Here is a 56,159-nt window from a genome sequence, read left to right as displayed (position 1 = left end):
CAAACTTTGTTTTTATCCACCATTTTAGGCTACCTCCTGTCTTCTGTGTCCCTCCACGAGAACGTATGCAGCAATGCGCAAACCTGGCCTTTATTCGCCAGGAGCAGTTTCAGCCCTAGCACTAAATACCTGGGCAAAGTGGAAGTTCTCAGTAAACACTTTTTAAAATGAATGTATTCTAGGCTAATACTATGAGTAACTATGCAGCAGTTAAAGAATAAGACATATTTATATACACTGTCATGGAAAACTCTAAGACTAATTGTTGAGTTTTAAAAAAAGCAAACTGCATTACCATATAAGTTTTATTTAAAATATTTCATATTACAAAAATAAAACCTATCCTTGAGTATATTTTATGGCAAATCTGTAAGTTCCCTGAAGAAGTAGCTTAAAGCTTTAATCAATGGAGAATAATTCGCTTTGGGAAACAACATAAACCATCATGTGTGTGAGTGAAGAGACATCTGAAAGAACAGACGTTATGCTGACAACACTGCTTACCCCTAAGAAGTGACAGTGATGAAGGAGAAAGGTCAGGAGAGACCGACTTCATCTGTGGTGTCTGGATTCTTACAACACAAATGAATTCATGCAATACATATGTAATGAAAAATATTTACAGATTAACACATTTTAAAGGAAAAAAACATTTATGAGTTTTATAAATACAGATTTTTAAAAGTATAGATTAAAATTACTTCAAGTATTTCTCCCACAACAGAACAATGATAAGCCCTTTCTGGTCTAGAAGATATGAATCCATATGAATTATTTGTCAAAGAACATTATGAAGTATTATTATGACTACATAAATTATAGAATGGATTTAAACTGTTAGGAAGAAGACACATTTACCTAGCCTCTGCTGTGTTTCAGGAGCTGAGCTAGGGGCATTATAAACCTATTTAATCCTCACAAGAACCTTAAGTGATTGGTATTATCACTGTCCCCTTTATAAACAAGGAAACTAATCTCAGAGAAAAATACTTTGTTCAAGATTACACAGCCAAGAAGTAGCTGAGCTGGAATTAAAGCCCAGGTCTGACTCAATATAGAAATCTCATCAAGTAACTTTCTATTGCACAATATGCTGCCACAAAATATGGGTATTTTTTCTACCACTCATTAAATAATGGATTTAGGAGACGAATGCATATAGAGAAGTTATATATAATAGATACAGAATGCAGGGGAAGGGGCATAGATAATTTAATCAGTCAACATGCCTCCAAACACAATGGAGCCATTTGAGATACATAAATGTAATTCTTTATTTAAAATTCTAAAAAAAAATCGAAATGCCATTTTGATAGTTTTCTCTATTTAACAACTATTAGTTTGGGAAAGGTCTTCTCTAAATTCCATCTAATGCTATTATCCTACAATCTGAGTATTGTTAATGCTGACCTGCTCTTAGAGGAATAGGCGAAAAGTAAAGATTGTTAAATTATCAAATTATCTGAAGTCATATCTGAAGGTTTGTACCTCATCACTTTTTAGTGTATGCTAAAAATTTGAAAAGTTAAAAAAAAAACAAAATGAATTTAATACCAGTAGTAAAATCTACTTAAAATTAAATGTTCTACAATTAGAATCTTCTAAATAAATTTCAAAGTGAATGGCTGAAGTTTCATTGACTGTCAGTAAAGCTTAGAATTGACTAAAAATAAAAAATAGTTCCAATTAGTTTATTTGATTCAGATTTCTTCCACCTATGAGTGTCTAGCCAGAACAAACCTTTTATTTCATTTAATAAAAATGGTGATATTATTTGCTTTCAAAATGTTTTTGTTAATAAAATTATATCTATGCAAGAAGCTGAAGTTCTAAAGGAAAATGACAATGCTGAATAAGTTTTACCATCATTATTTTAAAAATAGTAACTTCCATGGATGAGAAGCTCAGCATATGTAAACTTGAAAGACAAATCTGAAAGACATTTTTGTGAAATGTCTATTAAAAACAGGATATTATATTTTATTATATAAATAGCAAATATTTTACAGTACTGATTTACTATATCTTATATATTATATAAAATATAATTTTAACATACATTGGAATTCACAGCAGAATTAATGTAAAGAACAGATGCTTGAAATACACCCAGGAGGAAACGTAGTTCTAATATCATCATCTGATCCTTTTGACAAGAAATGCTTCCAATATTATGGACAAACTTGATCTTCTTTAAAGTATGTTGTTCTCTGCTTTTCTGTCTCTGTCACAGTAGCTATAAATAGTTGCTTAAGGATATCCTTATCCAAATTTCTGCCTGCAGAGAACAAAACATGGTGTGACTGTACCACATTTATTAAAATGACACAGTTAACCTATCAAATCCAGATCATTAAATTCTTGATGATCTTTAGAAGTGAAAAACAATAGTAATTGAGTGATTCCTTCCTTAGCTTTCTAGTTAAATCCCTCAGAAGCCAACTGACATTTGGACTAATCACTATGATAAAGTTGTTGGAAGATTAAAAGGCCTAGCTAGTTCTTATGAATATTATCATGTGATTAAGACAAATACATTAACCACATGTTTATTTACTTGTAGGTGTACAAAAAGGCTTCTGATTGGTTGATACTACTTAAGCAGCACATTATATTCCTTTCAAATATACAGAATCCAACAGAAGTAAGGCCTGCTTGAGTGTGGTTGGTAGGGTAATAACATGGATGTAATAATTTATAGTTTTAATTTGAACACTTCACCTAAAATGTCACATGGTGTGCTTGAGTGTAATATTATGTTACAGAATTACATGTTTATGATTCTATAATAAAAGATTTTGTAATTAAAAACAGGCATTATTTGTGCCAGACCCTGTGTTTTCCTGTTTTGCTTTAGAAATTCAACAGTTTGTAACTTACCGATAAGAACCAATCGATTTGTTCTCTCAGCGTCATCTTTCCAGCTCACTGGGGTCTCCTCCACATCGTACAGCTCATAGACGCCTTGGACAATCATCTGCTGTGGTTTGTCTTTGATCGACACCAGCCCCTGCTCAGAGGACAAGGATCAGTCAGCCTTAATTTGAATTGGAAAGCAGAAAGCAATCATTTAATATTAATGGATTAATTTTTCCTATTCCTTTTCAAAATACAAACTCATGAAAAGATACTGTTAAAATTACTTATTTCCTGCCCTGGCTGGTGTAGCTCATTTAGTAGAGGAGCCTCTTCCCGTAACTGAAAGGTCGTCAGCTCACTTTCCACACACATAGGTTTCAAGTTGGATCCCTGGTCTGGGCACATACAGTCCCTGGTCCAGGCATACATGGGAGGCAACCAATCAATGCTTATCTCTTGCACCAATGTTTCCTTCTCCCCCTTCCTCTCTCTTTAAGAGCAATGAAAAAAAAATTCCTTCAGTGAGGATTTAAACAATTTTTCTTAAGTTACTTATTTTTAGTTACTCGTGCATTAAGTTTCTTAAAGCCTCCAATTATTAAAGTTTCTGTACATATTAATTTTTAATGTATTTTATTGACTATGCTACTACGGTTGTCCCAATTTTTCCCTTGCCCCTCTCTGCCCAGTACCACCAATCCCTCCAGCAATGCCCCCTCAGTTCATGTCCAGAAGTCATGCATAAGTTCTTTGGCTTCTCCATTCCCTATACTGTTCTTAACATTCCAGTCTATTTTGTACCTAACAATTTGTACTTCTTAATCTCGGCACCTTTTCCTCCGTTATCCCCAAACCCCTTCCCAACTGATAGCCCTCCAAATGATCTTCATGTCTATGATTCTGTTCCTGTTCTGCCTGTTTGCTTAGTTTGTGTTTTAGATTCAGTTGTTGACAGTTGTGCATTTGTTGCCATTTTAATGTTCAGTTTTGGTCTTTTTCTTATATAGTTCCTTTAACGATTCATATAATAATGGCTTAGTGATGATGAACTCCTTTAGTTTTATGTTGTCTGGGAAGCACTTTATCTGCCCTTCAATTCTAAATGCTAACTTTGCTGGATAGAGTAATCTAGGTTATAGGTCCTTGCTTTTCATCACTTTGAATACTTCTTGCCAGTCCCTTCTAGCCTGAGAAGTATCTTTTGAGAAATCAACTTTTTTAAAAAAAGATTTTATTTATTGTCAGAGAGAGAAGGGAGAAAGGAAGGGAAAGAAACATCAATGTGTGAGAGAAACATCAACTGCGTTGCCTCTTGTTTCCCCCCAAATGGAGACCCAGGCTACAACCCAGGCATGTTCCTGGAGACCCAGGCTACAACCCAGGCATGACAGGGAATCAAATCTGCGAGCTTTTGGTTCACAAGCCAGTGTTCAATCCAGAGCCACATCTGCCAAGGCAGCTGACAGTCTTATGGAAACTCCTGTGTAGATTAACGCTGCTTCTCTCTTGCTTTTAAGATTCTCTCTTTATCTTTAACCTTTGGCATTTTAATTATGATGTGTCTTGATGTGGTCCTCTTTGGGTCCAATTTGTTTGGGACTCTCTGTGCTTCCTGGACTTGTATGTCTATTTCCTTCACCAAATTAGGGAACTTTTCTTTCATTATTTTTACAAATGAGTATTCAATTTCTTGTTCTTCCTTGTCTCCTTTGGGTACCCCTATGATTTGGATGTTGGTATGTTTAGAGATGTCCCAGAGGCTCCTTATTCTATCCTCATTTTCTTTAATTCTCTTTTCTTCTCGCTGTTCTGACTGAATGCTCTTTTCTTCCTTATGTTCCAAATTGTTGATTTGATTCTCAGCTTCATCCCCTCCTCTCTTGGTTCCCTTTAGATTTTTATTTCTTTATTTAGTAATGCAACCTTAGTTTCTGCCTGAGTCTTTTTTATGTTGTTGCAGTACCCAATGATTTCTTTGAGCATCCTGATAACCAATGTTTTGAACCCTGCATCTGATAGGTTGCTTATCTCCATTTCATTTAGTTCTTTTTCTGAAGTTTTGTGCTGTTTTTTCATATGGGCCATATTTCCTTGCCTCCTCAATTTAGTGGCATCCCTGTGTTTGTTCCTGTGTATTAGGTAGAGGTGGTTTGACTCCCTGTCTTAGCAGTGTGGCCTATTGTAAAAAAAGTCACCTGTAAATTGTGTGAGCCTTAGGTAATTGCCAGGGTGGGGCAACCTATTTCACTGCTTTGTGGCTCTGGGCGCAGAAGGGCTCAGAGAAGGAACAATGCCGCTGCCTGGCCTCTGGATATTGCCTGGGAGGAATCTGTCTCCTGGCACTTGCCCTGTTGCCAGTCACTTCACTTTCTCCCCTTCTCCCCGTATACCACTTGTGCCCTTCCAGCTGTTGCCCTGGTGCTGAATCCAAGAGCAGGGTGGGTCTGTGTGAATCCTAAGTCCACCTGGGCCCTTTATGAGGTGTCTCTTGAGAATCCTGCAAGGGTTTCTTCTGCCAACCCAACCCTCACTGGTTTTTGCAGCCAGAAATTATGGAGACTTATCTTCCTAGTTCTGGAAGCCTGGGCTGGGTAGTCTGGTCCGGGGCTGGGATTGCTCACTCCCAAGGTATCCCTTCCGATTTTTATCCACCACATGTGAATGTGGGACTGTTCATTCCACTGCCTCTGTGCCCCTCCTACCCATCTGGATGAATGTGGGTTCTTTAAATCCTTGGCTGTTGGGCTTCCACAGGGCTCGATTTTCTGATGAATCTGGGTGATAGCTGTTTTGTAGTCTAGTTGTAATTTTTGCTACAGTTATGTGCAGAGGTGAAGTATGTTTACCTACATCTTCTTAACTGGAAATCCCATTGATATTTTTCTAACAACAAAATTCATGTATGTACTAGGATGTTCTTTCAGTGTTAGCACAACAAAAAATCAAATAGCAAAATGATAAAATATATCAGATTCTACTGATTATTCTACTTTTAAAATTTTTATACTTGTTTCAGTTTTTGTGGGAAAATCTGAGAAATTAAAAGATTCTGTTGACAAATAATTTGTTTTTGTATGGGTTGCAACAAATGGAGTAGATAACTATTACATTTATCTAAATAAAGTTCATTTTATATTTATCTGCAGAAAGGAAGAACAAATTATTTAACAAACTGGCTCCTATGGATATAAAATCATTTCTCTGAAATATTTGTTGTGCATATTTGTATAAAATCAACATATATTGACAGAAAAAGACAAATCACTGATAGTCATTCCCACCACACAATTTTTGTGTATTTTTGGTATATTTATGCATTTTGTGTTTTATGTTCTTCCAGTTTTTCTTTGCCTGTGCCCAGCTGCTTTCTGGTTCTTTCCCCTGTTTTTACCCATTTTTATTGAGATATAATTGACATATGACATTGTGTTAATTTAAGGTGTATAACATATGATTTCATTGTCTTTTGCTTTTTGAATTTGAATATGTAATAATAAACACCTCAGAATTACCTAAGCATCAATTTTGTATCAAGGGTTTGCAACCTTAGCTGTTACTAGAGTTAACATGTTCAACATGCTGATTACATTGGACCACTACTTGTAACAGGAGTGAGAAGGAAGTCTATGAAGATAAAGATTGTGTTGGTGCAGGTCTCCCAGTGTTGTGTTGAGAGGAAGGCCAAAGGAGGAACCAAAGAGGACAACTGCATAAAAATAGGCATATGTGTAAGGACAAACTCCAAACTGGGATAGTGCAGAATGAGCCACCAAACTCTTTATAGAGGTCTTGGTGGCAGCATTAGCATATTGCCACAATGGCTGCTTTTCTAGGTACCACCCCAATGCAGTAGTAGAAGACAAAAGCAGTTACAGAATGAAATATTATCTTCCAGCTAGGATCATGGAAGGTAGATGGTGCTACAATCATAAAGCAGCAGCAGAGTTGGGTGGGAAGGATATGGGATTCTCCTGTCTTGCTCTACAGCAGCAAACTCAGGTAGGGCTGGCACAAGGAGTAAAGAAATCTCAACCTAAAAAGTTTCTCCACAGTCTAACCTTTGTTGTTCAGGTGATCTCAGCAAGTCATTCCCTAACCAGAGAATCTAGTTGCTAACAGTAATAATAATAAACAATAATTAAAAGTTTACACACTTCTGGAAACACAAGAAAAGACACTCAAGTAACAGCTGATGGATTACGTACACAACCTAGAACCATTGCCCTATGTAAAAAACACCTTTCGTGCCCTGCCCAGGTGGCTCAGTTGGTTAGAGCATCATCCCACACATGGGAAGGTGGCAGATTTGATTCCCAGTCAGGGCACATACCTAGGCTGTAGGTTCAATCCCTGGTCAGGGAGCATACGAAAGGCAACCAGTCAATGCTTCCCTCTCACATCAGTGTTCCTCTTTCTCTCCCTTCCTCTCTAAAATCATAACTCAGATGAGGGTTTTAAAAAAACAAACAAACCACCTTTTGTGGCAATAAACACCCTAATGTCAAGTGTTCTTCTAGTCTTTTATAGTACAGCTTATAGTATGACAAATGTTTAGTGTCTACTAGAAGCATCAAACAGAAGTTCAGCTGCAGCAAGATTTCTATTATTATTTTTCTGTTAATAAAGCTTTATTGGAAAAAATAAACACAGGAAAGTGTTCAGTTTTCTCTAACTGACTAAGCTGAGTGCCAAAGTGAGGAGAGTTTCAACAGGTCAAGCTCATGAGCCAGATAACTCTCAGAATTCCTGAGAGTAGAGAGCACAGGCTAACATTTCAAAATGCATGAGCTGTTTTAGCTGCAACACTAAATGAAGCTGTGCAAATAAATCATGCTTTAAGCAGTGATTTCCAAGACTTCTTTTCAGCAGTGGAAATAAAGAAAAGTGAAAATAGATAAACATTATTTGTACTAAAATCAGTGCTTCTGTATGATTTTTTAAAATCCAATATGATTTTATATAATAGCCAAGAAAGGGACTCTGTCCAAAAATATAAGCCTGTAAACTGTATACTGCACCTTTAGTCGTATGACCTCCATGCAGTCACCATCCTTGTTCCTCACATCCTTTTCCCACAGAAGATTCTGTATCAAGTGACATAGGTGAGTAAGACCAACCACTGCTAATAGCAACAACTACATAACAACACAGTTGATAAATCATTAATCAGCTAACAACTGCATTCACCTGAATAAATACATTTAGATTTTCTTCCTTTGCATTTCCTGGTACTTCAAATGTGACTGTAATAATACTCTGTAAATCAAGACAGAATCAACAATGAGTTTTTATAGTAAAAAATGAATTTTTTTAAAAAATGACAAGTTTTAAGGTAAAATGTAAGGAATGCATTCATAGAAATGTATGTGGCCTAACAATACCTATTATGTATAACTTTTTGACTATTACTTGCTGATTTTCAGTATTGGCAACTCCATTTCCTATGCTGTGAAGTTGATCAGTGGTTTAACATTTACACAGAGAAATGTCACAAAGGGAACTCATTATTTAATTCATTTTCTCCAGGATTCTCAGTGCTAAGAGAGAAGGTAATATTAATACACACATAGAGTTTATCAACTATAAGTACTGAGACAGGTACCCTTGCCTGGGTCACTTCATTTATCTTTCATTCATTTGTGACAACTATCCTCTGAAATTAAGAGAATTATTTCCATTTTATAAATTGGGGGAAATGAGGCCCAAACGAAAAACAAATAAACTACCCAGAGCCAGGAATAGACCTCAAAAGCAAAAAAATTAATTCTTTTCCTTGGGAAAATAAATATAAAGGAAAGGTCTGGGTTATCTCTAGCCAAACATGTGCCAAGGGGAGAAGAACACCTAGAGATGAGAATATTATGTCACCTTTGGTTTTAGAAGATGACATCATCATTTATAGCATGTTAACTTTCAGATTTACTTTTCCTCTTGACCTTGATAAATCTCTGTCTACTTAAGGAACCAGAAGCTTATGATTTCCTATAGCTAGTCACATAATTAAAATCAAAATGTCCAATTTCTACCATAACCCAAAATTTCAAACTTTATGATGAAAATCCAAGGCTAAAAACATAACCTGATAAAAGCACAAACCTCATCATAGATAATGAGAATAAAATGTTCAAGCCAACCTTTAAAACAGGCAGAAAAAAAAATTCTAAGGCACGGCTTTCCATCATTTCCTAGAACTGCATATCTACTCACCAGCAGAACATCATACAGGCTTATGCTATAAAATATGAAAAGATTAGAATTGCTTTCTATGCAAACATACTGAGTTGGCCAAAAAGTTCATTTGTTTTTTTTTCAGATGATGGTTCTAGTAGTGCTTAGTTGTCTTTAACTTCATTTGAAACAATTTTGTTAGATTGTATTGTGACAGCTGTCATACCAGTGTGCTTTTTTAAAAAGCCAATCAAAATTGGTAAATTTTTGTGCAGCCATTTTATTATTGAAGATGGAAGAAGATACACAACATTTTTGGAGTATTATGCTTTATTATTTGAAGAAAGGTAAAAACACAACTGAAGCCCAAAAAAAGATTTGTGCAGTGTATAGAGAAGGTGCTGTGACTGACTGAACATGTCAAAAGTGGTTTGTGAAGTTTCTTGGTACTGTTGACATTTTGACCAAATAATTCTTCACTGTGGGGCTGTCTTATGCATTGGAAGATATTTAGCAGCACCCCTAGCTTCTACCCGCTAGAAGCCAATAGTGGGAGAGCGCCAAAATATTCAAAATATCCAAATCAATAAAGTTATTGGTGAAAATGAAAAATGTGTCTTTTATTTTATGGAAAAAACTAAACGTGCGTTTGGCCAACCCAACAGTTAGAAAATAGCTAAAAGTAAATAAATATTATAGACCAACATAAACAGAAAATACATTGGCATTTAGTCTACACTGTTGCTACTAATAGGAAAAGCAGAAGGCACTTTGTTGTTCAGATATGGGAACTGAAAGCCAACTAAAATTGGACTTTAAAATATCATATTTCTAAAAGTATTTATTTTGTTGCAATAGCTAAGGGGTAGAAACAATGTAAAATTAATGGATAAATGAAAATACACAATAATGCAGTATAAAATGTGGAATAACAGAATTTTATAACAGAGTAATAGAATTACTCATCCTTTAAAAGAAAAGAAATTCTGACACATGCTACAATGTGGGTGAATCTTAAAGACATTATGCTAAGTGAAATAAGCCAGTCACAGAAGGACAAATACCACATGATTCCACTTATATAAGGTATCTACATAGTCAAACTTATAGCAGCAGGAAGTAGACTGGTGGTTGCCAGGGGCTGGGGTACGGGAAATGGAGAGTTGCTATTCAGTGAGTTCAGAGTTTCAGTTATGCAAGATGAAAACATTCCAGAGCTCTGCCGTACAACAACATGCATGTAGTTAACCATACTGCACTATACACTTTGGATACTTATACCAAACCTTTCCTTCATCAGTTTAATATTGTTAAAAATAGACTATATATAGAACCCCACTCTGCTTTTAAGCAGGGATTCCCTTCAGAAGAACTGATCAAATATGTTGAGTGACCTGGAGAACGGAGAAGTTAGAAAGCATAATTTTCTAAACTAATAGGGTCTGGCACAAATAACGCTCGTCTTCCCCCTTTTATTACATAACATCTTTGCCCTTGCTGGTGTGGCTCAGTGCATTGAGTGCCAGCCTGCTAACCAAAGGGTTACTGGTTTAATTCCCCAGTCAGGGCAAGTGCCTGGGTTGTGGGCCAGTTCCCCATTAGGGGGCGTGTGAGAAGCAACCACACATTGAATTTTCTCTCCCTTTCTTTCTTCCTCCCTTACCCTTTCTCTAAAAATAAATAAATAAAATCTTTTTAAAAAGCTTGTATTACAAAATCATAAGCATATAATTTTCTAACACAACGATATCACATGCAAGCACCATATGACATTTTAGGTGAAATGTTCAAATTGTTGTCCATCTCCTGCAAGACATTCACGTACTCTACCAACCACACTCAATGGTGTTACTTCTTCCGGACCCTGTATTCTAAGCAATTTCAGTTTAATTAAGTTCCTGTAATGCTTTAAGATGTGAGATTAGATGACCTCAAAAACATTTAAGTCTGAAAATTATCAACACAGTTCAAAAAATACATTTTTAGGAAGAGTTCTAATATAATAGTCATAAACAGAACCAATTTAGTTAGAAATATTTAAAAATATTTTTAAGATTTTTTTTACCTGATCAAGATGAGGGTGTATTGTTGGCAAATGTTGAAGTTTTTCCTGCAAACTAAAACAACTCATTATAAATTCAGAGATCAATACATTTTTTATTTAATCTTATACATTTCTTAGAGATACAAAGCTACACAAGGAAGAGAAAATCCAGCGTTGAATCTATTACATGTTGCTCACATATTCTAATAGAGAAAATCTGGCAGACTGTTTTAAAACTTAAAAATGTACACACGTCCCCATACATAAATACAATGTAAAGAAAAACTAATCTTTAGCAACACTATTTTGTGTGGGTAAATATGTCAGTAGATTTCTTTTTAATTCCAACTGATCTAATACAGGCCCAGAAAAGTGCAAATAAGCATTTTTACTATTGCTCAAAATTTCACCAACTCTCCCCATGCTTTCTAATATGAAAATGCTGGTACCTAAAGAAAGTTAGAAGAATACAATTTCCTTTATAAACGTTTTCCCTTGAACATGACTACTTAGTAAAAAAATAAACAGTATCCATAAATGTAAGTCTTCTATATACTCAGTTACTGGTAAAAACAAAAAGTCAGAATCTTAAAAACGCATTGTTCTGAGAGAAAAAGAGGGAGAAGATCAATATGGCATAACAGATTATAACCATAACAAATGTAGCAAACATTTAGACACTGATGGGGATAGGACTGGGAAGAGGGAAGGACTTAAAGCCTTGCAGATGTGTTGCCCTGAAGAACAGTGAGGGGTAAATTAGTAACAGCAAGTTTAGGAAAAAGAAAAGGCTTATAGGGACTATTGGAGTAAGTCCCTAGGAGGGGAGGGGCTCTTAGTAGGGAAAGTGTCAGATTAGATATCCCCAGCTGGTTGCTCAGGAATGGAGTCTCCGTGTAATAACTGAACACAATGAAAAGTTATGCAAAAGCTCACAGCAGGGGCATCCCATTAAACAGCTACTTCTTTAAGTGTCACTAATGCATTATAACTGTTCTTAAGCAAGTCACATGCTCTTTCCCTACATTCAATATTTAATGTTGTTGGACAATGACTGCCTGACACTTCCACAGGGCAGGAGGAAAACGTTTTCTTCTGCCCCCTTCAGGTCCCTGGCTGGGTCTGAAAATTAGACTGATAAAGACAGAGCAATAGGAGGAAAGCATACAATTGCTGAAGTTTTCCAGGACACAGCAGTCTTCATAAGGAAATGAAGACCCAAATAAATGCTTAAGGCATAGTGGTCTCGTGTTGGGCCTGGCGAAGAGTGCAAAGCCATGGAAAGACATGACAGGACAGAGTGTGAGCCAAGTGCAGTGAACTGGGAAAACTCGGTGGGTCTGCTCCTTTAGATTCCTCTGCGTGTCCGTTTGTCTTCAGACATAAGGATGCTCCTTTCCTCCGGGTGTAAGAAGGAGACTCTCACATGAGGGTTTTATTGACCCATCTACTTCAGAGGAAATGGAAGAAAACATTCATAAATCATATGTCTGATAAGGGGTTAATACCTGGAATATACAAAAATCTCCTATAACTCAGCCACAAAATCAAAATCAAATAACCTGATTTAAAAATGAGCAAAGTACTTAAATGGACATTTCTCCAAAGATGATATACAAATGGCCAATAAGCATATGAAAAGATTTCAACATCTCTAATCATTAGAGAAATGCAAATCAAAATCACAATGTGCAACCACCTCATACCCATGAGGACAGCTACTACCAAAAACAACAAAAAGTATTGGCCAAGATGTAGAAAAACTGAAACCCTTGTGAACTGCTGGTGGGAACGTAAAATGGTGCAGGTACTATGGAAAACAGCATGACGGTTCCTAAAAAACTTAAAAATAGAAATACCACAGGCTACAGCAATCTCACTTCTGGGTATATATCCAAAAGAATTGAAAGCAGAATCTTGAAGAGATATTAGCACACCTATGTTCATAACAACATTATACACCATAGGGGAATATTACTTAGCCTTTTAAAAGGAAGGAAAGAAATCCTGTCATATGCTAAAACATGGATGAACCTTGAGGACTTGGTGAAATAAGCCAGTCATGATAAGACAAATACTGTTTGATTCTACTGAGGAGTATCAAAGTAGACAGATTCACAGAAAAGAGCAAGAGAGTGATGGTTGCCAGGGGCAGGAGGGAGGGGAACATGGAGAGCTGTCATTTAATAGGTGCAGAGTTTTAGTTTTGCAAGGTAAAAAAGTTCTTTAGAAGATATGAATATACTTTACTGAACTGTACACTTAAAAATGGTTAAGATGACTTAAAAAAAGATACTGATATCCAAAAAAGAAATTTACATTCTTCTCTACCTTATCAAAAAGATTCTTTTTAGGAAAAGAGGCAGGAACTGATCCATTACTGAGGGTAAAGGAGGTACCTGTGGTAACACCCCAAGCTAAAACTTTCTATGTATTTCATGTATTTTGTCATAGAAAGTATTACATATATTTGGTGTAGAAATATTAACAATTACTCTCTAACGTTAACTGCCATTTACACTATGATTTCTATAGGAAAATGTACTGTGATCTCCAAACATCCAATTAACAAAACTGTCAAGAACATAATCATTAGGAACGGTCTTTTATGTCAAAGGAATTATGGGAAGCTTAAACCAGGCGTGCAACTCTGTAAATCACTCCTCTACCTCTTACAGCTTTGTAATAATAGGTACATTACAACAAAAATGACCAAAATACAGGAAACATACCTTATTCCAGAGAGACTGTCAAAGGCATGAAGATCTAACACGTTAGAGAGATCAACTCTAAAAAAAAAAAAAAAGCAAAGTAACAGTGTGAAATTCTATGAAATATAATCAAGAAAAAAAATCTCAAAGATTCTTTTGCCAAAAGTGTAGACATAAAGGTTTATCAGTGTATCACAGTATTTTTAGAAACATAAAAACAACAGGCAAGGAACAAAAAGTTTGTAAAAAATTATTTTGTGGATTTTATACACAAATTTCAAAATCTGGGTAAATGGTGTAAGATCAAGACTACTTGACTGTTGCTTCAATAAGGTATAATTTTTTAGTTTGTTGGGTGTTTTTACTTTTAATTGTCTTTTCAATTCTGAAAATTTATGAGCTTTGTTTTCTTTATTTATTGATTTTTTTAGAGAGAGAGGAAGGGGAAAAGAGAGAGAGAAGAGACATTAATTCGTTGCTCCACTTATCGATGCAGTCATTGGTTGATTCCTGTATGTGCCCTGACTGGGGATCAAACCCTCTCAACCTTAGTGTACTTGGACAACACTCTCACCAACTGAGCTACCCAGCTTGGGACTTTTGAGTTTTTCACATATATTTTTTATTACAAAAAGAAAAAAAAATCAGTTAACTGAAACTTTACAACGCAACGGTTTATTATTCAAAATATGAAATGAGAGTAGTGGAACAAATGGAAATAACATTATAACATAGGTGCACTACTTTTGGAATTTTCATATTTCTTTTACTCCACCTCCCTCCGTCCATGATATAACAGGTAACATTATAAGACTGTGAGGAGTCAAACAACCACTGTGTGTATTAGAAATATTCACTCTAGGACCCCATCTAGATACAAAGAATGTGATTTTATTTCATTTTCTTCAGAATGGTGTTGCATATAGACTAAAACTTTCTGGTTAGTGATCTATCTGAATAAACATTATTTCTGTTAGAATAATTTAGTAGTAAATAATTAAACTGTATTAGGAAAGCAAGAATTCAAATAAAAAATATTATATCAAAATTAGCATGAGATCTGATTTAAATACATATATTTATAAAAACTAGTGATTGAGTTCTAATTTTTACAAGCCTATAAAACAGTAAAGGACAGTGATTTTTCTACAATCAAAGCTACAATCAAAGAATGTTTAAAGACAACAACAGTATAATTCAATTTCAAAATTAGATTCCAGGAACTTCCCAAACATTTATTAAATTTTTCCACGAGGAAAACAAAACTTTGTCACATTCAAGATTTTTTAAAATGCATAAACATGTAAGCTAAATCAACTCCCTTAACTTAGGACTGACTGACCAGCTGTGTCTGCTTTGTTCATTCTCAACAGCCTGCCACAAATTCACACTTGGGCCCACACTCCACTCTTAGACTATGAATGCTTATCCTGGCACAAGGCAGACAGATTCCCAGCTTTTTAAAAGAAGAACACTTCAAAGTTCTATGTTAATAGACTGTAACAATATTTCAAATTCTGGACACTGTAGATGAGCAGAATTAGGAAAATGATCAAGAAGTAAATGCTCCATGAAGAAATCTTTGAATATCAATTTAAATGAGACCAAAGCCTTAACATTAAACATATCCCCCTTTTCACTATCACAACTGAGCAAATATTTATATTGATAGGTGATGAATGAAATTTTCCCCCAAGTTTGTTATCTTTATCTCAGGAAATAGCTTAAGGTTTAAGAAAGTTTACAGATGCCAACTGTGCCAATATCAAAATTCAGGCCAACTGTTTGAAAAACAAAAGTCAGTTTTGAAACACGAGCTTCTAAATAAACTAGTTTCGCTGTGACAGTGTCCTTGAAAATACATAGATTTAGAGATAATTCTGCTTTATCCCAGATTCCTTTGACATTTCCAGAACAGAGAGGACCAACAACAGATCTGTGCAAGTAGAGTTCTACAGAGAATAAAATATCAAAGCCTCTTACTGTATTCTCACCAGATTCTCAATGGAGAATAAAAGGAAAAATCCTAAGCTTCCAGATGAAAGTTACCATGGACTTTCTTCAAATCTGTTATCACCATGAAAAGGGAAAAAGGGCTGTGGACATGGACAACAGTGTGTTGGCTGCAGGGAGAAGTGGGGATAAGAGGGATAAATGGTAATGGAAAAAATACAATAAAAAAGTTTTAAAAACAGAACATGAATGAGCTATAAATACAAGGGTTTATTTTGGTACTCTCAATGCTGTTCCATAAATAGAAATTAAATAAATATGTATTTATGTTTTTGTCAATAAGCAAAATAAAAAACATCAGGCATTTTTCAAAACATTAATATAAAAAATAAGGAAAAACGAGGACTACGACCATTATGTAAAAACTAAATGAGAGAATAAGGCAAACGTAAAGAGGGAGATAAACACTTTCAAAGAACATCTATTCTTCTAACTTCTGGAACTGCCTATGCCAGGAGTGCCTAACCAATGAAGAGTTTTCAGTGTTCCCCATGTCTGAAGAGCACTTTAAGTAGACAGGAGAATGGCAAGGAAGAGGGCTCTGGCTGTCCAAGGTGGAGAGGGGAGTTCAGGGGCGACTCCAGGGATATTGCCTACAGTCACCTTTTCAAGTTCCAGGAGTCTCACGAACAGGGGCCACCAGCCAATTCCAGATCTATGAATTATCAATACTGTCCAACAGAGAAGTCCTAACACTAGACTTTAATTTTCAAATGTTCTCCCCAGTGGCACCTCAAATGACTACAAAACTGAACTAATCACCTTCACTAAACTCACTAACATCACCTTACCCCCAAAATTGCCCCCCCTTCTCTTATTTACTAACCTGGAAAAACTGCACCATATTTAATCCATTTCCCAAGAGTCATACTGCTTTTAAAATCCTCCCTTAATTCCCTGCTGCCTACAGGAGAAAATACAAACTATGTATCATGGCATTCAAGACCTTTTATGGTTATCACTTTGGTTATATCTTTTTCTCTCTGCAACATAATACCATAGGTTTTAGTCATTCTAATATATTCACAGGCCCCTGAAGTACAAAATATTCCTTTGGTCTAGAAAGCTATTACTATTCTTGTCCACCTGGAAAACTCCTGTTCATTCAACTCAGATCAGTGATCAAGACTCAGGTCAATGATTACCTTCTCAGTCAAAATTTTCTCATGCTTCATCAAGAATTGAGTAATTGTTCCCCTATCTTCTTTATCTTACAGGACCCTGTGCATTTAATACTTCTGCTATATAATAATACTTGATATATTGGTGTTTGCTTCTATCTCCTTCAAATGACTCCTCTCTTCCAAGGCAAAGTTTTTGCCTTATCCATTGCCTAAATCTTTAACATGCCATAAACTGTCTAGCAACTAATAGAATGCTCAATAAATAGTCTGTTGAACAGATTAAGTTATTATCAACAAAGTGGATTTTGGTTTTTCTCTGTTTAGTTCACTTACATCTCCAAGGCTTTTTAAAAGTGAAAAAAAAAAAAAGATAAGAATGATATTCCTAATCTCCCCCTTCTGCTTCTGCAGTCTATATGGTCCATTAGAACTTCCATTTTCCACAAAATCAACTTAAGTCTTACCAATAAAACAATGCTATACATCATTCTCATTCCTTAAATACTGTCAAGGTAAGCCTTTCTTATGTATGCTTGTAGCAGCTTTACTATTGTCAGTTCTCTTCATTGTCATCATTTGTCAATCACAAGATGCTTATGGGATGTTAAAAAAATACACACAGTAAAACTAAACTTCCATCACAGTGATTTCAACTAGTTTGTTAAAAACCAAATCCCTAGCTTCTAAACTGGGAAGCTGAAGTTGCTATACCTCAAGGAGTTTGGGAAAATATTTAATATAAGATTCATGACCTAATAGTAAGAATTCTACCATGGAGTTCTGATCTACACTGAAAAGGATCCTAATCCAACATCAATCCTCAACATAAGAAGTACTACTTCAAAGTCCCTAGATTCTCAGATGCACTGGCTAACACCAGGCATTGAAAAAAACAAGAAAAAAGGAGATTTTATTCACTTGTTCATTCATCCATTTGCAGTAATAAAATTTAATCATTGCATGTTTGCTGTTCTAGAATATAACAGAACAAATGTTAGAAATGTCATGTAAGGCCCTGGCTGGCGTAGCTCAGTGGACTGAGTGTGGGCTGTGAACCAAAGGGTCATTGGTTCAATTCCCAGTCAGGGTTGCAGGCCAGGGTTGCATCCGCAACATGCCTGGGTTGTGGGCCAGGTCCCCAGTGGGGGCCATGTGAGAGGCAACTGCATATTGATGTTTCTCTCCCTTTCTCCCTCCCTTCCCCTCTCTAAAAAAACAAATAAATAAAATCTTTCTTTAAAAAAGAAAGTAGTGTCATATAAGTATCAAAATCGTTACATAAGCTATTCAAGGTGAAACCTTTATGCTGGACATAGAGGTCCTAAATAAAAACCAACAAAAAGAAAAATTAAGATAAATTCATGGACCTTTAAAAACTGATTTGATATATTTGTAACTATGAAACAAAGAAATGCTATTATGACAGAATCACAGCTATTTATGGATATGATTTTTAAAACCTCATTTAAGCATTAAAGGGTTGTCTGTCATTTCATAAAAAAGAGAAAAATTAAGGAGAAAGGAAACAGTAAAATGCAATAGGAAGACAGATACTGAAGAATGGCTCACAGTATAAGGCAGGTTATCGGAGGTTTTCCACAGTGGAATTTGAAACGCAGGGAGCACATATGGTGTGTGCTTGTACAGAACTTACACTCAGGGCATTGTTCTGCTACCTCTGCCAGCTGATGAGTGGCTCCTGAGAATGCATACCAAATTAATTCCCCCGCTGCTGACATGCATATAAGCAGCTGCTGCTGTTACTGCCTAATGCTTATGACAGTCTTTCAGCAACTCTAATCTCTGCCATAGCAGATGAGCCACTCATCGAAGGCCTCTCCTGCACTTTCAAGGAAAGAATCTCTGAATTAAAAACTGGGCGGCAGCAGGCTGTAAGCTGTGAGTCTCAGAGCTGCTGGCTGCATAATGCTGGGTCTCTCAGCTGCTGAGCCATTCTTGCTAAAAACAAATGAGCTTAATGAAATACCCCTGTACAGAAATTTCCTGAAATCTGTTTCAGTGAAAAAATCAGAGTTCAACCCACAGAAATCAATTTCACAGATGTTTTAAAAACATAATTTTATAAAGTAGCACATCTGTATAAACACAATGAAAAGAGAGAAAAATCTACAGGAAATGGAAATCAAAATTTTTAAAAAAGAATGTGACAAAACTTAAAGGTTCCATGTATTTTTTACATGACAGCTTATTTTTACAACCATTAAACACTAAGAGGATTTTTAAAATATTAAAAAGCTACTTAGATAGCTCAAATTAAAATATAATTCCTAGTAATATACTTTTTTCAGATTTCTATACTAGTTAGAGGAAAGTCCTATGTTCTCCTCTTCATTAGGCAAAAGCAGCTACAAAGTGCCATTATGGCTCTACGGTCTCAGTTATAAGAAGAAGAAGCAAATATGTTAAATAAATATATCAAACTAATTTAAAAAGAACATTTAAACAACATTTTTGGGTCCTATTTTTTAAAAATATGCATGTATCTTATATTAGAATCAACAATATTTATTAATTATTTAATATTTACTAAAATTATTTATTGTTAATATCAGTAATAGTTTTTTAAAAGTACCTTGATCTTTGTGTTTCTAAAATTTTTCCCAGTCCATTTACTGATCTGAAATAAATTTCAAAGTGAGGAAGAAAAGGCAAAGCAGTGTTAAGTTTTTTTAAGAAGTACACAAGGCACATTATTTCTAAAATATGAAGTAATAAGCATATACAAATATACCTCTAACTAGAAAAAACAAAACTTATATACTGTGTTTTTTAAAGAACACACAGTGTACATTATGTCTGAAATATGAAATAAGCATATACAAATATATCTAGAACTAAAAAAACAAAAAAAATAGAAAACAAAACTTACATAATTTAATTATCCTTTTTCTTTTAATCATAAGTCAGGCATATTTCACTGAGGCATTAAAACAGGATGTGCAAAAATCTACGGCACAACTCAGAGACTACGGGCTGCTTTGTGATTTACGAACAGACCCTTCACTTTAGAAAATGTGATTCATAAATAGCCAGTAACTCCAATGCTCTTAAAATGAGTAGTCAAGTAAAACATTTTATTGATACCCAATATTCCTGAAGCACACTTTGTAGAAATGACTATATACGTTAGAAATAAAAACCTAGCTGGGAGTGACTTTGACCCCAGCCTGTCATCAATACTCACAGTAACACTTAAGTCACACTTTTCAAGTTCTTCTATAGACTAAGCTTTTCAAATGTAAGCAGAATCTCTACCCACTCCACCAGCTCTTCCCTTTCTAATACTAAGATAATAAAATATGGCCCCTGTTATATGGCGTTAGAAATACTTGTTAAATCTTTTTCAACATACTATACACCTGATCTAGCTACCTTTATATCATTAATTCCATTGCCCTTAGGGTTACTTGCCGACGATATTTGCTGTTTGTTCAAGTGTGTTCTCATGGGTAAGGCTTCCTGCATACGATAATTCTAAGGCAAGTCTTTCCACTATTTCACAAAATTCTTAATCTTTTTTTTTGAGTATACTCTATAACATGGTGGCTATTTCCTCTCAAACATGTTTACTTTCTTCCAACTCACCAAATCGAATTCTGAGTCAGTTGTAAGCCTGATGTACAATGGAGTGTGAAAAGCCAAAAGGGTCTGTAATTTATCAACGTGCTTTGCCCAAATTCCTTTCTGGTATAGCTGTGTAGTACAGACTGGCAACAAGCTGGCTGTCAGTCTTGCTGGTACTGGAGATGCAACTTAGTGAGTATAGAAGTGAGTATAGAGAATGTTTGCTACATAGATTGTGTTCTTTTTCTAGCAAACACAAGGATGCACAGGATTTTGAAAAGAGAAACAAAATTTAGGGAACCAATGACAAAAGGGGTAAAAGAAGTAATTTTCATTCACTGGCTCAACTTTTTAGACTTTTCAAAATTGTCAACTACCTTTTTATTTCTTTTTTTATTCACTGTAACTTGAAATTACTTTATAAACTAAGAAAAAAATTACAATCTAATAATGATAGGAGCTAATAGCTCACTTACTATGCACTGGGCACTGCACAAAGTTTACCAACATTATATTCAGGAAGCAGGTATTACTCCTCTATTTTACAGATGAGACTTAAAAAAGTCTCATCGTAAGTCTCATCAATAAAAAGTTTCTTATCGTAAGAAACAGACTGAGAATTAGAACCCAAGCAGATTCTGAAGTCCATGACCTTAAATACTATGCAATACTATCTGCCCTGCACATGGAGACGTTATTACAGCTTTTTAATTAAAGGCTGAGAGAACATTACTATTAAAATAAAACCAACTATGGAGAAAAAATGGATTTTTTTCTTCTGTAATCATTATGATTGCAGCCAATCTCCTAATGAAACTGAGCTTCGTTGATTCAATTTATAACAGATACTATATGAATTAGCACTGACAGATTCAAAATCTGATGTCAGCTGATCATGTCCACTAAAGATGACTAATAATAAAAGCTATTCAATGTCTCTTTAGAGGTGACATTTATTAGTTTAGTTCTTATAAAATAATTCAAAGTCCCTGAACTCTAACCTCATTTGAAAAGTCCAACTACTATTACATCATTTAACACGTATTTGAGTATAATTCATATTATCCTGTATTGATTAGCCTTGGCCATGGACACTGTAGACATTAAAACAAGCTGAAAAACATGTATAGTTAGTAGACAGTTAAGGAAGACAAAGTCAATGAGAGTTCAGGTAAAAGTGAAACCACAAGAGTTTGGGAAGGCTTCACAGAGAAGAGAGGAAGAAAAGGGTGGGGAGGGGAAGGGCTCTAAAGAATGGATAAAATTACTGGAAAAAAGAAGAAAAACAGAGAATAAAAAGAAATTCGAGGACTGGCAGAGGGAGAGAGAACACAATATGAGTAATAAAAGAATTTCACAAGACCCATCTATGAGAAAGGAAGTAAATGATCACCTTGGTTACACTTACAGAACTTTGTGTAAGAAAAAAATCAAAGAGAAGACAGAAAAAGGAGGATGAAGTCAGAAGACCTTGCATATCAGTCTATGAACTTTGAACTATGTTCTGTAAGCAATAGGGAGTAACTTCATATATTATAATTTATATAACAGTTACTTAGGCAACAATGATATATGTGATTCTCTAACGGTACATGGTAAAAATATTTTGTATAGTACACTTTGAATTTGTAGGTACTTAAGACATAATTTTGTACCTAATTGTTGTTCTTAATTTGTTTAAATCCTCTTCTGAAACCAAGTCTGTTTTATTGATGATGATGATATCTGCCAAAGCAACTTGCCTAAATTAGCAAACAAGAACAACTGTCAAAAAAGAAGTGTTAAGAAATTAAAAACTAAGTAAAACATCTCCTTCAGATCAACTGTTAAAAACTATATTAATACTCTATACAGTAATTCAATTTACTCTTAACCTACTTATTCCTCAAATAGTAAGGATAAATTATACTAGTCACTAAAATATTCATATTTCACATTATTCCTTAAAAATATTTAGAGTACTTTCACTTGCTACTCTAGAACTAGAAAGACAAGCCTCAAAAGTTCTATAAACAAGGATGATTTACAATTATGATGATTGTCAACTCATGATTTTCTTTGTAAAGAAAGGTATAAAATTCAGATATACAATATGGTAAAAAATAAGGATGGTCTACATACTAAAATATTCCATGTAATAGTTATCATAATTTTCAAAGAAAGACAGGTGAATAAGTTTATTTAACATTAAAACTATATTAAACAGTTTTTTAAAAAACGACACTTGAGGAGATTTATCAGGATCTCTAACAGTATATACTTCCCCACTAGGAATATATATTCTCTGTAAAACAGATATATGTATGTTCAAGTTAAAGAATCCATTTAACAGAAGGTTGAATAAGAAAATAGCTTTCTATAACTATAAGTTATATATTCTATTAACAGGACTGGTAAAGCTGAGGAGTCTTTAAATTTTCCTCAATGCTTCAGGAAAGTTTAATCACTAGAATGTTTATTCCTAATACTAGTTTTACACTACCTGAAGGTATAGCTGATAAATAACGCACCCAAATTTTCAAAAAAAAATTAACTTGAATTCATTAAAAGCCTCGACTTCAACAGTATGCATATCACAATCCCATTATATGAATAAAGACTGAATGTGCCCATTTCAAAATACCTGTATAAACAGTTGTGATCTTTAAAGTGGACGTCTTTTACGTTTAGCTTTATTTTGGCTTTTATAATATGTTGACATTTGCTATTTGGCTTATTTACATTTTCTATAATAAACATATTTTAATAAAGAGAAAAGTTACAAAGACATTTACGTTCAGTCTCATTTCGATCAAAACCATATATTAAATGCAGTGTTTAGGCAGGATTACAAAACAACAGAGTACCACAATCCAAACCGATGGGGAATCTATCGCTGGCTTGCAGTCTTCATTATTTATGTCTGGATCATCCACTGCAGAGCTCAAGGGACCTCCCTCTTAAACCCAGCAGCATATATAGTAACTGTCATTTATCCAAAACCTTTTTTCCATTAGGGAGAATATGCTTAGGGTAGGCAAACTAACTTAAATATTTATAAGTCTCAAGACAAACTTAACAGGGGCATAAAGGTATTTAAACAAAAAAATCTTCTAAATGTCAAATTAAAACTAGATTCATATTTGTCCCTCTGTTGTTCTGAGTAACAGTGAACATTTGAATCAAATGAATTACTGTTAAAGAAGGCAATAAGTGAGCCAACTTTTTTATAATCATCTTCAATCCCAAAGAAATTAAATGAGGACAAGAAAATATTTTTAAATGTTAACATTTCCCACACACATCACAGAGAACTCCTGTCCCCAGCACTTATTTTATACTATAATAAAAAAGTTTTAAATAAAATTTTAGTTATCAGACCATTATAAACAGTTAGCAGTAATTCAACTACAGGAAAAAAGATAAATTCCTTGACTTATGCTTTCATATTTCTCTGTTTTTGGTTTCATATTAATAATTTTCTTTCTAATTAGCCAGTAATCAATATATACTTTAAATATGAATACCTAGAAGCTTCATTGATAAGGCCATCAGGTTTTTCTTCTGTTAAATGCTAGACAAAAACAAAGTTTGAAAAAAGTTACTGTGGTATAACAAAATCAAATGTTAACACAAAAAATTTTACTTTAGAGACTTCTTTCTTGCCTCTGATAGACTTTAACAAGCTCTACTACTAAATACACAAATTACTTTTCTGTTTGTAATTTTTTCCTACAGTGAACCCACAGGTGCATTTTTTGGGGGGATGGGGATTAAATTGTGTCCCCTGACATCATCTTTTTTTTTAAAAAAAAACAAATCCTCCATATTTATTTATTTTTTTGCAGTTTTATTGAGAAATGATATCATAATGTAAGTTTAAGACATGCAGCATGATTTACATATAGAAAATCGTCCTGAAAATCCTCAGGCATTTTCCTTTTTACAAAATTATTCTTGTTCTAAATATTCATTATTACTTACTTACAAGACAACCACTGAAATTGTACTTTCATAAAATCTAATATACTTCCCCCATTCCTATCTGACTCTAGAGCACTTAGTAACAGGATTTGTTATAGCCTAATATACTTCCCTTAAAAAACTACACTTCAGAAGATTTATCAGGATCTTTAGCAAGTATCTTCAACACTATAAATATGTATATTCTCTGTAAAACAGATACACGTAAATTCAAGTTAAAGAAACCCGCTGACACAATGCCAGTAACAACACAGTCCCACTCCCCACCCCAGAATGGCACAGCACTGGGCCCTTCCCATACCTCAGACACAAATATGCTGAGAGGGGTACAGCCCTAAATCTAGCAGGAAAGCAGTTTATCCTTTATAAACACTTGAGTGATCTGGCCTCTTGATGCAACTGTTTATTTTGCTGACCTCTCCAGAGTCAAGCTAACTCCCAAAAAATATTTTGACATTGACTTTGAGACCCACAGGTAGTTCTCATCTCTCTGGGGTCAGTTGTTATTTTTCCATAATCCTACTTCTATCCCTAACGTTACCAATGCCATAAAGTTCCTCTGAAAAATGTTTCACTTTCATTACCTTACCGCTCAAACGTTGCCTATTTAAAGTCAGAGGCAGTTAAAATTCATATTCTTTGAATATGAATCAAATTTCACAGTTATTAAATCCTTTTATACACATTATCTCATTTAGCCTTCATAACAATTATGGGAAAAGGCTTGTCTCCTCATCTTATAACAGAAGAAACTAAATCTAAAACTGTAACCATCACAGGACACTCTATTATAGGGTTATTTTTTAAAAACTGAAAATGTGCTCAATAGAAGTAAAATGAACATAATTAAAAATCTTTATGAAAGCTTTTCATTTTACAAAATCTGTCTTGTAAACATGTTATTAAAATGTTAATAATTACATAAAAGTATATTCATAAAGATTATCTAAAAATTACATCCGAAATGGTTCGCTGTGCTCACTTTTGGAGCACACATACTAAAAATATTTCACCAAACCAACTTTGTAATTCAAGGGGAGGTAGAGCATTAAGGTATTTGGATAGCTTGAAACCTAGAAGTAAACTGGTAATAATTGTATTTAATAGCATTGGTTACGTCTATAGAGAAAAGCTTTTTTCTTCTAAAGGTTTGCCAAATTCTATTTCAGGGGAAATAAGACTAAACTAAAACTATAGTCATGATGTACTGATTGTCACTTTAGGTACAATCCTAAAATAAATTTACTGTAGACTCACTCAAATCATGGAAGTCACAGACCTTGGAGCATATTGGAGCAAAAATCATACCTTTCCAAGACCAAATTTACTATTTTTGCTAATTATTCTTAGCCTGGGGCTGTAACGAATCCTAATATTGTGTCCTCATGAGAATAAGGCTGTTACCTGGAAAGAATACCTCACACTGAGATTCAACAAATAATTGTTAAATGAATTCTAATTAACACCTCGTATCTGTTGACATAGATACATGAATGCTGTTACTTGAAAAATTCTATACAACACAAAGCAACAAATTCCCTTCTATTCAGTAGTGAATCTATTTAACAAAGATGTATTTTTAGCAAAGCATCTGTTCCTGAATAATCCTGTAATACTATTCTTTTTAAAAAAGATTTTATTTATTTATTTTTAGAGAGAGGGGAAGGGAAGGAGAAAGGGAGGGAGAGAAACATCAATGCATAGTTGCCTCTCGAGTGACCCCACTGGGGACCTGGCCTGCAACCCAGGCATGTGCCCTGACTGGGAATCGAACCAGCAACCCCTTGGTTCACAGACTGGAGCTTAATCCACTGAGCCACACCAGCCAGAGGATAAGAATATTGTTCTTTTAAAAAATATTTTTCAAAACATGATTATTATTGACCATTTGGAAGCTTTATTTAGATATATTGGGTTGGCCAAAAAGTTCATTTATTTTTTTCTGGATGATGGCTCTATTAGTGCTTAGTTGTCTTTAACTTCATTTGAAATAATTTGTTACATTATATTGTGACAACTATCACATCGGCCTGCATTTAAAAAAAATTATCAAAATTGGTGAATTTTTGTGCAGCCATTTTAATATTGAAGATGGAAGAAAATATGCAACATTTTTGGTGTATTATGCTTCATTATTTCAAAAAAAGTAAAACACAGCTGAAACACAAAAAAGGATTTGAGCAGTGTATGGAGAAGGTACTGTGACTGATCAAATGTGTCAAAATTGGTTTGTGAAGTTTCTCGGCACTATTGACACTTTGGCCAAATAATTCTTTGCTGTGGGGCTGTCTTGTGCATTGGAAGATGTTTAGCAGCACCCTGGCTTCTACCCACTAAAAGCCAATAGTAAGAAACAGCTGACATACTCAAAATATCCACATCAACAAAGTTATTGGTGAAAATGAAAAATGTATCTTTTACTTTACAGAAAAGTAAATGGACTTTTTGGCCAACCCAATAAATTTGGGACTAGTGCCTGTGAGCTGGTACAGAATAAAAAAGGTATGGCAAGTTTTGAATTTCCATACCTAAATGGAACTAATAAAATAGTAGTTTCACAAAGTAATTCATGTTTTTAATGCACTTACTAATACTTCTCCAGAAGATTAGAAATCTTCACTCAAAGCTAAACGGGAGAGATGGATAATGCTTTAATACCTCCAGGCAGCCAAGAATTACCACATATAAAAACACATTAAAATTTTCTAAAATAAAAACCTGCCAATACATATATCTCTATTAAGAATATGGTATGGCTCAGTGGGTTGGGCATTGTCCTACAGACCAAAAGGTTGCAGGTCTGATTCCTGGTTGGGGCACATGCCTGGGTTGTGGGCCAGTTCGTGGGTTTGGGGTGTGTGAGAGGCATCCAATAATGTTTCTTGTCTTGCACATTGGTGTTTTTCTTCCTCTCTCTCACTCCTGTCTACAAATAAATAAAATGCTGGGGAAAAAATATGACATGTGCCCTGGGCAATGTGGCTCAGTTGGTTGGAGCATCTTCAAATAATCAGAAGGTCATGGGTTTGGGCTAGTGTATGTCTCCACACCATGCCCCTCTCCTCTCTTGGAGGGTGAATAAAACTTTACTCTCTACACTCCCTTCTCTTTGTGAATTCTTTCACAGCCCACGTCAGTGACCACCCTAATATTTTGGTGTCCTGTACAGGGACATTCTCTACTTCTCCCTCTCCTCCAGCCCCCTGAGACCTGTGGCTAGCAGAGCAGGGGGCAGCAGAAGCGCAACCCTGGCTAACCCTCTAACTCTGCCTCTGAGAGGTTCAGAGAGGGAATCTTAATCCTTCTCCTCTGTCTTTCTGGACTCTGTGAACAGCCTCCTCCTTATCCATCTTAAAAAAAAAAAAGAAAGGTCATGGGTTTGATTACCAGTCAGGGTATATATACCAGGGTTGTGGGTTTGATCCCAGTCAATGCATGTATGAGAAGGCAGACCATCGATGCTTCTCTGTCACATCAATGTTCCTTTCTTGCTCTCTCTTCCCCACCTTCCTCCCTCTCTGTCCAAAAGCAATGAAAAAAAAAAAGTCCTCAGGTAAGGATAAAAACCAAAAAGGAATATGACAAGTAATAATCACATAAAATTACAGCCAAAGAGATAAATGCCCTGTTCTACGCACATGTAAAAACTATACAGGACAGGCAACATGGCGGAGGAGTGAATGGAAGTCACACTAACACCCTGCCAGGACCAATCTGGAATTTCAACTAAATACTGGAGAAATCACCCAGAACAAACAACTGAACAATAGTGAGGAGAAGCCTTATAACCTCAACAGACAGAAGAATCAGCTTCAGCACAACCTGACTGGTAAGAAGTGCATTGGAGACTCGAGAAGGCTGGCTGGGCGCCCACAAGCAGCAGCGCTGGAGGGATAAATAAGCAGCAGCTTGGATACCCTGAAAAGAGTGGGATGTAAACCCTAAGCTGGGACCCCTGGCCTAGAGCACCAGAGCCCAAAAAGTATACAAATAACAACCACTAGCAAAAAGATGTAGGGTTGTTCTCTGCCAGAGATGGAGGTCTAGAGATGTAAACAGTTGTTTAAAGGGCCAACACACACATTTTAATTTGTAGCCACTTATCCTGGGCTCCAGCAAATAGGGGGTACAGAGAGGGCTAGAGACAGCTGAGAAAAGACTGGAAACAGAGGCTTTGGGGAAAGAACTGAGAAAGTAGCCTGGTGTTGAGTCATTTCCCATATGGCAGTGGTCATTCTGCTCAGGCAGACCACTCCCTTTTGAGCAGCAGCAGCCTGAGGGAAAGCAATAGCCCTGTCCCCAGGAAGGCCTCTGCCCTACCTTATGGTGTTTAAACCTGACTACTGCGTGCAGAATGAATAGATTAACAACTGAAGGAGAGAGCCACAGACAGAAGATCCCTGGAAGTCGCCAACAGGCTGCCTAAGGTCAAACAGGGTCAACATCTGACGTCACTAGAGGCGGATCCAGAAAGAAAAAATAGTGGTAAATACTAGGGACTACTAAGATGAAATCCACTGTGGTGTTCTCCATGATTTGCTATATTTTCTCACCTGCACAGCTTTTTAACATTCATTTCTTATCCTTCAAGTTTATGCAAATTCCACCTTCTTCATTCCCTTTTTTATTCATGATGTAAATTTTACTTTCTCTCTTCCCATTGCTGTGACTCCCAATTCTTATTAGTGCTACTCCCTCTACCCTCTCAAAACCATTTTTCTTTCAGTAGATCATCTCATATTCGCTCTCCTTTCTTATAATAGTCTTAATCTCTTTACACCCCTTATAAACACTGGTTCATTTGCTGTTGATAGTGGGATTGTGGGGGCAGTTATTTTTGCGGGTGTAGATTTATTTCCTGGGCTTTGTGGTTTTGTTCTGGCAGCACATACACAACTTCATACAAGACGTGGTGAGTGGAAGGACCCTCAGTCAACCAGCTGGAGGGAAAGAGACACAAAAGAATGAACCAACAACAATCAAAACCCAATTACATCCAGAGAGCCAACATCAACAACATAAAGGGCATCCCAAGAGCATCAAGTTTAGGAAGTCAAGGAGACTGCATTACTGAATCACACAAGTCTCCTGCCATAGAGAATCACACCACAAAGTCAGAGAGTCAGAACAGATCTTTTTAAGAAGAGGAAGCAAACAAGTAGAGTCTTGCAAATAAAGGGAAGAGAAAGAAACAACCCCCAATCAAAAGGAAAGGAAGAATTCTCAGAAAGAGTGCTAAATGAAATACAGGCAAGTCAACCATCAGATACTGAGTTCAAAGCAATGGTTATAAGGAAGCTGCTCAATGAGCTCAATGAGAATTACCAAAAACTACAGGGAAACTACAAGGAACTTACTGCAAACTATTTAGCATGAAAAAGGACTTAGAAACATTCAACAAGAGTCAAGAGGAAATGAAGAATACAATTTCTGAACTGAAGCACACAGTACAAGGAATCACTTGGCTGGTGTGGCTCAGTGGATTGAGTACTGCCTTGTGAATGGTTCAATTCCCAGGCAAGGAACATGGGTTGCAAGCTGGGTCCCTGGCCTGGGGCATGTGAGAGGCAAGCACACATTGATTTTTCTCTCCCTCTCTTTCCCCTCTCTCCAAAAATAAATAAATAAAAATCATTTTTAAAAATTATAAAAAAACAGTAGAAGGAATCAAAAGCAGGCTAGATGAAGCACAGGATTGAATCAGTGAGCTGGAGGACAAGGTAGAAAAAAACTCCAAGAGCTAGAAAAGAAAAAAAAAGACTCAAAAAGAATCACAAAAAGAGGGGTTAAGGGAACTGTAAGACAACATGAAACATAATAATATCCATATAATAGGTATAACAGAAGAAGAAGAAGAGGAGCAACGGATAGAAAACCTGTTTGGAAAAGTAATGATGGAAAACTTCCCTAAGGTGATGAGAGAGAGTCACACAAGTTCAGAGTACAGAGAAGGTCCCAATCAAGAGGAACCCAAAGAGGCCCACTCCAAGACATATCATAATTAAAATGGCAAAATTCCAAAACAAAGAGAGAATCTTAAAGGCAACAAGGGAGAAACAGGAAGTAACATACAAGGGAGCCCAGACAAGGCTAGCAGCTGACTTCTCAACAGAAGTACTACAAGCCAGAAGGGAATGGTAAGAAATATCCCAAATAATGAAAAGCAAAGGCCTGGAACCAAGATTACTCTACCCAGCAAGGCTCTCAATTAAAATGGAAGGTAAAATAAGGAGTTTCCCAGACAAAAGAATTCTGAAAGAATATACAAAACCAGCATTGCAAGATATGCTAAAGGGACCAGTTGAAGATAAAGAGTGAGAGAGAGAGAGAGAGAAATACAGGTACAAAGGGGGTAAACTGGCAATGAATAAGTACCTATTAATAATAACCTTAAATGTAAATGGATTATCAAATTTTTTGGACTGTAAGATGCACCTAGGTTTCAGAGCAGGAAAATAGGAAAAAAACTTTTACATAAATAATGTGGGGAAATATTTAATAACATACATAACATAGGCCATCGTCATCCCCTGCCCCCCTGTGAGCCAGGTAAGCTATATTCGGACTATAAGATGCACCTCCCTTTTCCTCTCACATATGGGGGGAGTGCGTCTTATAGTCCGAAAAATACAGTAAATACTCCAATCAAGACATAAGTTAGCTGCAAGGGTAAGAAAACATGGCCTGGCCCTGGCTGGTGTAGCTCAGTGGATTGAGCATGGGCCTGCAAACCAAAAGGTTGCTGGTTTGATTCCCAGTCATGGCACATGCCCAGGTTGTGGCCAGATCCCCAGTAGGGGATGTGTGAGACACAACCACACATTGATGTTTCTCTCCCTCTCTCCTTCCCTTCCCCTCTCTATAAAACTAAAAATAAATAAAATTTCAAAAAAAAAGAAAGAAAACATGACCTGCACATATGCTGCCTACAAGAGACCCACCTCAGAACAAAAGACCTACACAGACTGAAAGTGGAGGGTTGGAAAAAAATATTCCAAGCAAATGGACAGGGAAAAAAAGATGGGGTAGCAATATTTAGACAAAATAGACTTCAAAATAAAGGCTGTTAAAAGAGACACAGAAGGACATTCATAATACTCAAGGGAAGAATCTATCAAGAAGATATAAACATTGTAAACATATATGAACCCAACATAGGAGCACCCACATATATAAAAAAGTCTTGGAGGGCTTCAAGAAAGATATAGACAGCAACACAATTATAGTAGGGGATTTCAACACACCAATGTCAACAATGGATCGATCCTCCAAACAAAATATCAACCAGAATATTGCAGAACTTAACAACACATTAGATCAACTTAACTGATATTTATAGAACCTTTCATCTCAAAGAAGCAAAATACACATTCTTTTCAAATGCACATGGAACATTTTCAAGAGAGACCACATGATATAACACAAAACAAGCCTCAAAAATTCAAGAGAAATAAAATCACATCAAGCATTTCCTTGGACTACAAGGAAAAAACTCAAAAATATTCAACACATGGAGACTGAATAGCATACTATTCAACAGCGAATGGGTTAATGATGAGATCAAAAAAGAAATCAAAAGTTTCTAGACAATTGAAAATGAACACACAAAACAGTTCAAAACCTATGGGACACAGAGAAGGCAGTCCTGAGAGGGTAGTTCATAGGGATACAGACCTACCTAAAAAAGAGAAAGTGGATTGAGTGATGGCCGGCAAACCAAAAGGTAGTTGGTTCAATTCCCAGTCAGGGAACATGCCTTGGTTGCAGGCCAGGTCTCTAGTATGGGACACTTGAGAAGCAACCACACATTGCTGTGTCTCTCCCTCTTTCTAAAAATAAATCAATATTTTTAAAAATAAAATAAAATAAAATAAAATAAACTCCTGATGGTTAAAAGATTTAAATATAATTTTTGACCCCATAAAAGTCCTAGAGGAGAACATAAGCAGGAAAATCTCAGATATTTCACGCAGCAATATTTTCACTTACATGTGCCCTAGAGCAAGGGACATAAAGGAAAGAGTAAACAAATGGGACTTCATCAAAATAAAAAGCTTCTGCATGGCTAAAGAAAGCACAAGCAAAATGAAGAGAACCAACCATATGGGAAAATATATTTGCCAATGATACCTCAGACAAGGGTTTGATCTCCAAAATATATTAACTCACATGACTCCAATCCAATTAAACAATCCAATTAAAAAATGGGCAGAAGATCTGGACAGACACTTCTCCAAGGAGGACATACAGAGGGCCCAGAGACATATGAAAGGATACTCAGCATCACTAACCATCAGAGAGATGCAAGTTAAAACCACAATGAGATACCACTTCACACTGATCAGAATGTTCATCATAAATAAATCAACAAATAAGTCCTGGCAAGGTGGTAGAAAAAAGGGAACCCTAGTACACTGCTGGTGGGAATGCAGACTGGTGCAGTCTCTGTGGAAAAACAGTATAGAATTTCCTCAAAAAACTATAGATGGAACTGCCTTTTGAAACCTGGCAATTCCACTGCTGGGAACATACCCTAAGAACCCTGAAACACCAATTCAAAAGAAACTATGCACCCCAATGTTCACAGCAGCACAATTTACAATAGCAAAATGCTGAAAGCAACCTAGGTGCCCATCAGTAAATGAGTGGATCAAAAAACTCTGGTACATTTACACAATGGAATATTATGCAGCAGAAAGAAAGAAGGAGCTCCCACCCTTCGTGACAGCGTGGATGGAACTGGACAGCATTATGCTAAGCGAGATAAGCCAGGTGGTAAAAGACAAATACCCTATGATCTCACCTATAAGTGGAACCTAATCAACAAAATAAACAAGCAAGCAAAGTATAGCCAGAGGCATGGAAATAAAGAACAAAGTGACAGTAACCAGAGGGGAGGAGGATAACAGGGAAAAGGGGAAGAGTCAAGTCAATAACATGTATAAATGACCCATGGATGAAGTCCAAAGTGCGGGGGTAGGACTGAAGGTAGGAGGTGGGGGTGGTGGGGCAGGTGAAAGTGGTGGCAGGAAAATGGAGACAACTGTACTTGAACAACAATAATAAAAGGGAAAATATTAACAAAATACTGACAGCTAATATGAAGGAAATGCCATTATCTTTGACCCTAAATACTGTTTTTTCCCCTGTGCCTTGCAAAAAAAAAAAAAAAGAAAAGAAAAGAAAAGAAAGAAAGCTACATAAACATAAAGGAATAATAAATGTATACTAACATTTATTTTCTGTGGATATCAGCCCATTTCCCTTATGCAACTTCCTACCTCCCCCAGACAAACTCCACAAAAAAGACCTAAACCAACATCTGCTATTCAAAAAGATATTCTCTAAAAACATATTTTATACCATTAAGTCAAATGACTTCCATTTATAAGGTAAAAAATGGAAATTTTGACATTCTATTCCACCTGTACAGGCAAGAAAGAAAACATTTTTGCAAAATCATTTTACATCTATATATACACACACACAGAGTCCCCCAAAGGAGTCCTCATCTCTGCTTAGAGACTGTGGCTTTTGTTTATATATATAGCAAAAGGACAAAAACAATTTTGGCACTAATTAATCCAATATACCCAAAAGATTAAGGTTCAACCCTATAACTTAACACACCATAAGAAAGGAACCCTTCTAAATAACACCACTGTAGACACAACTTCAGTAAAAGCTAAAGGGTGTCCTTTTCTGCATAAATAGAAACAAGCTACATTTTTTTTTAAGAAAATGAAGAAAAAACACTGTTGTTGACCAAAGGGGAAATAAATCTAGTGTCAACGATGTCAGATGACATTTAAAAAAAAAAAGAATGAGCAGGTGTTTCTTTCCAAATGATCAGTTATAAATCTAATACTGTTTTATCTTAAACAAAAGGATTATTGCATAATGTTAGTTTACTTATTTTTCTGCTATTTCCCAAGCCAAACTGTTTCTGACTGAATTGTTTCAACAGCTTGTGCAATATGACAAAAGAACCAAAGAGAAACCTCTCACTTGACCTTTTCTCTGTAACTTCATTCACTGAATCTATTGCATTAAATGCTGTCACATTTGTAGACCTGAAAAGAACAATGTCAGTAGCCTGGGTGTCAAGTCCTGAGAATAGAGAGCTGTCATTGGAAGTTGTCCAATTCTTTGCCCATGATTAAAAAATTAATATTTCAGATCAATGGGTGACAATCCCATTAGAGTGATAGCCCATGATATCAATTACCACTTCAGTTTCAATTTGGCTGGCCGGCCACAGGGTACCATTTCTCAGCTTTACTTATGATGGGCTGGCTCTGTGAAGCATGACACCCTTAAATTGCTGCCCATTATCCAAGTGTCATTACTTGTTCTGCCTCAGAATTCTCTGAATCACAAGCAGCTACTGAGGTCAGGCTTTGCAACCCGAGGAATTGGACAAGTTGGCAAATTCTTTATATAAAGGAAAAGTTATTTATCTGCCATCTGACTTAGAAAATCTAAAGTTTCCATTACCCTGACAGTATGTCAGTTTTATGTAGGTATATTGATTTAATAATTTAAGAGGTTTTATCAAGGTGGCAGGGGGTTAAACATTTACTGTGTTTGCATTATTCAGAATGCTGCTTTGATTTTTTGGCCTCTATCACACTGATAATAGATTCTACTTAACCGCTCTCCATACCCAAATATACATGTAAAATTATTCCTATAATCATAAATACACAAAGAGTTTGACTTTGGGTATGGTACTTTAAGTCTATCAAAAAACAAAAAACAAATAAAATATCCTAACTGCTATCTATCCCATAGGTACCCCAAATTTGGTAATAAATTTATATAGGAGATGAATTCAAACATGCCAGTAATCATCGTGATGGACTTTTTTGTTTTTGTTTTTGCTTCCTTCATCAATATTTTGCTAGAAAGGTTATATCAGAACAATCAGGGTTTTCTCTTGAGAAAAATTTGTAATATTTTGGATTTTTCTTTGATTCTTAAGACTATTATTAATAAATTTGAACCTAAAAATCTGAAAAAGAATTATCTCCCAACCTTCTCAGGTTTTTTATCTTCCCAAACTGAGCTACCCAGGCAGGGCACAGACATAAACTTTTAAACATTAAATTTAAACTTCTAAAAATGATTACTTTGGGCACTATCCATATCCCCTGAATGGAACTGCAAGGTGAAGGATAATTTCATTCTCTTCTGCCTTTAGTACTATTTCACTTAGAAAGTTGAGAAACACTATTTTATTTTATGTAATAACATGCTTTTAAAAATCTTACTAAGTGCATTTTATAAAATGAAGCCCATTTAAATGTATCTGAGGACCTTGTTAGTTCCAAAAACATTCAGAGCAGGATGCCTTTTAATGAAAAGTTGCTCCTCATTGAACCTATGTATAAGTCCTGATTTCTTCAAAATAAGGTAAAGCAGCATTTTTTAAAGCTCAATTATCTCCAGCTTGTTTCTGATAGCAGTTTAAGAGAAAATTGAGATCTCATATGCTTTATCAAGTTCAGTTTCCTATATCAATCAGAGAAACTTATTAACATTGACGTTGAACCCTACTGAGGAGTTACACACACCCAAAGTTTATCCTATACTATCTTTATTACAAATATTATACTTCCAACTTTTATCACCTCAAGCCAGAGTAATACAAAACATTGAATCAAAAACACAAAATAATAATTTAAAAACACACAAATCTCATCTGTTGTTCAGGATACTATTTTAAAAAAAGTTTTTGTTAAGGAAATTTTTAAACAGACACAAATGTAGAAAAAATAATATAATCAAGCTCTATATACCCAGCTTTTAAATAATTAGCAACTCATACCAATTTTCAACTTACTTTTAATCCATATTTTGAATCTACGATAGTTATGATACCTACAAAGAAATAAATCTTTTAACCAACTTTATACTTGAGAATCTATTCCAGTTCACAAATGTTACTTAATAACATTTTCTTTTGAGAAGGCTGCAATTTAATTTAATTTCATTAATAAGCAGATGCATTTTCAAATATGTACTAAGTTTCTAACACCATTTTAAGGGACTACAGAGGCTATCAAATAAATCAATTTTTAAAATTAAACGAATAAGCTTCTTAGCTTATAATCCAAAATATTATGAGGCAAATTTAAATTTTATAGTATAAAACAAAATGAGATACATTACACAAGACAGGTTATTTCTAATCTATTTTCACAAAATCAAAATCAAGATTTTTCTTAACATTTGACATTACTATTTAACAAACCTGAGATATTTTAAAATATCTTGTTCCTACAATCTCTCAGCAAATCTAACTCACACAAACGTTATATATAATATGTACCTAAATCACTAAATGGTCAATTAGTTGACAATCTATGAACTTATGGTAAAATATTTTTTCAAAGGATAACAGCAGAATGAATTTGATGATGCCTAAAGAATTCAACCATCTACATGACACATATATTACAGTCAAGTAATGAGGCCCAGCTGCAATGATTCTTAAAATTATTCCACCCTTAGGCTATGAAAGACTTGGTTTAAAAACTGAAGAGCTGTGGGAAAGGGGCTGGGTAGGACACAACAGAGAGTGGGCATATGACACACGACAGAACATTAACTAAACGACAGAGGGTATAGGAAACCCACCTGGTATTTTAAAAGGAAAACCTTAGGGGAAACACTAAATTGGGAGCTGAGATCAGGATTTGACATCTACTTCTACCTAGATGCTTTAGAATCTGTATGAACAAAGGCTTACTTTATCATCAAACTAAATAAGTTTAAAAAGAATAACAATATAGGAATTAAAATTATAACATGGATGAACAAAAATCATCTTAACCATAACAATAAGAAAAAGATTCTTTTTTAACTTACCATCAAGATAAATATCACTCCCTAATTCAGCATCAATCCAAAACATAGAAGCTACAGCACCTGAAAATATATATATATAATATTTGTCAAATAAAAATATTTCTTCAAATTGAGAAATACAATTCTATCCATGTTTTAATTTGCCCCAACAGAATTAGCAGGCAAACATATATGCAAATTTAATATGGTTTTCCAATCTTCTTATGGGAATTACAGTGATAGATCCTTTTACTATATATACCCATTTCTTCCCCTCTCCCTTTGTCTTAAAAAACAATAGACCAACTTTTATCAAATAACAAACCCAACAACAAGCTTCTACCAATGCCGCAATAATTTACCTACAGATATTATCAAATAAATGGCTGTGTGCACAGAGGACTTATTTTTATTTTCTCTCTCCTGAATATAATAATCACATTGTTTAAAAATAATAAATTATCTCTCTTAAGGGAAGTAAAATAAAACATAGATAATCCCAAAATCACCTGTCCAAAAAAATAAATACATATTTGCAAATTTTATAGAACAAAAAGAACAAGAAATCCTTACACTATTTACTTAATACTAGTATAAAATTTGGGTCTGAGAAAAAATAACTTCTAAGTAAGAAATTAAAACTTGTTTTTGACAGAAACTGGTCCAGTACCAAACCACACACCATGATTAGTATGCTACAACACCAGAAAAAGAAAACTGACAGCAAAGAAAGTATTTGACTTTCAAAGCATCACAGGTCCAGTTAGTGACAAGGCTGTCTGAGAGAATGAGTGTTGGGGAAGAACAAGGACAACTGAACACATTCCAATGTCTGAAAGTGCCTACCCACCCTGATGAGAGCGGCCCTGCAAGCATCACTCCGTGTCAGCACTGAAATACCTGTCAGCTGTTTACAGTGATTACTCATGCAAGATACAGCAAGGGCCGCAAGATCTAATGGTTTCCTGATACCTATTGATTTTTCCTCCAAAACTTAATAGTTTTCCAATTTGACTGAAATAGGATTTGTGAGTAACAGGGGCTGAATCAATGTCTGTCCCTTTCACGGAAATTACTTTACCATGACAATTGTTTAGCTTGGAACTGGAGAGTGTCAGTCTCCTAAAAGGGAAACAACTGACTTGCCAATATGAATTTTCTTCACTTACTTGGCTAACAACATGATATTAATTAAAGAGGGAGAAAAAAGCCAATCTACTGTATCACTACACCAAACAATAAATCATAAAAAAGTTATTTTTTTCACTCAATAAAATTCTTAACATTGTACATAAGTCATCTTATTTTTTCAAAAAACTTACTTATTTCTATTCAGATAGCTTATAAGTCCTCTACAGGTAACATCTGCCAGGTAGAGTATATTAGGGCTTTTCATCTAAATCTGACCTGTACCTTTGGTATAATACTTACAAGGCTAGACAAGGTAGAACTACTTCGAATTGAGATGCAGATATTTAGAAGCAGCAGCAGAGATGAGAAAATGAAGTTAATTAATCAGTGGTTCCCAACCCAGAGTGATCTATCTCCTCCAGTGAATATTTGGCAATGTCTGGAGATATTTTTAATTATCTCAACTAGGGGACTGCTTGCTACTGGCATGTAGTGGGTAGAAGCAAGAGATGCTACTAAATATCCTATAATGCACAAGACAGCCTCCTACAAAAAAGAATTATTCAATGCATAATGTCATTTGTGCAAAGGCTAATGAATCCAGTTAGATTATAGACTCTCTCTTTCCACACCTAATAAAACAAAAAATAAAATACAATTAAAAAAGCCAACTTTATTAGCAGCAACCAAATACACAATCTCCTGCCATGAACATCAACTGGTTGCCTCTCCTAGGTAGCCCCCCGCCCCGACTGCGGATCAAACTCTCAGTCCAGGTATGTGCCCTGACTGGGAATCAAATCCATGACCTTTCAGTGTACAAGACACCCCAACCAACTGAGCTATGCTGGCCAAGGCTGACTTATGATAGTTCTTAATTCTATCTCATAGCTAGTAAGAGGTTATAGGGAAATATACAGTAATAGTTTATAAAGTCTTAACACTTATCAGAAATAGCTTTCAAAATGACAAGAAGTAGAACCGAGGGAAGAAAAAGCAATACAGAAAAAAGTCAACAAAAAATTTCAAGTGTAAAAGTTTCCTATTGTCACCACATTTGTGGGGAAAGGGGTCACTTTCTTGGGCTCACAGGAAAAAAAAGCAAAAGGTGTGTGTGAAGCTCAAGGATGTCCCTGCACAAGATATGGGATATATATTCACAAGCAGTTAGAACAAACTCAGGAGCAGGGGGCACTTGGTATTTGCACTTGTTATTTTAAGAGAGCAGAGCCTTGAAGTCACATTGCCCATCAGGCACTCTCAATCACCTCTTTTCCCTTTGCTTCCCCTCTCTCTACTCCCAGCAATATCCAGCTGTCATACTGGAGCTCGGGAGAAAAACAAGTGTAGGTAAAATGGATAGACAATTAAAAAAAATTCAGCAATACCACATCTAATTGTAGTTCTAAGTCTTCTACATCAAGCACTAACATGCTGAAAAAACTATACACATGTATCACAGTTTAGAAGAAACAAAAAAAAATTGAAGCAGAATAATGTGAAAATGTAATATGTAGTGCTAAAGCAAAATAAACTTAGAGCATACGTACTATGACTTAACCAATTAATTCATTTAAAACATCAAGGAAGAGAATTGATGTTGGTGGAAACAGAACTGCTGACCAAAATGAAAGTTTGAAATAATTCCAATAAATGCAAAGGCAAAAGACAAAGCAAACAATTAGAAGATAACAGATATGGAGAACAAAAAAAATTCAATATAGGAAAAATTGGTGTCATAAAATAGAGAGGATCCAATAATATGACAGAAAAACTATTCATGATAATAAACAGAAAAATGTCTTTAAATGAAGAACTAAGCCTACAGATTAAAGGGTATACTATGATCCAGGAAAAATTATTATGAATGACATCAAGATATATCATGGTTATATTACTAAACTTCAAAAATAAAAATAAAAATTTCAGGCATTTTGGATGAAAAAGCAAGTCACTTTCAGGGAGGTGGGAAGAAAAATATCAGACTTTTCTAGAGCAACATTCATTGACCCAAAATAATAAAATAATGGCCACAAGTTCCAATGAAAATGTTCCCTAAACATGTTACCTACATCCAAATAGTCTCTCAAAAAACAAAACAATAGGCAGACATCCTCAAATATTAAAGGAAATAGCAACCATTGAGACAAAAAACACAGCATTCACAAATCCTCATGAAATAAAAAGAGAAAATATTGAACAAGGAAATCAGCCAATGACAAAATACTAAGAGATCACAGAACTACATCTGCTAAGTTCTGAGGCAAAGAAATTGTGATCTTGGAATTTTGAACCCAACTAACTAATCCTTCAGGTATAAAAACAAAACAAATAATCTCAAGCAATGAAGTACGTAAGAACTCAGGGAATAAAGCATATATTGCTTGAAAAAAATCACCTGACCACTAAATTCAGCAATCAAGACAAGGATCAACTAAGGAATAGAGAAGGCACATGCTGGTAATGAGGACTAAAACCATTTAAATATAAAACAAAACAAAGTAGGACAGAATATAAATACTAGAAACCTTGACAACACAGCACAGAACACAATAAAACAAAACCAGGAGATGGAAGAAAGTTTAAGAGTGTTACTTCACTCATGTTTTTGCCAGAGTGTCAATAAATAAATAATACTCTCAAAATTGAAATATGTAGTTTAAAAAAAACTTGTCCAATTTATGTTGTTCTTTTCTTATCTCCTATCTTTTGCAATCAAGAAGCATTAACTTGACGTTCAGCAATGTCAAGTTCACTTCTTTCAAGTTCTCTTCTTTTACAATAAATTCAAGTAAAAGTAAATTAATAATTACCCAGAAAAGCATAAGGAATGAGATTCCATTTTATAAAATCTCTGTATATTTATACAGTTTTCCGAAGTACATAGAGCAGGGCTCCCCAGACTTACGCATTTATAATAGCAATTTTCAACCTTTTCCATCTCCTGGCACACATAAACTAATTACTAAAATTCTGCAGCACACCAAAAAAATGTATTTTTTGCCAATCTGACAAATAGGTATAATTTTGATTAATTCGCAACGCGTGCCTATTGTTGTGTTGACTGTTGTCATATACATTTTTTTTTTAATTTGACAATCTAAGGGAAAAGAGGTCACTGCCCCAAACTAAATAGGTATTGCATGTTTTAAAAATTTTTGTGGCACACACATGGCTGATTTAGGAGAATCACCTGTAGGGCTTATTAAAACCGGTTGCTGGGCCCCACCCTTAGAGATTCTCATTCACTAGATCTGTGAAGGGGCTCAAGAATCTGCACTTTTGCCCTGTCTGGGTGGCTCAGTTGGTTGGAGCGTCCTCTTGTACACCAAAAGGTTCCATCTGCAGTCAGGGCACAGATGGGAGGCAACTAATCAATGTTTATCACACTGATGTTTCATTCTCATATTCTCTCTCCCTAAAAATCAATAAACATATCCTCAGGTAAGGATTTAAAAAAAAAAAAGAATCTGCGCTTTTCACAAGCTCCCAACTGAGGTCAATACCACATACCACAATGAACAGCATTGGCAGAGAGAAATCCTGAGAATGAAAATCACCTACTTGTATCTCAAGGTACCGAGATACAGGGTGATTTTGTTTTAAACTTCTGCATATTTTCTTAGGTATTCTTTAATTTGTTAAAATAGCAAATGTTTATTTTTTAGCCAAATAATAAAAAGTATTCTAAAAGTTAAAAGCAAAATACATTAGCTCCTTTATATCTACAATTCTTACAAAAGCTTTATCTCAGATCTTTAACTTTTCTTTCTTGCTCAGAAAAGCTGAACCATGTTTAGAAAACTCATTCTCAAAAAGGAGTTACAAGAGTTTTTTTAGTGTTACAATGAAAAAAAACATGATATTTGCTATTTCAAAAAGAGGCATATTATATGTTTTCCCATCTTACCAGATTTAATTTAATATTTAATACCAATGTAATAGTTCAGGTTGTATAATCAGTCAAACCTACTGGAAATATATGAAATGTATGAAAAATCCATGCCTACAGTAAGGATCAAAATAGCCTAATTCAATACTAGTTTGAAAACATGAGAACAATGTTATTATGTAACACTTCTAAGCATAATAACCACTGATTACATTTGAACCTTCAGTAATATACTAACATGGTTCAGACTTACAAAACAAACGCTAAATACTCTACAAACTAGGAATAAAAATGCTTCCTAAAAATTATTTGGGTAAGAAGGAATCAGAAACCCACTGTCAGAAACAGGTTGACTTTCTATAGCTTTGAACAGGCAAGTTCACATGTAATTCCATTCAGACACAAAAAATCTCATGAGTAATTATTATTCATTCTACACCAGGAAAAAGGCTCAGTAGGCCTGATTTAACTCTATACCTTATAACAGCATTTATTAAAAAAATTATTTTTAGTTTAGTAGTAGAAAAACAGAAAGTTAACAATAATTTAAAGGAATAAGTATTGTTAGAATTAGAATCCAAAAGCCCTTAAATATCTCTAAATGACCCTCTAAGAAAACTGGATTAGAAAGTAATCAGAAATAAGATCTCTGTAGGGTATAACCAATCAAATATAAACTTAAAAGTGAAATGTCTCAATTTTTCCTAAATTTTCATATTTTAAACCAATTTTTGTTTCAACCAAAATCCTAAGTCAATCAACAGAACTTCAAATTCTATTATCAGGTTAAAGTACTTTGATCATGATTTTCATCTGCTGAAAAACACAACAACCCAGTATTTTTCTTCTTTAAAAAAGAAATATTTTTAAATCTAGAGTAAAGCTGTAATACTCATTTTTTTTAAATCCTCACATGAGGATATGTTTTCTTATTGAGTTTAGAAAGAGAAAGAGAAAAACAGAGAGACAAAGAGAGACACATAGACCAGTTGCCTCCTGCACACACCCCAACCAGGGATTCAATTTGCAACCTATATATGTGCCCTGACCAGGAATTGAACCTGTAACCCTTTGGTGAACAGCATGATGCTCCAACCAACTAAGCAACCTGGCCAGGGCAATACTTATTTTTAGATATTACTCTAGCACATTTATTTGAAAATGTTTAAGAACTATATTGTGGTTTTTAATAATAATATCGTTTCTTACCAGGATCGGCTAACCCTGTGGTCTCTAACAATATGTAGTCAAATTTTCCCTTCTTCTGCATCAAATTCTCAATAGCTCTAAGGCCATTATCCCTGGAGAATATCAAAATATAATATAGAGTTGACTGATTGCCTGAAAATCTTGAAGCAATCATTACAAACATTCAAAAATATATTCAGCAACTTGAGACAAAAATATCTTTAGGCATGTGAAAATTTAACTCACTCCCAAGCTTTGTTGTTCAAAAACAAAATGTCCACCCAGTATTTACCTACGAGGGGAAAAACAGATGCACATACACTGATAGATAAATAGAAATCAGATACATAATGCTTTAATTTTAGTAAAATTAAAAGCAGAGGAAATTTTAATACACCTGACCATAAAGTCAGAATCTATTATTTTTATATGTTTTGAAAGAAAAAAATCAACATCCAAAATAATGATAAAATTTGTGAATTATAGTAGTTTACTATAACAGCTAAAAGGATACTACTATTAAACACAATTTAATGCTGTTCTGAATTAGAGTACCAGTTTTTAATTTCTATTTTTTCTTATAAAAAGTGCAAGAAAATTAAGAGATTGCATTTTGGTTGTTTAAGAAAATGTTATGATTTTAGCCTTTTAATGCATTTGACTCAAAGTCAAACCTCTAAGTTGGTAAATGATGTAGAAGAAATTTAATTAACTACAACTTAGAAAATCCACAGCACAGATGTTAATTTTCCTAATTCGTTCAACAAACACCCATTCGAGTGACTGCTATGTGTCAGATCTTTTTCTAAGATTTGTACTATATTAGTGAATAAAACAGACAGTTCTTGGAAAGAACGATAATTGGTGGAACATTTTCTGTTTTTTGATAGTTATTTTTGTTTTTAGGGGTTGAAGTCTTGGAACTAAGAGCAATGACTTATTAAACTCAGAACCATTTCTTACAGATAAAATGAGACTTTCATGAACCACAGAGATTAAATAAACCTTGACCTCAAAAGCAATTTAAAAACTCAATAAAAAGGACCCAAGTATTTACTACAGCATACAGAAAAATAAGATAGCAAGAAACAATTTAAGAAAATGCATCCCAATAAGTCTATATTCTGTTTGAAAATACAATAAAGCAGCCTATGTAAATTCAGTAAAATTACACAAGAAAACCAAAGCTGGAAATATCATCAGTAAGCATTAATAGTAAACCAACAAGCACACAGTAAACACATTCCTCACTTTACTGAACAGCAGAGGCAGCCGTTTCTGAGTTCCAGCCATTCTTCGTAGAGCTCTCCACCCTGGCTCACAGCTAAGGATTTCTCCACTGCACTTCCTGAAAGAAGAAGCAGCGCTCTTTAGATTAAGTTCACTAGCGAACCAGTATATGTGTGTGTGAAAACACTCAAAGATGGAGATTTCAAAGCAGAAAATGCATAACTTGTATTCTTTCATTCTATTCATGCAGCTTCAACATGTTAAACTATGCCACTCTAGCTTATTTTAGCTTTAATTTCTTAAAGAGGATTTAAGCACCTAAAGAGGCAAACCCACAATTAATGAATCATATCATGAATCATATCATACTTCCTTGTCAGGCCTCCTCCTTGCCCACTCCCATTTCCTAATAAGGCAGCTACTCCAAAGGCACTCTTTCTTGTCTGTGACCAACATTTCAGACAGTATGTTTCACACATTAGTTTTCATATGCCCTTCCACCTCTTAAGGTCCATATTTATATTTTTCTTTTCATTCTCCTTTTAAATTGTTTTTATTTCTATTAGACAGCCTACTCAGTACTCTCAATATGAGTAACAACCCAAGTCATCTGAGCAAGTTTGCTTAGCCATGCTATCAGTAGCTCACTTAAAAATTAAATTTTACCCAAATACACATTTCGCAGCAATGCTTCCTTGAGAAAAAAATATATTTAAGATTCTGATATGCTGGTTATCATATAAAAATGATTTTAAATGTCTTATTTTCCTCCAATAAAAAAAAAGGCCAAAAGAAAATATTTTCTTCATTTACATTTTTTGTTTATATTTCAGCTAGCCATGACAAAGCTCTGAAAGAAGTTGCTACAGAATTGAGGGTGTAGAGAATATCAATATAACGTGAAGGAAAGTATTGTGAATGCTGTAAAGGACAAACTGCAAAAATGATCCAGAAAGAACGAAGAAAAATAGTAACAAGTAATAAATGCAATCAGTGTTCAAAAGATGAGCAGTTAATAAGAAGCTAGAATAAAAGACTGTGACTTAAAATCCTAGGGTTTTTATTTTGTCTAACAGGACTTTTTAGTTTACGGAAACCAGAAATCATATTTAACTAACATACCTTCCAACCTATTCATAAAAACAAGCTCCTTTACTAATTACTAATTTACAACAGAAAAAAATGGCATACCTTAAGAAATAGCCCATAGAAGTTATAATCTTGGGCTAAAAGCAAGCGTTTATTAAAATTCACACTTATTAAGAAAAACATAAAAATAATCAAAGAACTGTGTCTAACACTGCTGTATAGATTTTTAAAAATTACAGTTCAATATTAAAGACAAAAAAATAGAACGTTTAATGCATGTATTTTCACAGGTAACTGAATTTTCTTGAGGACGGAGACCATATGTTCAACTTATTTTTAAAACTTCAGTTTTAATTGCTTTGCAGATAATAAACATTCAACAAGGTAAACTTATAATAACTGAAGCATTTTCAAATTTTTCAAAAGTTGCAATTAAACAATATAGTCAGGACAAATGCACCTTTTTTCATATACCACAGACTTTCACTTCGGGAGTTATTCATGTAAAAATCTATAATTTAATCCCATTGGTATGAATTCAAAAGTTAAACAAAATAAAATTTTATAGAAACTATCTAATTTAGGTATTCAAACTCTTTCCAAAATAAAGCTTGACAGAAATTAATCTAATTATTCCAAAACAATCCATGTCAATGTGTTTACATTATAATGCCTTGCACTGCCATTATGGAATATCAAGTCACTAGTGGAACAAATTATCCTATAAATTCTTGCATGGCATTTATTGCACTTTACTTACCTTCCCCAAATTCGTTTAAAATAACCGCTACTCTTTTACTATGTTGCTCTGTCAAAATATAGTTCAGAAGTGTTGTCTTTCCAGCACCTATAAAATACATATTTTTTAAATAACAAAATTTAAAGACTGATTTTTAAAAATATTTCATTTACTTATTTTTAGAGAGAGGGGAAGAGACAGAGAAACAACAATGTGTGGTTGCCCCTCGCACATCCCTCACCAGGGACCTGGCCTGCAACCTAGGCATATGCCCTGACTGGGAATCAACCCAGCGACCCTTTGGTTCACAGGCTGGGGCTCAATCCACTGAACCACACCAGCCAGAGCTAAAGACTGATTTTAAAGACACAAAAAAAAGAGCCCTGGCCAGGTAACTTAGTTGGTTAGAGTGCTGTCCCAAATACCAAGATTGGAGGTTTGATCCCTGATCAGGGCACATACAAGAATTAACCAATTACAGGAACAACAAATGAATGTCTCTCTCTCTCTCTCTCAAATCAATTTAAAAAAAGAAATAGAGTCCCAATTTTTAAAAAAATTTGCATGTTATTTTTCAACTTAACTAAGATTATTCTAGAGGAAGATTAAAGTATCCTTTGAAAAGTTTAAAAATATTTTGTTGACATAACATTTATAAACATTTACAAATACTCCTACAAGTTGGATCACAAAGTTTTCTTCAACCTCATGACAAAAATATGCCTTCAGCGTAACTTATAATACAATTAATATAAAGGTATCTACATTTCCTATTAAATAAAAAATATTGAAGTAATGCCTTCAAGGAATAAAGTACTCATACAGTGTATAAAATATAAAACATTTAAATCCTTTTGCATGACAATGTTTCTTAGCCAAGAATATATGCTTTAATTCCCTAAAATTTACATATAAACACCTTTTATTTCAACATCCATTATTAATCAGACATAAATTCAAACTTACTATATGTCTACTTTTAGTATGCTTCAAACAACCTATAAAATTGATTATATATATATATATATGTATCACATACACACACAAAATAAAGAATGGATGTAGGAAATAACAAAAGACAGAATATTCAGTCTTTAGAAAGATAAACTCATAAAGCTACACTAACTTTATCCAGTAGGTGGCACATTAAACCTAGTATGTTCAGCTGAAGTAGAAGAAAAACATGTCTTGTGGTCCAAAGACACCAAAGTTCATAGAGAAAAAAGAAAAGCCCCCAATCCCAATTGCACAGTAGTGTAGTTTAATTGTATAAATATATAATTTATTTATCTACTTTCCTGTTGGTAAACGTTTGGGTTGTTTCTGGTGTTTTGCTATTACAAACACTTGCACACAAGGATATGACTAAGAGGGATTTACTGAGCATTAGGGTATTAATATCTTCACCATTTTTAGGTCATATTCCTTTAAAAGCTGTTGAAGGCTTGTGTTTACAGAGTTCTCTGTGTAGGAAGCCCCACATCACTAAAGTGTGAAGTACAGAATAAAAGGGACAGACCTTCAGGAGGCAGAACCACGAAGAAATTCTTAAAGCCAGCCCAAGTGTAAGACAGAGGCCTGGAAGGGGAACATGGCACTAGGCAGCAGCAGTGGAAATGGAAAGAGAAGGACATAAGAGACCTTCTAACAAAATTACTAGGGCTTAATAATTAATCATACAATGAGGGAAAAGGCTTTAAGATACAGTTCATTCAAAAGTCTACTACTGACCAGATTTTATGTTGGGCCTGGGTAAAAAGTGCACAAGACAGAGACAAACTGTCTCTACCTTCATGCAGCTTAAGAGTATTATGCGGGATTACAGAGGGAAATGCAGATCAATACAAGCAATCATGTCGCAGGATGACACATTTAATAGATGTCCAAGATGTTATGGAACACCCCAGAGGACATCTAGCCAGAGGAGTAAGAATAAGAAGTATACAAAAGCTAAAATTCCTGGCACCTTTTAGAAGTAAAAGTAGTGCAATGTTGATGGGCCAGTTTTGCAGGCAGGGGGGTTGTCAAGAGCCAGATTATACAGAACCTTGTAATTCATGTTAAGGAATTTGAACTTTAATCCAAATGGAAACCACAAAAGGGTGTGACACAATCAGGTTGACATTAATAAAGATCATTAAGGCTAAAATACACAGAATACATTAAAGGGCATCATGACTCAAGAGTAGTTAGGAAGCTTTTAAAGTATTCCAAGTGATTAGGATCATAGGAGCAGTAGGATTTGTGGGGATGATAACAGGAAGTTTTGGACATGTGAAGTTTGAGATGTCTGTGGGACATCAAAATAGAAACTATCTGAGTGTGAAGTTAAAAAAATGGACAGAGATGGAGAAATTTAAAAGAAACTAGAGAAGCAGGTGGAAAAATCAAAGAAAAAATGTGATGGAAGCTGAAGAAACAATGTTTCAAGAAAGAGAAAATGATGATCAATAATAAACAGTGAAACTATGCCCTAGATTCAGCAACAAGGTTGCTTGCATGAGCCTCACTCCTGGGCTTCAGACCATTATCTCCAATGAGGAAGGCCCGAGGGGCAAGTCTGAGCTATACTATTTTGGACAAGGAATTTGCTCCATTTCTCAGGACGGTCCTTGAATAACAGTGGAAAAATACAAAAAATAAATTAAACTACAAAATTAGTCCTGACTAAAAATAGGAATAAACTTACAGTTTACAAAACAAAAAGGGAAACACCAGTGATTTACTTCTTTTTTTTATGTAAAAGGTCCTCAGGTGCACCAAATTTGTACCTGTCTCTAGCAACATCTAGGAATGGTATTCCCCAAATTCTTTCACTTTGTTTATATTTCTTAACTTTCCCGGCTGAGGAAGATGGTGTGCTCTGGAGTCCCAGGCATTCTTAAAGGGCCCACACATGGACTTATTTAGACTCACTCCCTCTCAGCTCCAACAGAGAGGTAACAAGCAGCTCAAAAGGCACCAGAGACATATGAGGAGGAACTGAACTGTCCAGCATCAAGGCAAAAGCTGGAGGGGCAGCTTTCTCCCAGTGAGAAGTGCTGGCAGAGGCCACTGCTCCTTTTCTGAGCCCTCCCCACACAGAGCCACAGAGCCAACAGGCAGGTGCCATATCTGAGTCTGCCTGGCCCTGGTGACTCCCAGAGATCCTGGCCACCCAACTTGTGGGCCAATCCAAGCTGTTTCCAGTGGCTTTTCCATACAAATGGCCAGTCTTGGTTCATGCTTCAGACTTATCTAAAACCTCTCAAATAAGTACCATCTGGCCTCAGCATACCCCATAGCATTCAATAAATAGTCCCAGGCCTAGCACTAGTGGCAGTCAGCTCTGGTTCACAGCTTGGCCTCTCCTGGGCACATCTAAGCCCAGCAAAAGCAGAAACCATATACTAAGGTTGCTTTGTACCTCATGCTGGGTAGCCCCAAGGTAGAACACAGGTGGTGGCTGACCTTGGCCTGCACCTTGTGGGAAGCCCCAGAGCCAGCATACCTGGTAGACAGCTTCAGACCACAGTGGAGGACCACCCAATCATCTTCACAAGTGACATACTCAAGGGGTGGACTCAGTGGGCTCCAGAGCCCCACTGAAGTAAGTCTACTCCATGAGGTTGGCCCCTACACAGCTGATCTTCCAAAGTGGTCATAGCCAGTCCTTGTGGCCGATCAGCCTGGGGGTAAATCTCTCCCATCAATATGCCAATATGCCAATAGCAATCAAGGCTCAAATATAAGAGGAGGATGTACACAGCCCACAAAGGGTGCTGTATCTAGAGTGCCCAGCTTGGGTGATGGGGTGATATGCCATTAAACCCTACAGGACACCTACATTAGGCCACTCTACCAAGCCTGAGAGACAGAGCAGCTCTACCTACTACACAGAAACAAACACAGGGAGGCTGCCAAAATGAGTAAAGAAACATGGCCCAAGTAAAAGAACAGACCAAAACTCCAGAAAAAGAACTAAATAAAACAGAGACAAGCAATCTACTAGTTGCAGAGTTCAAAACACTGGTTATAAGGATGCTCTATGTACTTAGAACACCAACAGCATAAAAAATGACATGGAAACCATAAAAAATAACCGGTCATAATGAAGGATACACTGACTGAAATGAGTAATTTACAGGGAATCAATAGTAGAGTAGATGAAGCCAAGATGCAAATCAGTGATTTGGAATATAAGGAAGCCAAAAAACACCCAATCAGAACAGTAAAAGGAAGAATCTGAAAAAACAAGGGTAGTATAAGGAGCCTCTGGGACAACTTCAAGCATATCAACATTTGAATCACAGGATGACAGGAGAAGAGAGTGAGCATGGGACTGAAAGCCTACATAAAAAAAATGATGGAAAACTTCTCTAACATGTTTAAGGAAATAGACATACAAGTCCAGGAAGCACACAGAGTCCCAAACAAGATGAAACCAAAGAGGCCAAAACCAAGACACATCAACATTAAAATGCAAAGGTTAGCTCTGCCCAGATGGCTCAGTTGGTTGGAGCATCCTCCTGTACACCAAAAGGTTGAAGGTTTGATCCCATTCAGTGCACATGCCTAGGTTGCAGGTTCAGTCCTCAGGTGGGGCATGTATAGGAGGCAACCAATTGATGTCTTTCCCTCACATTGATGTTTCTTTCTCTCTCTCTCCCTTTCTCTCTCTCTCTCTAAAATCAATAAAACATATCCTTGGGTGAGGATTTTTTAAAAATGCAAAAGGTTAAAGACAAAGAGAAAATCTTAAAAACATCAAGATTCAGTTACCTACAAGGGGGCTCCCATAAGGCCATCAGCTGATTTCTCAACAAAAGTGTTGAAGGCCAGAAGGGATTGGCAAGAAGTATTCAAGCTGACAAAAAGCAGGGACCTACAACCTAGATTACTCTATCCAGCAATGCTATTATTGAAAATCAAAGGACAGAGAAAGAGCTTCCCAGACAAGGAAAAGCTAAAGAAGTTCATCAGCTCCAAACCAGTGTTACATGAAATGTTAATAGGTCTTCTTCAAGGCAAATTGAATAGCAATAAATACATATCTATCAACAACTCAATCTCAAAAACAAAATTAACAAACAGAAACATTCATAGATACAGAGAACATTTTGCAGGTTGCCAAATGGGAGGGGTGTTGGTGGGCTAGGTGAAAGGGATTAAGGTGAAGGGATTAAAAAGTACAAATGGGTGGTTACAGAATACATTCAGGGATGTAAAATGGAGCATAGGGAATATAGTCAATAATATTCTAAAAAGTAGGTATGGTGTCAGATGGGTATAAGATTTACCAGGATGATTACTTAGTAAGTTATATAATGTTTAATCATGAGGGTGTACACCTGAAACATATTTTAACACTGTACTGTCAACTGTAACTGAAAGATAAAAAGTTAAAAAGCAAAAAAGACATAGTCTTGGAGAGCAGAGATTTTGTTACTTTCTCCTACAATGCTTTACTAACAGACCTAAAAAAGTCTGATAGGTGGTCTTTCCAGGAATTCCTGGAAGAGAATGGCTTGTGGGGAAGGAAAATTGACTGAGGAATGCCCCTCCCTGTATCTGGCCGTTTACTGACACGGCACCCTCTAAAGATAATAGGCTTATAAGGTAGATATTTCCGGCCTCATTTTGCAGAGAAGCTCAGACAGGTGACCAGTATTGTTTAGATTCCCAAGTGAGGTAGATAATCTTCAGAAGGTAAGAGAATTTGCTGAAGGTCACATGCATAGTTTGGGGATGGGCCCGGGCTTCAGACCACAAAACCAGAACTAGTTTAAAAATGCGAGGTTGGCTTTTAATCTCACTTGCTAAAAGTGAATCTTAATGCACAGGGGTTCAAAGCATCATTTACCCTATAGATAAGAAGCAATCCATATAGGAAGCAAGTGGCCCAGCCCGTACCTCAGAGACATTTGCTAATGGCCAGAGGCCCGGATGCCTCAGGAGGCGAGGCACCGTCAGCCCCCCAAAATCCCAGGATAACTAGCGTTTACAGCATTGTCAGACCGGGATGGTCAGTTACCTAAATACCCGGTGATAATTGTGACTGGGATCTTAACGCCGGGGCCAGACTTTTCCTCCTCCTCTCTCTGCTTCGTTTCAATGGGGACCAATTCAGGACAATCCTCCTCCGCCTGCTCCTCTCCCTCGTCCACAGCGCCAACAGCCTGTGACATGCCGACCATCTGCACGCACACCTCTCCCGCAGCTCAAAAGCTGAGACTAATACACCAAACAGCAGCTGCGCACTCCGAGCACGCTACGTAAGGCGCGGCGCAACGTCATCACGCCGCGACGCTGGGCTCCTCCGAATCCCGCCCCTGTTTTACCTGAGCTGGGACTGAGGCCCGCCTCCCCTGTTGGGCACGCCCCTGGGCGTGTTCTCTGAACCTGAGAGCGGTGGGGCGGAGTTAAGATCAGAGATCGGCTCTGCTCTGAACCTGTCGCTGCGGGAGTCCTCAGCCTTCTTACTTGGTGGCTGATGCTGTAGCTGAGGCCAGATTGGTTGAAACGTGGAGTGGGTAGCGTGACCTAAACAGTTCCCACAGGGAACAGACTTTTAACAACTTCACACTTTTTAGTGTTATTAATTTTTTCTTTGATTCATAGGAGAAAAAATGGGAGACTATAACACCACAGTGTTAATTGTAGTTTTTCTACCTGAAGGAATAACCAGGGAAAAGTTTCTTTAATATAATTGCATGTAATTTAATATAATTACGTATGTTTTATGTATACCCAAATTTTGCAATGTACATGCATTACTTTGATTTATTGTTCTTTGTCACTATTTGTTTGAACCTTCGGTAACCTGAGTTCATTTATTATATTCTTTCGTTTATGACACTCTTTCAACATTATTCCATGGATAGCTCTCCTTTTTATTTATGTATACTTATAATTAATTCCTCTGATTCATTATTCCCTATTTTCTATTTAGCTTTATCACAAATATATATGCTTAGACAATATGTTAATTTTGTTTGTCTTTAAAATTTGTGAAAAGAGTGTTATACAAAATATAAATTTCTGGGGTTATCCATATTTTTCAACTCCACCATCGTATTATATTCTACAGCACTATGTAACTGTACAGCAATTTACTTCTCCATTTCCTGTCAGTTGTTTCCAGGTTTTGCACTATAAACAGCACTAAGTGGTCCTTCAGCACTGTATGGCTGCCTGAACAGAAACTATTACAGCCCTGACCACCTTCTCTTACATATTTCTCAGGAGTATCTACATTCTTGAAGATTCTCTTACATGGTTCTGGCTGAATGTTCTATTAACATCTTCTCTCTCAACAAAAGGAACCTGTGCCCCATAAGATTGGCTCACTCAAGGTGATCAGCAAGTATTGCTGTAACAGTATATAGCCTCAGTCAGAGCAAAAAGTTTTACCTAGTCAAAAATTAAATGCATCCAAAGAATACACGTGTATACTTATATTTAAGAAAGAGACACCATTTTGAATTGCTTCAAATCTTCTTTCTTTAAATCTCATTAAACCTGTCAAAAAAAATGTAAAGTCATCCCAATTGTCCATCACGTGATGTATGGATAAATGAAATTGGTATATCCATGCAATGGAACATTATTTCACAATTAACATGAATATTGTACTGATGTCTGTAACAAGATGAATGAAACTTGAAAGCATTATTCTGAGTGAAATAACTCATTCACACAATACCATATATTGTATAATTCCATTTATATAAAATGTCCAGAATAGGTAAATCTATAGAAATACTGTAGAAAATAGATTAGTTGTTACTAGGGACTGGGGGACTGAGGAGAGAGACTACTAACAGGTACATTTTGAAGGTTATGAATATGTACTAAAATTGATTGTGATGGTAACACAACCCTGGATATACCAAAAACAACTGAATTGTACACCTTAAGTGGGTGTATAATATGGTCTATGAAAGTTATCCCAATAAAGCTGCTATTGAAAAAAAGGTGAAGGCCTATCTCTGTATCAAGATGCGGTGTTGCCAGTGTGAATATGAAGAGAAGCACTGCCTCAGGTCCTGCCCCCAGAAGTTTTAAGGCCTGACTTCTGAGCAGAGTGGAGTTAGAACCTATTTGTGGTGATTTCCCCTAACTGAGCCATACCTAAGCATGAGTATAAGCATGAGCTTAATAAAATCCTTCCTTTTATCTTTTTCCATAATACTCTTCCTCAAGTTATCTATCTATGAATTTTGTGGAGTTCTGCCATTTTCTTTGCTGATTCTAGTAATTGGACAGAATTCAGCAAGCATGTGTTTGAAGAGGCGGGGGTCATAATTATTCATATACATGGTTTGCAATATCCGCTTTACCTGTGGTCTAGGTATGACTGTTTTTACTTCCAAACACAGGACTTACCAATTTTATCACTCTATTTTGAGGGAGCTTTTGTTGTCCTTATTTAATCAAAAATACCTTTTAAAATAAGTTTTTAAATTTCCTACGTATAATAGTATAGAATCTATTATAATTTCTAAAGAACTTTAAAATTTCCTTAGTTTTGCAATTTTGTTTAGTTTCAGCTGCTTTATGGTAAGACAACAACAACAATAATAATGTGGGGATCCCTTACCACCTGATAGCCATTGTGTTAAGCATGTGAAATACATTACCTCATTTAACTCTGCAACATATTATTTGTATACCCATTTTAAAGACAAAGAAACTGAGGCTTAAATCATTTACCATTGCAACAAAGAACTTGCTCAAGGTCATACAATCAGCCCTGGAGATCAATCCAGGTCTGCCAGATACTAAATTCCATGCTCTTCTAAACCAGAAATCTGCAAACTTTTTCTGTAAAGGGTCGGGTAGTAAATATTTTAGCCTTTACAGGTCAATAGACAAATTCAAGGATGTAATGTAAGTAGTTATACAATAAGAGAGAAAATAAATTGTCACAAACTGAAATTTTAATTTTATATAATAAGAAAATTTCATATAATTTTGTACATAATGAAATATTACTGTTTCAATTATTTTCAACCTATTAAAAATGTAAAAAAAAATTAAAAGTAAAAATCACCCTTAGGTTGTGTGTACCACTATACTAAACATTTGGAGGAAGTTGTGAAGCTGAAAGCTTAAACTGTTTCACCAAGGGCACTGATACCTGGCTTTGGAGAGACCTGATTTAGGCAACACAAGTTTTTGCGCTGTGGCAGGAGCCCCTCCTGCCTTGGAGCACAGAGCAGAGCCAATAAGCTCTCAAGCTACCTGGATCCCTGTAGTTCAACTTTCTGCCATTGTCCTTTGGCACAATTCCCTGCTCCTCCCCTTTGCCTCATTTTCTTCCTTTGAATAGTTATGACAGTTGCCATGAGAAAAAGTGAGAACTGTAGCTGCATCCAAATCAGAGGAGATCTAAATATAATGCCAACTTGATTTGGTTTCTTTCTCTCTCAGTTTTGCAACTTCCTGCAAAGGGAAGTACATGCTAGTGGCCACCAATGGCTATTGGTGCACAGGAAAGGAAACTGTGGGTTTCAAAATTAACTCACTTCCTCTTATGTAGCTATAGTTGATAAATAAACCAATTGACAAATAAACAAAATATTTCTTT

The 56,159-nt window shown here is 35.5% G+C and overlaps 1 protein-coding gene across 4 annotated transcripts; it reads right to left on the bottom strand.

The window, feature by feature from the left end:
- Positions 1-233: 233 nt before the first annotated feature.
- LOC123820080 (COBW domain-containing protein 3) lies at positions 234-52,819 on the bottom strand. 4 transcript variants are annotated; one of them, XM_045840786.1, is made up of 15 exons: positions 52,602-52,819; positions 46,610-46,696; positions 44,782-44,878; positions 43,552-43,643; positions 37,341-37,400; positions 36,313-36,350; positions 24,011-24,057; positions 22,160-22,246; positions 19,513-19,557; positions 13,804-13,860; positions 11,093-11,144; positions 8,047-8,115; positions 7,878-7,943; positions 2,881-3,010; positions 235-2,278 (listed from the first exon to the last, which is right to left on the bottom strand). In XM_045840786.1, the coding sequence occupies exons 1-15, from the start codon at positions 52,762-52,764 to the stop codon at positions 2,172-2,174; spliced, it is 1,197 nt and encodes a 398-aa protein (XP_045696742.1). In that variant the 5' UTR covers positions 52,765-52,819; the 3' UTR covers positions 235-2,171. The 4 variants fall into 4 exon arrangements, with proteins under 4 accessions (XP_045696743.1, XP_045696745.1, XP_045696742.1 ...); XM_045840787.1 differs by lacking the exon at positions 7,878-7,943 and having other exon boundaries at positions 234-2,278; XM_045840788.1 differs by lacking the exon at positions 8,047-8,115.
- Between the last annotated feature and the right edge of the window lie 3,340 nt (positions 52,820-56,159).

This window comes from Phyllostomus hastatus, unplaced genomic scaffold (genome assembly GCF_019186645.2).
Source record: "Phyllostomus hastatus isolate PE091 unplaced genomic scaffold, TTU_PhHast_1.1 phas_contig_34, whole genome shotgun sequence".
Classification (NCBI taxonomy): Eukaryota; Metazoa; Chordata; class Mammalia; order Chiroptera; family Phyllostomidae; genus Phyllostomus; species Phyllostomus hastatus.
Note: the sequence above shows the minus strand (reverse complement) of the source record. Positions and strands in the feature narration are given on the sequence as shown.

What these genes read in the sequence shown, in the direction of transcription:
- LOC123820080 (XM_045840786.1), bottom strand. Translation starts at nt 52,764, where the DNA reads ATGGTCGGCATGTCACAGGCTGTTGGCGCTGTGGACGAGGGAGAGGAG. An exon ending in GAGTGATATTTATCTTGATG is followed by an intron (nt 36,351 to 37,340) that starts GTAAGTTAAAAA and finishes ATTTCTTTGTAG; the next exon opens with GTATCATAACTATCGTAGAT. An exon ending in CTTATCAATGAAGCTTCTAG is followed by an intron (nt 22,247 to 24,010) that starts GTATTCATATTT and finishes TTGCTAATTTAG; the next exon opens with GCAAGTTGCTTTGGCAGATA.